The sequence below is a fragment of the Hemitrygon akajei genome, chromosome 2 (genome assembly GCF_048418815.1).
Source record: "Hemitrygon akajei chromosome 2, sHemAka1.3, whole genome shotgun sequence".
Lineage (NCBI taxonomy): Eukaryota > Metazoa > Chordata > Chondrichthyes > Myliobatiformes > Dasyatidae > Hemitrygon > Hemitrygon akajei.
In genome coordinates, this window is record NC_133125.1 from 149,955,017 (window position 1) to 150,027,105 (window position 72,089).

Sequence of the window (72,089 nt, forward strand, 5' to 3'; positions counted from 1 at the left end):
CTCAGTGGCTGTATCCCTTGACAATAAGTACTCATGTTTGAGTACTGTTGGGAGGGACAGCCTACCTAGAGGAAGTGACAGTGGCTGGGCCTCCGGCACAGAGGATGGCCCTGTAGCTCAGAAGGGTAGGGATAGAAGAAAGAGGACCATAGTAATAGGGAACTCGATAGTCAGGGGTTCAGACAGGCAGTTCTGTGGAGGTGATCGGGAGTCCCGGATGGTAGTTTGCCTCCCTGGTGCCAGGGTCCGGGACGTTTCTGATCACGTCCAAGATATCCTGAAGTGGGAGGGTGAGGAGCCAGAGGTCGTGGTACATGTAGGTACCAATGACATAGGTAGGAAAGGGGAAGAGGTCCTGAAACGAGAGAATAGGGAGTTAGGAAGGCAGTTAAGAAGAAGGACCGCAAAGGTAGTAATCTCGGGATTACTGCCTGTGCCACGCAACAGTGAGAGTAGGAATGGAATTAGGTGGAGGATGAATGTGTGGCTGAGGGATTGGAGCAGGGGGCAGGGATTCAAGTTTCTGGATCATTGGGACCTCTTCTAGGGCAGGCATGACCTGTTCAAGAAGGACGGATTACACTTGAATCCTGGGGGGACCAATATCCTAGCGGGGAGGTTTGCTAGGGCTACAGGGCAGACTTTAAACTAGTAAGATGGGGGGGGGGGGGGGGTGGAAATCAATTTGAGGAAACTATGGGAGAGGAGGTTAGTTCACCAGTAGAGCAAGTAAGTAGACAGTGTGTGAGGGAGGAAAGGCAGGTGATGGAGAAGGGATGCGCTCAGCCCGAAGATGTAGGGGAGAAGAAAGAAAAGGATAATAAATTTGAATGCATTGCTAGGGATGAAAAGAGAGGAGGAGGTGGAGAGTATCTTAAATGTATCTATTTTAATGCTAGGAGCATTGTAAGAAAGGTGGATGAGCTTAAAGCGTGGATTGATACCTGGAATTATGATGTTGTAGCTATTAGTGAAACATGGTTGCAGGAAGGGTGTGATTGGCAACTAAATATTCCTGGATTTAGTTGCTTCAGGTGTGATAGAGTAGGAGGGGCCAGAGGAGGAGGTGTTGCATTGCTTGTCCAAGAAAATCTTATGGCGGTGCTTTGGAAGGATAGATTAGAGAGCTCCTCTAGGGAAGCTATTTGCGTGGAATTGAGGAATGGGAAAGGTGTAGTAACACTGATAGGAGTGTATTATAGGCCACCTAATGGGGAGCGTGAGTTGGAAGAGAAAATGTGTAAGGAGATAGCAGATATTTGTAGTAAACACAAGGTGGTGATTGTGGGAGATTTTAATTTTCCACACATAGATTGGGAAGCTCATTCTGTAAAAGGGCTGGATGGTTTAGAGTTTGTGAAATGTGTGCAGGATAGTTTTTTGCAACAATACATAGAAGTACCGACTAGAGATGGGGCAGTGTTGGATCTCCTGTTAGGGAATGCGATAGGTCAGCTGACAGATGTATGTGTTGGGGAGCACTTCGGGTCCAGTGATCACAATAGCATTAGCTTCAATATAATTATGGAGAACGACAGGACTGGACCTAGAGTTGAGATTTTTGATTGGAGAAAGGCTAACTTTGAGGAGATGCGCAGGGATTTAGAGAGTGGATTGGGTCAAGTTGTTTTATGGGAAGGATGTAATAGAGAAATGGAGGTCATTTAAGGGTGAAATTATGAGGGTACAGAATCTTTATGTTCCTGTTCGGTTGAAAGGAAAGGTTAAAGGTTTGAAAGCGCCATGGGATATTAGAAACTTGGTTCGAAAAAAGAGGGATGTCTACAATAGATATAGGCAGCATGGAGTAAAGGAATTGCTCGAGGAATATAAAGAATGTAAAAGGAAACTTAAGAGATTAGAAAAGCTAAAAGAAGTTACGAGTTTGGTTTGGCAAATAAGGTAGAAGTAAATCCGAAAGTCTTCTACAGTTATATTAAAAGCAAGAGGATAGTGAGGGATAAAATTGGTCCCTTAGAGAATCAGGGTGGTCAGCTATGTGTGGAGCCGAGGGAGATGGGAAAGATTTTGAACGATTTCTTCTCTTCAGTATTCACTAAGGAGAAGGATATTGAATGGTGTAAGGTGTGGGAAACAAGTAAGGAAGTTATGGAACCCTATGACAATTAAAGAGATGGAAGTACTGGCGCTTTTAAGAAATTTAAAAGTGGATAAATCTCCGGGTCCTGACAGGATATTCCCCAGGACCTTGAGGGAAGTTTGTGTAGAGATAGCAGGAGCTCTGACGGAGATCTTTCAGATGTCATTAGAAACGGGGATTGTGCCGGAGGATTGGCGTATTGCTCATGTGGTTCCATTGTTTAAAAAGGGTTCTAGAAGTAAGCCTGGCAATTATAGACCTGTCAGTTTGACATCAGTGGTGGGTAAATTAATGGAAAGTATTCTTAGAGATAGTATTTATAATTATCTGGATAGACAGGATCTGATTAGGAGTAGCCAGCATGGATTTGTGCGTGGAAGGTCATGTTTGACAAACCTTATTGAATTTTTTGAAGTAGTTACGAGGAATGTTGATGAGGGTAAGGCAGTGGATGTAGTCTATATGGACTTCAGCAAGGCCTTTGACAAAGTTCCACATGGAAGGTTAGTTAAGAAGGTTCAGTCGTTAGGTATTAATGCTGGAGTAATAAAATGGATTCAACAGTGGCTAGATGGGAGATGCCAGAGAGTAGTGGTGGATAATTGTTTATCGGGATGGAGGCCGGTGACTAGCGGGGTGCCTCAGGGATCTGTTTTAGGCCCAATGTTGTTTGTAATATACATAAATGATCTGGATGATGGGGTGGTAAATTGGATTAGTAAGTATGCTGATGATACTAAGGTAGGAGGTGTTGTGGATAATGAGGTGGGTTTTCAAAGCTTGCAGGGAGATTTATGCCGGTTAGAAGAATGGGCTGAACGTTGGCAGATGGAGTTTAATGCTGAGAAGTGTGAGGTTCTACATTTTGGCAGGAATAATCCAAATAGAACATACAGGGTAAATGGTAGGGCATTGAAGAATGCAGTGGAACAGAGAGATCTAGGAATAACAGTGCATAGTTCCCTGAAGGTGGAGTCTCATGTAGATAGGGTGGTGAAGAAGGCTTTTGGAACGCTGGCCTTTATAAATCAGAGCATTGAGTACAGAAGTTGGGATGTAATGTTAAAATTGTACAAGGCATTGGTAAGGCCAAATTTGGAATATTGTGTACAGTTCTGGTCACCGAATTATAGGAAAGATATCAATAAATTAGAGAGAGTGCAGAGACGATTTACTAAGATGTTACCTGGGTTTCAGCACTTAAGTTACAGGGAAAGGTTGAACAAGTTAGGTCTCTATTCATTGGAGCGTAGAAGGTTGAGGGGGGATCTGATCGAGGTATTTAAAATGTTGAGAGAGATAGATAGAGTTGACGTGAATAGGCTGTTTCCATTGAGAGTAGGGGAGATTCAAACGAGAGGACATGATTTGAGAGTTAGGGGGGCAAAAGTTTAAGGGAAACACGAGGGGGTATTTCTTTACTCAGAGAGTGATAGCTGTGTGGAATGAGCTTCCTGTAGAAGTAGTAGAGGCCAGTTCAGTTGTGTCATTTAAGGTAAAATTGGATAGGTATATGGACAGGAAAGGAGTGGAGGGTTATGGGCTGAGTACAGGTAGGTGGGACTAGGTGAGATTAAGAGTTCGGCACGGACTAGGAGGGCTGGAATGGCCTGTTTCCATGCTGTGATTGTTATATGGTTATATACCTGGTGGCTGGACGCAAACTGAAAGCAGCAGATACTATGAAGGATGATTCAATGTGAAGGCTGGTGAGGTAGATGTTGGGGACCAGGGACGCTCTATCTTTGTTGTGTCTAGAACAGGGGATGACAGCAAGGTGCAGGAAAGAGATGACACATGGTCAATACCTTTGTCAACTATGAGAAGTCATAGTTCTAGATGGTTAAGAAGGGCTATTCAATACTCATTGACCACGCCCAGTGCCTATTGGCAGCATCCAATTCCATAAGCTGTCAAGTGCCTGGCAGGATGCTATTCAATATCAAAATGCTATTAGAAAGCAAACTAAATTACCTGCCACTTTTGGAAATTTGAAATAAATCCAAAAGATACAGGAAATACAGGTCAGCCAGCATCTGCTATGAGAGAATTACAGGTGTAATGTGTTGATTCACTAATGTTTTGTCATAGTTGTCCCATCCAGTTGAGAGCAGGGAGCTATCCAGAGTCCACGACTATCCGCCTTTTCCCATAAACAACAAAGGTGAGGTACTAGACAAATAAATGACACAGGCTTTACTACATTAAAAAAAATTATTATACAGAATTGCACCTGGGGTTTATTAGTTTCATTACTGATCATAAAAAATATTAACAATCACAATTACATCAGGGCTTTGAACAAGGGGATTCAATGGGATAAATGCTTAAACATTATCAGAATAAAGTTGTATATTTTGCAACAGATATTAATATTAAAATTGTTATCATTTATGGGAACCATTCGGTGCACAAATCAGCTACTGCACTATTGCACAGGAGGTTCAATTGCTTTGCAATGGAGAGTAGGGTGGGGAAAGAGGTGAACGGTTAGGTTGAAGAACCAGTGGAGCTGGGAGTAGAGGACACTCAGGGGCAGGTAATAGTTGCGATTATAGTAGATACTGAGATATAGAGATAAGGAAGTGACTGAGAAGTGTGTGACAGGGAAGTGAAAATGTGCACAGTATGTTTGGCTGGTTTGGTGCAGTGGCTTCCCTCAATTCCAGCAATTCATATGCAACTCAGGCTGTGCAAAGTAAACTAAATTCTGGATGTTATCCCAATGGGATACTAATACTAAGATAGAGATAGAGAGGGAATGTCCCATCACAGTCTGGAAAGTGTGTAACTTCCAAACCCTGCTGGGAGACACTGAAGAAAGTGACAGTGCAGGATTAAAATTCCTCCGGGTGCCTTGAGCAAACTATGCTATGTAATGTCTCCGACCATAGGCAGCCTAACTAGTCATGTGGTTGATCGCAGTTCGTGGATAGTCCAGACACTGTCAAATCACTTCATGCTGCTCCAGCAGTGGGTAAACTAACAGTATGTTAGTGAAATTTCCTATGCCCTGCCTGAGAGTGCCAGCAGCAAGCAATGGAACATCCTCTTACTTCCCTCACTCAGCATCAAGGTGAGGGAGCTAAGTATCACAGAAGCTGAAGCACATGAAACAACCCAAGTTCAGCAAAACACTGATCCGTGTAGTCAAGATCATCAGCAATCGTGGCTCGCTCTTGGTCATCCAGCTTTATGATCTCCTGGAACGGGCCTGGGCCATTTGGATTTGTGTCATGTCGAGACACTTAGTATTCAGCATCGTTAAGCACAGCTATGATAAGCCAATTGTGGAACAAAGACAGAACCTGGTGCACTCTTGAAGTAGAGTTTAATTCGGTTGAAGTTCCTCAGGCACTGCCTCTAGCCCACTCCCCATGACCTGTCCTAGGCTTTCTCTCCATTTGAAATGATCCGCCCTGTAACTCAAAAGGTGTGGCTAACCAGATTTGTCCTACTCCTGATCCTTCCATGTATTTAAGTAATTCTCCAATCACTCCTGCTTAGATCAGAGCATGCACTTGAATTTGTCACAATCTGACAAGAGTTACACTGCAAATCGCTGCACAGGTAGAGAGAAATTATTGAGCACACATAAAATGCTGAAGGAATTCAGTGGGTCAGGCAGCACCTATGTACAATCAATGCTGACTCTCCACTTCCCTACACAGATGCTGCCTGACCTATTGAGTTCCTCCAACTTTCTGTGTGTTGCTCCAGATTCCAGTATCTGTAGTTCATTGTGTCTCCAGAAATTACCTCTGTATCAGTAGCATCACTGTTTCTGAATCACCAGCATTACCATAACACAGAAATCTAAGCTGGCATCTCTCCCAGTACTGGGGAAGAACTTGCAATGGGACATGAACCAGAATTACAATGACAGTTAAAAGAACATCCATGGTCCTAATTGAAACAGGAGGAAAGGAAGGGTGCCAGAGACTTCGTCGCCAGTCAACATTATTAAGCAGATTACCTGGTCATTATTGCATTGCTGTTCACTCTGTGGTAGCAATGGTGTCTTTTAAAGCACTTTGGGTTAACCTGAAGGGAAATGAAGAGAGCTATATTACATTTAGCTCTAGAGATAAACAAATCTCAGGCTGACCCAAATTCCTGTACAGTGAGTATTGATCTAATACACAATCATAAGCTCAAACATTTCACAAATTGAGATAAGGGATTCAGTCTGGTCAGGGAGACTCCTAACACTTTAACAAGTTGAGAAAAGAAATGTCAGGGCAAATGGCCAGGAGACATCACTTAAGATGGATCCAGGATCAAGGTGGATGGAGAGAAGAAATTAGGGTTAAGTTATGGCCTTATTATTCATAGTATGCCTTCTCTTATCGCTGTACCAAGTGATGGTTACAAATATGGGCTCAAGTTCTGGAGAAGGGTAAGGTTTAAACACTCACCCATGTAACCGAGAAATGGATCCACCTCCAACTCAGCCAAATGGATACCATTATTTTTTACAATAGAAAACACTGATCCTAATCAAAAAAGGATAGGCTAAAATTTATCAAAAGTTTAAAACACAGGTTAAATGTCACAGCTTCTTCCCTTCGTAGAACCCTTCCATTGTAGCCATTGCATATCTCCATGTGTTTCTTGAAAATTTCTGGCTCTCTGGGGCTCAGCAGAAGCCTGAAAATACCAGACTGACCAGATAAGTTAATGCTCCATTGGCAACTTGCAGGGAATCTCAGAAAAATAGAACTGTGTTCAGTATTCTGTTGCAGGCTTGTGCGAAAGAAAAACAAATCAGTCTGCTTGCTTTTCAAAATTCTTGCTGGATGGGTGTCATAATTCATCAAATGGCAGAACCAGCTCCAGGATCCAGATAACACACATGTTTTCCAAGACAAAATGTCAAAACTCATCAATCACCACAGTCTACAGATTAAATTTCAGGCTCAATAAAAGGCCAACAATAGCTCACTGTGAATGATACGCGAGTGCCCATCCAGTACATCTCCGTATGGATGTGTACACACAGAGGTGTACACTGGTGTGAAGAGAAGGCAGTTTGAGATCCTGATTCCTGGGGTCATCAACTCTCTGTGAATTACTGTGACTTTCAGTTTCTTTCATTGTCCGATGATCTGTTCTAAAGACAGTCAAGTTGCTTCATTGGCTGTAGCTAATGAGTCTCGCTCTCTTGCTCCAGTGACTGAAAAAATAAAAAGCAATAGTGAGTAATATTGCAGAGTGCATAAGAACAATATAGGCTAACAGAAACATACAGTAACTGGGTATGATTCCAGGATTGAATGGCTTGCCATATGAAGAGCACCTGATGGCTACAAGCCTGTATTCACTAGAACTCAGAAGAATGGGTGGTGACCTCATTGAAACCTATCGAACGGGTGAAAGGCATTGATAGAGTGGATGTTTCATATGGTGGTAGAGTCTCGGAACAGAGGACACAGCCGCAGATTAGAGGGCTGTCATTTTAGAACAGAGATAAGAAGGGATTTCTTCAGCCAGAGGGTGGTTAATCTATGGAATTCTTTGCCACAAGCAGCTGTGGAGGCGGTCTTTATGTATATTTAAGGTTGAGGTTGATAAGGTTTTTGATTGGTCATGGCATGAAGGGATACAGGGAGGAGGTAGGCGATTGGGGCTGAGAAGAAAATTGGATCAGCCATGATGAAATGCTGGAGCAGAATCAATGGGCCGTATGGCCTAATTCTACTCCTATATTTTATGGTTTTATTAAGAACATGCAAACAGTAATATTTCGAACCAACACTAAGTAATAAAGTTTGTACAGGGTAAAAACAGTGAATTATACATTCATGAGAAAACATAAAAGAACAAACTATGACAGAGAGCAAGGTAATAAGTATCAGAGGGTATGCATAGCACAGGAAAGTTGCTCCTGCAAACTGTCCAAATGCACTGAAACCAACAACGAAAACATATTGCATGCAGTAGAATGCACTTGGTTACATCTTATGTTACTACTTGAGATACAATTAACTCCAGTAGACATGAGTTTTCCTTTTGAAATCAATACAACAATTCTTAACTGTATTTCTTGATTCCAACAAAATCTGGTATATTAAATTGTCTTTCCCTTACCAATGCAAAACTTACTTGCCTGTACCCCATGGTACTTTCTTTATCATTGATTTCCTGTATACCTCTTGCACTTTATACCACTGCGTGTTTCTTTTTCTTGTTCGTATGAACTGTCAACTTTTCTTCCTGTGAGGTCTCTAACAGCATTTATTACTGCACATCCACCAGCACCTTGATGCACAAGCTGTTCAGCAGAATACGAAGAGAAACTGAGTCCTGAACTAAAATAGACCCCTAGAATGATTAAAGGACAGAAGGAAATCAATTGGCCCACCATGTCCACACTGCCTCTCTACTAAAGTGATCCACTGTTTCTCTCCTTAGACCCTTCTCCCTGTGGTAAATGGTTTCAGGAACCATCTCTTCATTACATCGTGTAAGGATACACTTCCTCAAATGATTAGTTAACTGTTTAGAATTAAATTTAGGATTATGTTCCTTTCTAAAAAATTTGCTACTCTCCTCGTATCATTGCCCTCAGTATCATTCTACTGATTCAGTGTTGTACCCACTCCATACTCACTCTGTCCCTCTAAGATGCAATGCCCAGAACCAAATACAGGATTTTAAACATGTTCTAGCTAGGGATCTGAGCAGCTGCATCATAACTTTCAGTCTTTTGAACTCTAGGATGTTGAGGTAAAGTCCAACATTCCATTCATATTTACAGCAGTTTTGCTAGCAGTAGTTCACTTCGGTACTTGGATTCCTAAATCCCTCTGCTCACTTCAATGTTCTTGCACCAAAGCAGATGGCTTCACACTTCCCCACAATGAACTCCATTTGCCAGCTTTTTTCAATCATTCAAAGCAGAATGGGCACCTCTCTATTCCTTCATTCAAACCATATAGGTAACAGTTTATTATCTCCTACCCCATTCCACATTCTAGCCTTCACTACAATTCTCTCTCAGTTGATCATTATTGAATACCCTATTACAAAATATAATGGGCTTTATTAATGATATTAGATACATTCTCTGCAAATGAAACAAGGCTCATTAGGCATAGCTTAACCTTTACCAACATACTGCCTCTCTTTGACCAGTTCACACCTGTCCAAATTGTCTATCACACTCAACCTAATACGAGATTCTGACTGCTTCCACAGAGCAGACAGATATGTCCTGGTTTGTTTCTCTTACCCTTCCTTCAAAAGTGGAATGACAGTGACAATATACTAATTCAAGAACACAGCCATATGGTCAAAATATTCTTTTGAAAACCTCCTCACCAACGCTGTGAATATCTAGGCATAGAAAAGCCAATTGTGTGCCAATCTTGAACACTGATTTCACCATTGTCATCTGTCAGACGTGCACTGAACTTAGTTAGCACTTCCCCTTGAAGTATTCTGTTTTCCCTCTCTATTCTGGCATATTATCCTCATCCGTTCTTTGAAGGGCAAAAATATCTGCTACTTCCTGTTTTTCCACTCACAGTACCCAGTGCAATCAACAAAAATAACTCCCTTTCATAGAATATACTTGCAAAAACCACCACTTTTGCTTTGATACCATTGCCAGCTTTTCCCTATGACCCTTTTGCAGCTTCTTATTCTCTTCATTTATTTCTCATACACATTTATTGAAGTCCTCAAAATCCATTGAGAAGGTTGTGACCAGCTCTATTTATGGACCTGCAATCCTTCTGTTGAAAGTTGTCCCACAATATTAGTTCTGGAATTTCAATCAAGAAACAGGGACATTGAGAATGATGGAGAGAAACCTGGAGATGTTGTTCCCCCATCTAGATGCTGCCAGTATCCTTTCTGGTAGTGGGCATTAATCAGCTTAGGAGATGCTGAGGATTTATAACTAAATCTTCCGAAGCCTTTCTTTGTTTACGAACACATGGTTTTCGAAAGGCTGACTCCATATAGAAACATAGAAAATAGGTGCAGGAGTAGGCCATTCAGCCCTTCGAGCCTGCACCACCATTCAGTATGATCATGGCTGATCATCCAACTCAGTACCCTGTACCTGCTTTCTCTCCATACCCCCTGATCCCTTTAGCTACAAGGGCCATATCGAACTTCCTCTTAAATATATCCAATGAACCGGCCTCAACTGTTTCCTGTGGCAGAGAATTCCACAGATTCACCACTCTCTGTGTGAAGAAGTTTTTCCTCATCTCAGTCCTAAAAGGCTTCCCCTTTATCCTTAAACTGTGACCCCTCGTTCTGGACTTCCCCAACATCGGAAACAACCTTCCTGTATCTAGCCTGTCCAATCCCTTTAGAATTTTATACATTTCAATAAGATCCCCCCTCAATCTTCTAAATTCCAGTGAGTATAAGCCTAGTCGATCCAGTCTTTCTTCATATGAAAGTCCTGCCATCCCAGGAATCCGTCTGGTGAACCTTCTCTGTATTCCCTCTATGGCAAGAATGTCTTTCCTCAGATCAGGGGACCAAAACTGCAAACAATATTCTAGGTGCGGTCTCACCAAGGCCTTGTACAATTGCAGTAGAACCTCCCTGCGCTTGTACTCAAAACCTTTTGCTATGAATGCCAACATACCATTTGCCTTTTTCACCGCCATATATTCAAGCCACTTTCGTTTTTGTAATTCAAGCTTTCTTGCTTTGCCTATCTGTGAAAATTCAGATTTCTTATTAACACTCTAGATATATTTGTAAATATATTCTTATTATTGGCTATATTCTTAAATCAAGAGAACAGCTTATCTCAGATTTACTGATGAACTACTGGTGCTCCATGAAGCAACAATATAACATTCATCATGTTACTTATGGCTAACGGTCTATAATATGGCTCAATGCCTATAACAATCAACAAACAGACCATAACATGACTAAACACTGCATTAGGTTTGAGAAATGGAGAAGGGACATTCTTCCATATCCTATTATTTTTGCAGCTGTACAAATTTATTTCTAAAATCCAATGATCTAGACCTACCCAATTTTGTAATTCAGTTTCATTGGTAACCACGGTGTTGTAACATTTCAGTTCAATGTTACTCTGCACGAGCATGGCACAGCACCGTACAGCAGTATCTGGGGTTCAAACCTTTCTCCTTCAAACAGTGACCTATCTATTGGGTCTGGGATTCAATCCCATCACCCTTGTTCTTACAATCTTCCGAGTTATTTTGGCTCTACTCGTCCATGCTGAGTCTGATACTTACTTACCCTGATCTAATGTACCTGCATTACGCCCATATCCCTCTACACTATTTGTACCCAGGTGCTTTTAAAACACTGTAACTGAATATGTCACTACACTACCACCTCCTCTGGTAACTGGTTCTAAGGATGTGCTGGCATCGGTCCAGAGAAGATTCACAAGAATGATCTTAGGAATGGAAGGGATGACATAAGCAGCGTGGTATGATAACTTTAGGCCTGTACTCACTGTAGTTTAGAACAATGACTGGTGGGGATCTCATTGAAATCTATCAGAGAATGACAAGCTTAGATAAAATGGACATGGAGAGGATGTTTCCAGTAGTGGGGGAGTCTAGGACCAGACAGCAAAGTCTCAGAATGCAAGGACATCCCTTTCCAGAGATGACGAGGTATTTCTTTAGAGGGTGGTGAATCTGTGGAATTCCTTGATACAGACAGCAGTGGAGGCCAACTTGTCGGATATATTAATGTGCAAGTTGATAGGTTCTTGATTGTTAAGGGTATCAAAAGTTATAGGGAGAAGGCAGATGAATAAGGCTGAAAGGGATAAAAAAAAAATCAGTCATGATAGAATGGCAGAGAAAACTCAGTGGCTTCATAGGACTAATTCTGCTCCAACTGTATCTCTTGTGGTCTTAAGTAATTACCAACCACTCTGTGTGAAAATCATCTCCACGTTCTCCTTCAAATTTCTCCCCTCTCACCTAACACTGTGCCCTACAGTTTTTGACTCCTCATCCTTAGGGAAAAGCCAACCTAAGCCCCTTATAATTTTATAAATCACTACCCTCACTGTTTCAGATTCCTACCATCCCTCACTCCCAGTTCGGATTTATATCTGGCTTGCCACTGAGGTTGCGTCTCTACCAACCATTGATTTCGGTGACTTGTACCTGGCCCCCTCGGGCCCAGATGTTGGTGACAGCTGTCATGACCGCCAAGCACCTGCCAAACTCTTCGGCCGGACACCGGGCGGCGAGCGAGGAGAGTTTACGAGCTACCTTGAAGGCCTGGCGGTACCGCTCCTGCTGCACCTCAGGCCCTGCTGGGGACTCAGGGGAAGAGACCGGCGAGGGCCCGCTGTTCAACGACACCGGGCGGTGGCGCAGGTAATGCTTCCGTGTCCAGCGGCCAGAGCAGAGAGAGGACTCGAAGAGCTCGGCACCCCTCAGCCGCCGGAAGGCCAGGATGTGTCGGCAGGGGAGGTGCATGGCAGTGCGGAAGGTGCACTGGCAGTTGTTGCAGTCCGTAATGAGGGCCCGCCGCCGGCAGATGGGACTGGCTGATTCTGCCTCCACACTGAGGAAAGAGACCCCTTCTGCTTCCTCCAGTTCCCTCTGCACCCGAGTAAAGGCGAAGTCGGTGAGCAGCTCACAGTATGCCAAGGTAGCAGATCCAGCCTCCAGGCTGGCTGGGGGAACCTTCTGGAACATACGCACTGCTCGGAGGTTGTCCTCTGCCCGCAGCGAGTCGACAGCCTTCAGGAGGTCGTGGGTGAAGGATGGCGCACTGGAGAAGTCGCTGATTGCGGCCCTCAGCCTCTGGCTCAGGGCCTGCACCCGGTTGATGGTGCTGGTCAGGTAGCTCTCATTCTGATGCTTGAAGCCTTCCACCCACTGGTGCCGAGATGCATGCCAAGTCTGGTTGAAGTAATCGGCTGCTCGCTGCGTCGTGATGTCCTGCAGCTGATGGTGCAGAAGGTCATACTCCTCGGCGGACGTCGCGTAGCACATACTGTGCAGGATCTGCAGCAACTGGCTCCTGGGGGGAGAGGGGGTGAAGAAAAACCAAGTCAGCGACCACAGGCTCAACTCATGGACAGCAGAGAGCATGCGATGCTGGAAGCTGTAGGAATACACCGAGTGTTAGAACAACTGAGGGCACAACTTTACGACAAATGGACATCCCTTTAAACTGAGGTGAGGATGAATTTCTTCAGCTACAGGATGGTGAATCTGTGGAATCTATTGTCATGTAGGGTGGTGGAGCCCAAGTCATTGGGTGTACTGAAGACACAGATTGATAAGTATTGATTGTAAAGGTGGTGGAGGTGGGTTAAGGGTTCCTGGAAGAAAATGGGAGAACAGGTTGAAAAAGAGAAATAAGACATCATTTAATGGCAGAGCAGACTCAATGGACAAAGTGGCCAGATTGTGTTCTTGTACCTTGTAGACTGTCAGCAGGTGCTTTCACCTCATTTCCTTCTCGATCTTCTGCTCCCATCAGATTCCAGTATCTTCAGCCCATCCTCCCCTCCACCTCTCAGCTTCTGACATCCTTCTCACTGTCTCTTTTTCCAGCTGTCCACCAAGCACCTTACCCACCCATATCCCTGCCAGCTCTTGTTCCATCCCTTTCTTCCACCAGTTTGTTATATTATTTCCCTTCTATCTTTCAGTCCAGATGTAAAGTCTAGAGCCAAAATGTCAACTTTTCATTTCCCTCCACAAATGCTGGTCCATTGAGTTCCTCCAAGGTGTGTGTGTTTCTCTGGCAGAGCTCTTGTCCTCAGCCTCTTAAACAATTCCACTCAGCAGCAGGAGCAGGGTCGTGCAGCCTTCACCGACCGCCGTTCCCATTCATCAGACCCCAGTGGCTGGTATGGAAGGATGTCAATCAGTGGGTAATTGATTCAGTGTGACCCCTTATAGAGTGCGTGGCAAAGAGTGGGTGAGTGTACCTTCCACAGTATTCCCCAACCTCAGCAATCCTTGCTGCTGAGCCTAAGGCCAATACTGCCAATCCACTACTACCACATACAGCTCCAAACTTTTACATTATCGCTCTTTTTTTCTCTCATCATTACATGTCTGGTATTATAGATTTTTCCCTAATGTACCTTAATTTATTTTATTTCTCTGGTCTCTGAATTGGTTTAGAAACCATTAACTATTCCTTATCAACCAATTCTGATGTAGGAGAAAGAGGATGCTGGAATCTGGATAACCATCCAGAAAGAACATGAAGATTGTGGTGAAATACATAACTAGATAAATAGATGGCAGGTACTGGTGTCAGGTAAGCATATTTAAAGATTCAGACAAGGAAATGTCAAAATATTCAATTGATATATGGCATAAATAAAGACCGAAATATAGGAGGAGGAGTTAGATATACTATGAGCCATCAGCAAGTGAGCAATAAACTAAAGGGTCTATTTATAACTGACCAAAAGGTTAAGGTAGGAAATTAAAAAAGAGAATTTAATGTTGATATCAACAAGTATTAAGACAGAGGCATTTACTCTTCTGAATGCAGGGGTTTGGGAAAAAGATGGGATCAAGGGAAGGAGGTGGCAGAAAATTGGCAGATGATAGGGAAAAGCAACAAAGTGAATGCAAGGAGAGGAATAAGACAGGGCAGTAGAGGTGAAGAGAACAGGAGGTGAACGGAGGGAAACAAAGGAGAGAAAGTGAGGGTGGGAAAGAGAAAAAAATGGAAGGCCAGGAGGGGAGAGAGGAAAGAAGGGTGGGAGGGAAGAAAGGCAAAAAAGAGAAGGGGAGGAAGCAAGAAAGGGAAGGAGAAAGGAAAGGATGGGAAGAGGAGGGGGGAAAGGAAAGAATGGGAAAAAGAAGGCGGGAAAGAAGGAAAGGCAGGAGGGGCAGGGAGGAGGAAAGAAAACAACACAAAGAAAGGGATGGGGAGAGAGTGAGAAAAGAAGATGAGGGAGCAGATGGTGCAGAGTTGACTGAATTGTGGAGATCACATGGAGAAATATGAATCACAACCTCATGTATTGTACATGCCCTGATAGAAACCTATCAGAAGGAATATTTGAGACCCTTTGGGTACCCAGTTCCAGGGCAGAAACACAGTGGCAGAGCTTACTGTTCTCCGCTGGTCACTTTCAGCTTCTCAGCGGTTACATCGCCCTGGAAGGCACGCAGGGTGTGGACCAGGCAGGTCAGCGGCTTGGAGTGGGGCAGGACATCAGACACCAACTCTCCACTGCACACCTCGCCGGTGGTCACCACCACTCCAGTCCTCTCGCTGGCTGGGTTCTTCTGCTTGAAAATACGTAGCAACTGGCGGACCGTCTCACGCTCCTCATTCTGCAGGAACCACAAGCACACTAGCTCGCTCTCCCCGTTGCCATCAATCGCCAGCAGCAGATATGTGGGGAGCTGCAGGCCCTCCCAGCTGTAAGTCGTGTCTATCAGCAGCACCTCAGGGAACTTCTCGTAGGTCTGTTTCATGCTGCTGTCCTGGTAGTAGATGGCCTGCAGCACATTGGCCTTACTGACAACCACCACCACAGTGCCATCTGCAAGCAAACATGGGCACGGTGTTAGGGTAATTCAGTACAGAAACACTGGAGACTGCAGACATTGCAACCTGGAGCTACGCACAAAGCACTGGAGGGACTCAGTGGGTCATGTGGCTCCTATGGGGGGAAGGGGAGTCAATATATTGGGTCGAGACCCTTCATTAGATTGGCAGCCAGTTAGGTTGAAGTGTGTTGACCAGAATGATCAACTGTCCATTTTCCTCTATAGAAACCACCTGACCTGCTGACTTTCCCCAGCAGTTGGTGTGGTGCTGGCAACACAGTGTAGGGCAGATTTACAGCCGCTTTCTCTAAAAGGAGCAGCAGCAGTGACCTAAATTCCAAAGATTTGCTACAAACTCTCACTAGTCAACATCTGCTGGAAGAGAAGCAGAGTCAATGCTTCACCTCAAAGACTGTTCATCAATCTTCAACTGGAAATATTGACTCCATTTCATTCTCCTGAGAAGCTGCGTGACATGCTGACTACCTTTTTCACCAATTGGCTTCCCAGCTCTTTACCTCAGCCTCCCCCCCTTCAGATTTCACCAACCATTTTGTACTTCTTCCTCCTCTGCCCCCCAACTTCACATCTTTTCTTTTATTTATTTATTGATTGATTGATTGATTGATTGTGTTTGCAAAGATTATCTTCCTTTGCACATTCTTTGTCAGTCTTTGTGTGTAGTTTTTCAATGATTCCACTGCATTTCTTTGTTGCACTGTGATGCCTGCAAGAAAATGAACTACACGCATGGCGACATATACGTACTTCGATAATAAATTTACTTTGAACTTTGAAGGTGTTACAGCCACTTTGCATGAGTGACTTTGCCTAGATTTACAGACTTCTTCACTCTTTCCTTTACCATAACATTTAATTACCCTGAGTACCACAGGTGATGAACATTTACTCTTCCAGGAATTATGCACTTTTGCCCATAATTTAATCCTTCTGGTCCAAAGTGTCTAGCCCAGAGTGTCTAGCACTGCAAGTCCTGCTGTTGGAATCAGGGGCGGGCTCTCTAGAATACTTTCGATCCCTCTGTAAATATTCCCAGTGGGATAGAGAGTTGCTGTCTGGACCTAGCCACATTTTAGTGCTGCCCCCTCTAACCCTCCCTGCTCAGACACTATTCCTAGCATCTCATCAGTTAATCCAAGTGGAAGACCTTACACATTCCCACACTGAATCTCACTTTGCCAGTTTCGATACTAAAATTCCATCCAAAGTTTTGGCTTGTAGGCTTGAAAATATTTTACCATCTGTCATATCTGATGATCAGACTGGATTTATTAAAAATCACTATTCCCATTTTAATATTCGTCATTTATTAAATGTTTTGTATTCTCCTTCTAAGGAGATATCGGAATGCGTGTTATCTCTAGACGCTGAGAAGGCTTTTGATCAGGTTATTTATTTAAAACCTTAGAAAAATTTAACTTTGGGCCAATTTCATTCAATGGATTAAATTACTTTATTTATCTCCCTCTGCTCGGGTTCTTACTAACTTTCAGAATTCTAAATTTTTTAAACTCCAACGTGGAACCAGATAAGGATGTCCTTTGCTCTTTAATCTGGCTTTACAACCCTTAGCTATTGCTTTTTTGAGAATCTAGTGATACCACTGGTATTCTAAGGAGAGGGACCACCCACAAAGTTTCACTCAATGCTGATGATCTATTGCTTTTTATTTCTGATGTTCAGACCTCATTTCCTCCTACGCTTTCTTTACTCTCCTGTTTCAGCCAGTTTTCAGGATATAAATTGAATTTACATAAGAGTGAACTTTTCTCCTTGAATAATCTGGTATCAATTAATATTAGCCTTCCTTTTAAAATTGTAAGAAATCAATTTACCTATTTTGGTGTAATAATTACTAAGAATTATAAACACCTACTTAATTTTCTTACCCTATTGAATTATGTGAAAAGGGCACTATCAAACTGGTCACCCCTCTCTCTATCATTGATTGGTTGAATTAACTCTATTAAAATGAATATCCTGCCTAAATTTATATACCTTTTTCAGGCCTTACCCATTTTTATTCCTAAGTCCTTTTTTGATTCTCTTGATTCAATTCTATCTTCGTATATACGGAAAAACAAACATTCTCGATTAAATAAAGTTCACTTTCAAAAACTTGAAATTTCAGGTTTTATTATTGGGCAGTCATTATACAACATCTTACGTTTTGGTCATATTACATCAACCGTGAGGATTATGCAATGTGGATCTCTTTAGCAGCTAACTCTGTTAAAAAATTTTCTATTATTTCTCTTTTTGGATCCTCACATCCTTTATCTTTAAATAAACTAACTGACAATTTGGTAGTTAAACATACTTTGAGGGTCTAGTTACAATTTAGGAAATACTTTTGGTTTATTGAGATTTTTTTTTCTAATCCTATTTTATCTAATTGTTTTTTTAGATCTCCTATGACCGATGTAGTTTTTAAACAATGGGATAGATTGGGTATTAAATGCTTTCAGAATCTGTTTGTTGGAGGAAGTCTCTTTTCGTTTGAGCAACTGTCAGCTAAATATATCTTACCAAAGACCCACTTCTTTCAATTCCTACAAATTAGAGACTTTCTGCGATCTCAATTACATACATTTCCTATGAGTCCTGATAAGAACTTATTAGATGTAATTTCTAATTTGAAACCTTTTCATAATGGCTCAATATCCAGTATTTATGGTATGTTGTTGGGAATAAGAGAGGCTCCTTTAGACAAAATTAAAAATGCCTGGGAACAAGATTTACAGATTTCAATTTCTGAGGAGACTTGGAATGAAATTTTTAACTTGGTTAACACCTCATCACAATGTGCTCGCCACTCCCTCCTACAACTTAGAGTGGTCCACAGGGCCCACATGTCCAAAGACAAGCTATTTTATTTTTATCCGGATATATCTCCCTATTGTGATAGATGGAACAATGGAGAGGCTTCACTAATCCATATGTTTTGGACATGCCCCAATCTTCAAAAATACTGGAAGGAAGTATTCCAAACTTTTTCTGTACTTTTTAAAGTAAATTTTAAGCCTAACCTTTTGTATGCCTTGTTTGGTATTGTTGGAGAAAAAGGCATAACTTTGGAGACATCTGATTTGCATATATTGGCTTTTATTTCTCTTATAGCTAGGAGGGCGGTGTTGCTTAAATGGAAGGATGTTGCTCCGCCTACTCACGCTCAATGGTTATGCGATGTTATGTCATGCCTAAATTTAGAGAAGATCTGTTGTTCAATTTCTGATTCTAACCAAGACTTTCAAACATTGTGGGGACCATTTTTGAACTACTTTCAAAACCTTTGATTTGGTGTTAAAGTACAGATGTTGGTTAATAACATAAATCACAATGTGATAAGGATTTTTTTGTCTTTCTTTCTTTACCAAGATCTTTAGATTCTTTTTTTATAATAAAATTATTACAATTCAAGTTGCAATTTAATTAATGTGCATGTTTGATTATGAATATAGGGTACTATGATTGCATGTGTGATTTAAAACAAAAGTATTCAGTACTATTCTATCTTTTCTTTACTCATAATATATAACCTCATGTACTCTGGATTCTTCTATGTGAAAATTAATAAAAATACTGAAAAAGAAAAGACCACTTTGTAAACGTTATTTTGCAATATTCTTCTCCTTCTGCACCATTACCAACTATGATGAATGGTGGGGCACTAGGGGTTGTAATGGAATGGAAGGATTAAGGCGTATATGTGCTTAGTTTGTTGAAAGCAGGATCACAGGTAGAGCTGAGAAAAAAGTTGTTTAGTATGCTGACCTCCATCAGTATACAATGGAATAAAGGATCAGTATGCTGAGTATAGGAATTGGGATATTATGTTGCAGTTGCATAAGTTGTTGGTGAGGCTGCATCTGGAGTACTGGGTACAGTTTTGGTCACTCTGTTTCAGGAAAGATGCAGTTATACTGGAAGTAGAGCAGAAAATATTTACCAGGATGTTATCAGGGCTAGAGAGAGTGAATTAAAGAAACAAGTTGGCCAGGTTAGGTCTTTATTCTTTGAAAAGTAGGGCAACTTTACAGAAGTGTTTCAAATTGTTAAGCGTAGATAAGGAGGATGTTAACAGTCCAGTTCAAGCTCATGTTCAGTTTATCCTCATTCAACCATATACACGTACACCCTCAAATGAAATAATGTTGCACAACACAGAGGATATAACTCACACATATAGCACATAAAATAATATAACTGCAATATAAGGTGTATTTACGATACAAGTTAAAAAGGAAACAGTATAACACTACTGGTGCTTCATACATGATCAGATGTGGGTGGTGGCAGGGAGTTATGTAATTTTGAGTAAAAAGCTGTTCCCCATCCTAACAGTTCTTGGCCTAATATTACGTTACCTCCTGCCTGATGGTGGGGGTTCAAGGAAATTGTTGGATGGATGGGAGGGATTGCTGACAATGCTAGGGGTCCTGTGTATGCAACGCTCTCTGATGGGTGGGTGGAAAAGAGACCCTGATAACCCTCTCAGCAGTCCTCGCAATCCTTTATTGGGACTTGCAGTCGGATACCTCGCAATCCCATACCAGACAGTGATGCAGCTGTTAACACACTCTCAACAGTGCTCTTGTAAAAATTGGTTAGAATGTAGGGGGAAGTGGGGGGAGGTTCGACTCGCTAGCTTCAATCTCCTCGGGAAGTGGAGACGTTGCTTTGCTTCCTTGACCATAGGTGTGGTGTTGAGGGACCAGGTCAGATAGTTCATTATGTGTACTCCTAGAACTTTGGTGCTCCTAACTTTCTCCATGGAGGTGTCGTTTAATTGCAGGGAGGAGTGGTCAGCCTGCACCTTCCTAAAGTCCCCAGTCATCTGTTCGGTCTTATCTATGTTGAGACTCAAGTTGTGCTTGCACCATGTTATCAGATGCTCTACCTTCCCTCTGTATTCCATCTTGCATCTCGTTATTGTAGTTGATGAGACAAACACGTGATGCATCATCAGCAAACTTGAGGTTTCAGTTTGAACTGAATCTAGCAGAGTAGTCACGTATCAGCACTGTGAACAGTCGTGGGCTAAGCACACAGGCCTGGGGGTGGGGGTGACGCCAGAGCTCAGTGTGATGGAGCTAGAGATGTTGCTGTCAACATGGACCGACTGTAGTGTTTTTGACAAGAAGTCCAGGATCCAGTTACAGAGAGAGATGCTGAGACCCAGCGAGGACAAGCTTCTGATGGATAAACTGTAAGCTGAAGTCGATAAGCAGCATCCTGACATATAAGGCGCAATTTTCCAGGTGGGACAGGATGGAGTGGATTGCAGTAGATTCAGTAGACCCCAAACTGACAAGTGTCCAATGTAGCAGGAACATTGGATTTGATGTGATCCATAACCAACCTGGGCTGCACCGTCTCTCAGCACCTGACCAGGTATGTTATCAGGCCCCACAGCTTTACCCTGGCTGGAGTCTTCCTCACATCAACTGCGACCAGACAAAGTGCCTGCTCCTTAGGGGGAAAGTGGATGAGGCCTTCCTCACTGGTACACAGTTCTGTGCATCAAACCGAGCATAAAAGGCATTTAACCTGTCAGGTCGAGAGCTGTCACTGTCACTGATGCCCAGCGTGGATTTGTAGTCCATTATGGTCTGAATGCCCTGTCATATGTGCCTCATGTTTCTGGTGTCACAGAAATAGCTACATTATCTCTGTGAATAATCGCATTTTGCCTTCATGATGGCGCAGGAAAGTTCAATTCTTGCTCATCTAAGAGCTGTCTTATCTCTCCCCCCCCCCCCCCCCCCCCACTACCGAAGGCAGCATCCCAATGTTTAAGTCTTTTCCCCTCACGTATGGAGTCCAAAATTAGGAAGCATCAGTTGATGATGAGAGGTGAAAGATTTAAAAAGCGCTCAAGGGGCAACATTTTCCTTACAGAGGATTGTGAGTATATAGAATGAACTGCCAGAGCAATTGGTTGATGTAGGTACCATAGTATCATTTAAGGCGTATTTGGATAGGTACATGGAAGGTTGGGAATTAGAGAGAGATGTGCCGATTGCAGGAAATTGGAACTAACTGGACAATGTGGTTGGCATCGATTGGTTGAGCTGAAGACCTTTTTCTGTGCCCTATTTCTCTATGACTCTATCCACCCTGACTCCTCCAAGTCATTCTAAAGTAAGAGAATCTACAGCATCTGTGCCAGAGCATTACACCATGACCAACGTGATCCCATTTGGCTGTGTACTTTCTGCACTCTCTTAAATACAGAACTATGCAGATCCCCAGGAAAACTATTAAACATATTCTGCTTCCTACAGAAGAGTCCAATATGCTTGGCTCAGTGCTGTTTTGTCACATACTCCCAGGTTATCAACAGTACAAGTCAGATCCAGATTAAGCTCCCTCTATCTTGTTCAATCATACATTGTTAGGCAAGGACAGCGTGGGTTAGATAATAATTAAACTACAAAAACTGTCAGGGCAGGGACAAGACAGATTAGATGCAGCATATCCCTCTGTACTGTCCTGCCACACAGTCCTAGGGCAGAGAGAACATGGATCAGTTACAAATTAATCTGCCCCTTTATACACTCACAGAGTTGGGTTAGTACAGTTTAGATTCAGAGGATCAGAATTACTCCCTCTACACTACCTGTTGGACTCCTGGACTAAAGACACCAGGGGTTAAATGGAGAGTGAAACTCGCTCCACGTGGCTCAGAGACAGGGAGGATTAGATGTAAAGTAAAACTGTCTGCACTGTTATGGCACTGGCCTGCATACAGACGCAGGACAGGTTAAAGGCAGAGCATAGTTGAAAGTACACTGTTTCAGGATTGAGTCATCACTGATCAGATGCAGAAAAAAATTTGCCTTATAATGTCCCAATGGCCACACATTTTAATTCCACATCCCATTCCCATTCTGATATGTCTATCCATGACCTCCTCTACTGTCAGGATGAAGCCACACTCAGGCTGGAGGAACAACACTTTATATTCCGTCTGGGTAGCCTCCAACCTGATGGCATGAACATTGATTTCTCTAACTTCTGCTAATGCCCTTCCTCCTCTTCTCACCCCATCACTTATTTATTTATCTATCTCCCCCTTCTTCTCTCCTTTTTCTTTTTTTCTTTTTTTTCCCTCTCTCTGCCCCTCCCATAATCATTCCTTGCCTGTTCTCCATCTCCCTTTGGTGCTCCCCTCCCCCTTTCTTTCTCCCTAGGCCTCACGTCCCATGATCCTTTCCCTTCTCCAGCTCTGTATCCCTTTTGCCAATTAACTTTCCAGCTCTTCCCCCTCCTGTCTTCACCTATAATTTTGGATTTCTCCCTCCCCCCACTTCCAAATCTCTTACTATCTCTTCTTTCAGTTAGTCCTGACGAAGGGTCTCGGCCCAAATCATCAACTGTACTTCTTCCTATAGATGCTGCCTGGCCTGCTGTGTTCCACCAGCATTTTGTGTGTGTTGACAGATAAAAAGAAATTAGCTTTATTTGTCACATGTTCATTGAAACATCAAAGTAAAGCAGTGAAATGCATGATTTGAATTAAATCAAATTTGCGAGCATTGTACTGGGTAGCCGGCAAGTGTCGCCACATTTCCGGCGCCAAAGTAACATGCTCATAACTTAATAAGCCTAACCTTAAATCTTTGTAACATGAGAGGAAGCCAGAGCACCCAAAGGAAACCAATGCTGTCACTGGAGAATATACAAATTCCTTAGGGGCAGTGATGGGAATTGAACACTAATCGGTGATTGCTGGCGCTGTAAAGAGATGTGCTAACGATGTTCAGATGCCAAGTAAAACTCTGTCTACCCTGTCTCATCACATTGCATTGTAACACACAGAGTAACACTGCAGCAGCACTGTCCCACTACACAAGATCAACCTAGCTCTGATTTCAGTCTAAACAGCAGAATACGCTAGTGCCATGCTGGTTAGAAGGTGACAATACCAGACTGGGCCCACATCTGAAGGGATGTTTAGGTGGGAGTGACATGGGAGCAGCAGGGTGAGGTTGAATGACCATGAGAAAGTAGCTGGTGGGGAGATTGTAGAGGTGGTAGCGAATCAACTCCTGAATCCAAAGTTCAAAGTAACTTTATTATCAAAGTGCATATGTCACCACATACTATGAAATGCATTTGCTTGCAGGCATTCACAGTAGAACAATCAATTACAATAAAATCAATGAAAAACTACACATAAACTAAAACTGACAAACTGTGCAAATAAAAAGAATAGGTAATAATAAAGTGGTACAGTAATCTACTGGTTGGACAGTTTGTTCCTGAAGGAAGAATGTGAAGTGTGGGGTGACAGCTAGGATTGGAGGTGTCAGGAGATGAGGTGTGTTTTCTCTGCTCTGGGGAGTGAAAGAAGGTGGGTGGTTGTGGGAGAGAGCCGGGTGATGACTGACTGGGCATAGGGGCAGTGTGCTTTCTTTAAGGTACAGTACCTATAAAAAGTATTCACCCCCTTGGAAGTTTTCATGTTTTATTGTCTTAACAGTATTGAATCACAGTGGATTTAATTTTCTTTTGACATTGATCAACAGAAAAAGACTCTTTCATGTCAAAGAGAAAACAGAACTTTACAAAGTGATCTAAACTAATTACAAATAAAAGACACAAAATAATCAATTGCATAAGTATTCACCCCTTTAATGGGTCACACTGGTGTAGCCAATTGGTTTTAGAAGTCACCTAATTACCATAGATTCCGGACTACAGAGCGCACCTGATTAAAAGCCGCTGGCTCTAATTTTAGAAATAAAATCAATTTTTTAATTGTAAAGGCTGCATCGGATTTTAGGCCGCACCGGATTTTAGGCCGCACCGGATTTTCGGCCGCAGGTGTCCCACGTTGTAATATGAGATATTTACACAGAAAGATATTACACGTGAGGATTTTTTTAACTTTTAATTAAATCCATATGGTAACAAAAACAAATACATATTGCAAATGCTTTTTTTCGAACCGTGCCCGTACGCGGCTACTTTTAAATATACGTTGCGTATACTTCTTTACTGAACAACATTCCAATATCTCCTAACGACTGGTAAAAAAATATATATATTGCAGCCTACCAGGAAAAGTTATTGATCACCTTTAACTTAAAAGCAAAGTTCGCTCAGATCCAAAGCCGCTCGCGTAATGCGCTCCCCCCCTCCTTTCCGTTTATCGCAAACCGGCATTTTCCCACAAGACACCGCGAAACCGGGTGTGACGTCATAGCATCCCGCGATGTAGTACAGAAAACAAATATAGTTTAAACTAAGTAGGCAGCACAATGCTTCGAGTGTTTTCCATGTTGATGAGGGTGAGTACAAATGACTGATTTACAATAATTTAATTGTGAAAGTGCGCTTGATTTATCGTACAATTTCATTGGACCTCTGTGAACTACTCATCAATTTTATTGGTCTACTGTTATGAGGCAAAATGTTTACGAGGCGGCATGAAAAAAATCATGCATTAGCCGCTTCGGATTATTGGCCGCAAAGTTCAAAGCTGTTCAAAATGTGGGAAAAAAGTAGCGGCTTAAAATCCGGAATCTACGGTAGCTAAATGGAGATGACCGTGTGCAGACAAGGTGTTACAACTAATTGCAGTAAAAATACACCTGTATCTGGAAGGTCCAACTGCTGGTAAGTCAGTATCCTGGCAAAAACTACACCATGAAGAGAAAATAACATACAACTAACTCAGCAAAAATGGATAAAAGAAAACTTCCAAGTCACTGAATATCCCTTGGAGTCCAGTTAAGTCAATCAACAAGAAATGGAAAGAATATGGCACAGCTGTAAATCTGCCTAGAGCAGTCCATCCTCAATAGCTCAGTGACCATGCAAGAAGGGACTAGTGAGAGAGGCCATAAAGAGACCTATGAAGTTACCAGCTTCAGTGGCTGAGATGGAAGATACAACAACTGTTGCATGGGTGCTTCACCAGACACAGCTTTATGGGAGAGTGGGAAAGACAAAGCCACTGTTGAAAAAAACTCACATGAAATCTCAGCTACAGGTTGCCAGAAGGCACATGGAAGACTTTGAAGTCAGCTGGAAGAAGGTTCTATGGTCTGATGAAACCAAAATTGAGTGTTTTGGCCATCGGACTAAATGCTTTATTTGGTGGAAACCAAACACACCATCCCTACTATGAGGCATGGTGGTGACTACATCATGCCATGGGAATGCTTCACTACAGCAGGCCCTGGAAGCTTTGTGAAGGTAGAGGGTAAAATGAATGCAGCAAAATACAGGGGAGTCTTAGAGGAAAACCTGATGCAATCTGCAAGAGAACCACAACTTGGGAGAAGATTTGTTTTTCCAGTAAGACAATGACACCAAGCATAAAGCCAAAGATACACAGGAATGGCTTAAAGACAACAATGTTAATGTGCTAGAGTGGCTAAATCAGAGTCCAGACCTCAATCCAGTTGAGAAATTGTGGCTGGAATTGATAAGGGCTGTTCACTCACAATCCCTATACAATCTGTCAGAGCATGAGCAGCTTTGTAAAAAAGAATGAGGAAAACTTGCAGTGTCCAGATGTACAAAGCTGACAGAGACTTCTCTATCAGAGAGCGGCCAATGAGTGAGTGGAGCTTGGAGGCTTTGGCAGTTGGATTGTGCAATCAAGTCAATCAAGATTTGAATAGCTCACTCAGCAGAAAGCAGTTGATTGGACAATCGAAAATTGAAAAGTTCAAACAAATAAAAAGGGGGATAGCTCAAGCAAAGTGGCTGGTGAAGGAGTGGAGCTTTGACTTGAGAGGCTTTGGTGAGAAGAGGTGGAGGATGAGCTTGCTCCCAGTGAGGTAAGGCCAGGTAAGTTTCTTTAATTCAATTAATTAAATTAGGAGTTGGTAATGGAGGCAGTAGATAGGGCAGTCCAGTGCTCTGATGGTAGGATGTGGGAAGTCAGGGACAGCACAATTGTCACTGATGACTACAGCTGCAGCTCCTGTCAAACTGAGTTAGGAAACTGGAGCTGGATCTGGATGAACTTTGGATCATTTGGGAGGCAGAGGCAGTAATAGATTGGAGTTTCTGGGAAATAGTCACCCCTCAAAGTCAGGAGGCAGGTAATTAGGTGACTGTCAGGAGAGGGAATAATAGACAGAAAGAGCAGAGCACACCTGTTGTTGTTATCCCAACAATAAGTATACTGTTTTGGATACTGCTGGTGGGGATGACCTACCAGGGACAAGTTGTAATGATCGTGTCTCTGGCACCAAAACTGGACCCTCAGCTCAGAAAGGAAGGAGGGAAAAGAGGAAAGCAGTAGTGATAGGAGATTCGATAGTTAGGGGTACAGATAAGAGGTTCTGTGAGAGAGATCGAGAATCCTGGATAGTCTGTTCCCTCCCTGGTACCAAGGTTGGCAGTATCTCGGATCGAGTTCTCAGTATTCTGAGGAGAAAGGGTGAGCAGCCAGATGTCATGGTCCATGTGGGGATCAATGACATGGATACGAGTAGGGATTAGGTCCTGAAGAAGAAATATAGGGAATTAGGAAAGAAATTAAAAAGCAGGACCTCAAGGGTGGTAATCTCTGAATTGCTGCCTGTGCCACGAGACAGAGAGAGTAGGAACAGGAAGTTATGGCAGATGAATGCGTGGCTGAAGAGTTGGTGCAGGGGGCAGGGGTTCAGATCTCTGGATCATTGGGATCTCTTCTGGAGAAGGTCTGACCTGTACAAAAAGGATGGGCTGCACCTAAACCAGAAAGGAACCAATATCCTGGTGGGCAAGTTTGCTAGAGCTGTTGGGGAGGGTTTAAACTAGTTTGGCGGGGGGGTGGGAATCAGAATGTGAGTGCAGAGATTAGGGTAGAAGGACAAGGGCATGATGTTATGTGTTCTGATTTGGTGAGGCAGGACAGGCAGGGAACAAAACATAAATATTGCCAGTTAGAGGGGTTGAAATGTGTCTATTTCAGCACTAGGAGTATTAGAAATAAAGGGGATGAACTTAGAGCATGGATCAGTATGTGGAACTACGATGTTGTGGCCGTTAATGAAACTTGGCTGGAGGAAGGGCAGGATTGGCTGATGCAGGTATTGGGGTTTAGGTGTTTTAAAAGGAATAGGATAGGAGGTAGAAAAGGGGGGGTGAGTAGCATTACTGGTCAGGGATAGTATCACGGCTATAGAAAGGGAGATCGCTGCAGAAGGAGTGTCCACTGAGTCGGTCTGGGTGGAAGTCAGAAATAGGAAGGGATCAATCATTGTGCTGGGAGTAATATATAGGGCCCCAAATAGCCCTTGGGACACTGAGGAGCAGATAAACAGGCAGATTTTAGAATGGTGCAAGAAATACAGGGTTGTAGTTATGGGTGATTTCAACTTCCCTCATATTGACTGGCACCTCCTGAGTGCAAGGGGGATAGATGGGGCTGAATTTGTCAGGTGTGTTCAAGAAGGATTCCTGACACAGTGTGTGGACTGGCCGATGAGAAGTCATACTGGATCTAGTTCTGGGTAATGAACGTGATCAGGTGGCAGAGCTCTTGGTGGGGGAGCATTTTGGTGAGAGTGACCACAACTCCCTTAGCTTCAGCAGAGCTAAGGATAAAAACAGACAAAATGGGAACGTGCTTAACTGGGGAAGGGCTAACTATGAAGGGATGAGGCAGGAACTAGTGAGTAAATTGGAAACAGATGTTCAAGGGTGAAAGCACAACAGAAGTAATGTGGGAGAAGTTTAGGGACCACTTGTGCTGGGTTCAGGATAGTTTGTCCCACTGAGACAAGGAAAAAATGATAGGAAAAGTCCCCAGGGCCGGATGTGATATACCCCAGGTTGCTGTGGGAAGTGGGAGGAGATTGCTGGAGCAGTACCTATGATCTTTGGCTGCAGGGGAGGTGCCAGAGGATTGGAGAATAACAAATGTAGTTCCCTTGTTTAAAAGAGGTAATAGGGAGAATCCTGACAACTATAGGCCGGTGAGTCTTAAGCTGGTGGTCTACAAACTATTGGAAAGGATTCTTCAGGATAGGATCTACAAGCATTTGGAGAAGTACAGTCTACTAAGGTTGGTCAACATGGCTTTGTGAAGGGAAGGTCATGCCTCACAAGCCTAATTAAGTTTTTTGAAGACGTTAGAAAAGAAATTGATGAGGGTAGGACGGTAGATGTGGTTTTAGCAAGGCATTTGACAAGGTCAAATGAGAGACTCATCCAGAAAGTCATGAGGCATGGGATCAGTGAAACCTTGGCTGTTTGGATAAAAAATTTGCTTACAGGAAGAAAGCAGAGGGTAGTAGTGGAAGGAAAGTATTCTGCCTGGAGGTCGGTGACTAGTGGAGTGCTGCAAGGATCCGTCCTGGGACCCCTGCTCTTTGTGATTTTTATAAATGACCTGGATAAAGAGGCGGAAGGATGGGTGAGTAAGTTTGGAGGAGTTCTGGATGGAGCTGTAGGTTGTCGAAGGTTACAAGAGGATATAGACAGGATGCAGAGTTGGGCAGAAAAGTGGCAGATGGAGTTCAATCCCAATAAGTGTGAGGTGATACATTTTGGAAGGACAAACCAGAAGGCTGAGTACAGGGTTAATTGTCGGTTACTTAAGAGTGTGGATGAACAAAGGGACCTTGGGGTTCAAATCCATACATCCCTCAAGGTTGCTGCAGAGGTTGATAGGATAGTTAAGAAGGCCTATGGGATGCTAGGCTTCATTAATAGGGGGATTGAGTTCAAGAGTAGAGAGGTCATGTTGCAACTCTACAAATCTCTGGTGATACTGCACTTAAGAGTATTGTGTTCAGTTCTGGTCACCTCATTATAGGAAGGACTGGGAAGATATGATGAGGTGCAGAGGAGATTTACCAGGATGTTGCCTGGATTAGAAAACAAGTCTTATGAGGCAAGGTTAGCAGGGCTGGGACTTTTCTTTTTGGAGTGTAGAAGGATGAGAGGGGACTTGATAGAGGTCTACAAGATTATGAGTGGCATAGATAGGGTTTCCCAGGGCATGAATAGCAAACACCATAGGACATATGTACAAGGTTAAGGCAGGGAAGTTTAGGGGAGATCTCAGGGGTAAGTTGGGTTTTTTTGTTTTTTTTTTGTTTTTTTTTTACACAGAGGATTGTGGGTGCCTGTAATGACTTACCAAGGATGGTGGCAGAGGCTAAAACATTAGGGGTATTTAAGAAAACACAAAGTACACTGCAGATGCTGCAGTCAAATCAACATGTACAAACAAGCTGGATGAACTCAGCAGGTTGGGCAGCATCTGTTGAAAGGAGCAGTCAACGTTTCGGGCCGAGACCCTTTATCAGGACTAAAGAAGGAGGGGGCAGGGGCCCTATAAAGAAGGTGGGGGGGAGGGTGGAATGTGCCAGGTGAAAAACCAATCAGAGGAAAGATCAAGGGGTGGGAGAGGGGAAGTAGGGAGGGGATAGGCAGGAGAGGTGAAGAAGGAATCTAAGGGGAAAGCACTATGGGTAGTAGTAGAAGGCAGAATCATGAGAGAGGTGATAGGCAGCTAGAAGAGGAGACAGGGTGAAAGTATTTAAGAGCCTCTTAAAATATTTAAGGTGTATTTAAGAGCCTCTTGAACAGGCACATGGATGAAAGAAAAATAGAGGATTATGGGGTAGTACATTTTTATAATAAATATTGGTCGGCACAATATTGAGGGCTAAATGGCCTGTACTGTGCTGTCGTATTCTAGCGTCTAGTGTCTCCACATAGACCCAAGGCTGTAATTGATGCCAAAGGTGCATCTACTACTGATCTGAAAGAGGTTAATACTTATGCAATCAATTATTTTGTTTTTTATATTTGTAAATCATTTTGATCACTTTGTAGAGATTTGTTTTCATTTTGACATGAAAGAGTCCTTTTCTGTTGATTAGTGTCAAAAGAAGCAAAATTAAGTCCACTGTGATTCATTGTTTTAAAACAATAAAACATGAAAACTTCCAAGGTGGGGGGCCTACTTTTTGTAGGCACTGTAACTGAGAAGGTGATCGAGTAACAATGTCACTTCCTCAATCCCTGCAGTGATAACGGCTGTGGTCTGATGATCAGTAAAAATTCCCGTGGTGGGGTGAGCGAGTGATCTAGTGACTTGTCCCAGGGTGGGGGAAGAGTGGTCTAATGAGAGATTAGTGCACAGGCCAGGGATGTAGAAGGGAATGGAATAATTTTGTGGCAGGATAGTATTCCATCCTGGGAAAGGGGAAGGAGTGATCCATACTATCTGTGGATATGAGAATGAGAGTTCCACACTATCCTGGAATGTGGGAAGGAGAGATCCATACTATTCTGGGAATGGGGAAGGGATTGATCCACATTAATCCCAATTGTTGCCCTGGACTATACTTATTGGAATTCAGCAGAATGAGAGAGTGGGACTTGTAGAGACGATATGAAAGGGATAGATAAGATAGAGACAGGAAAGTTTCTAGTGTTAAGTGAGATTAGAACTAGCAGACATGGCCTCAATATTTGAGAATAGATTTTGGATGCAGATAAGAAGAAGCTGATTTTCCCAAAGTGTAGTGAATCTATGGAATTCTCTGGCCAGAGAAGCAGTAGAGGCTACCTCATTAAATATATTTAAGACCCAGCTGGATAGATTTTTGCATAGTAGGGGAATTTAGGCAGGTCAGAATTGATCTTATTGAATGGTGGAGCATGCTTGGCAGGCTAGATGGAACTTCTCCAGCTTCTATTTCTTATGCTCTTATGATCTTATCCCAAGATAAGAATGGGAGATCTACACTCTGCTGAGATATCTGAACGGGTAATCCATTCTGTCCCATGATGGAGGAGGAATGATCTCAATATTCAAGGATTGGAGAGTCGTGATCCACAATATCACCAGATAGAGAGAGGATTGATCACACTATGCCAGGATTGGGGAAGAACGATTGATAATATTCTGGGAATTGGAAAGGGGTGAGACACACAATCCCAGGATAGAGGAAGGGATGATCCACACTATCCTAGGGTGGAGCAGGAATGATCTCACTATCCAAGAAATGGGGAAGGTGTAATCTAGTCTATCCAGGGAATGGGGAAGGGGTCAGTTCACTGCATTCTAGGAATGGGAGAGAGGAGATTCTCATGGACACAGAAGCAGCAGGTTACTCTTTGGGCAAGCAACAGCATGAACACTTACCCTTGACAGCAGCCAGTGTGGGAACCATCTTCTCTAAGTCAGTCTTCTGGACCTTGAAGCTGCCCCACTTGTCCTTGCATGGAAGGCTGTGACCATCCTGCCGGATGAGCACTTTGCTTGCGACCTCCCTGAGCTGTTCCTTAGCACCTGCTCCGTTACTTTGCAGTGAGACCACAGAAGCCGGATTGCCATGCAGCACCTTGACAAAACGCCTTTGGTGTGAAAGCTTCTCATGTTCTGCCTGTGTGGCATAAGTAAAGTCTTTTAACATTCTTACAAATCATCTCAACAATTTTCTGTCAACCATGATATTACAGGCTGAAACTCCTAATCCAAACTGGAGCCAGGCCACAGAAATTCCTGACCATATGAATGCTTCTGTTCTTTTAAGATACAGACACCATGTAGATCACATAAGAGTTCAGAGAACAGCCCATTGCAAAAGTTTCATTAGTAGCTTAATTAGCTACAGATTAGTACTGATCTTGCATTTAGGTCATTGTTGGAATTAGTTAATTAGTACAGATCGGTACTGAGGATTCAAAGCATATCAGACTGCAGGAATTGCTAAATTCACAAATTGCTAGACTAGTGAGTTTCAGCCTGCATAGCACAGAAATAGGCCATTCAGCCTAACCAGTCCACCCAGTCCTCTTCATCTCAATCCATTAATTCCTCTTTTACTCCCACGGTAGATATTCAAACTCCCTTTGAATTTATCTGTATAAATCACCTCAACTGCTCATTGTAGGTACAAATTCATAGGCAAGGTGGTTCTACTGGTCACTGAGATAATGGATTGACAATCTGCTCATGTTAGACTGTTTACCAATACTGCTGCATATGATTCATTGTTAGAATCTGTCAAACATAAATTTAAGGTTTAATATTAATTCAGCATCTACTGATTGGGGATTGATTACAAATATGAATTGCTTTCCCAAAGATATACCAGTTGGTAGGTTAAATGGCCACTGTGAATTGGCTTGAGTGTATAGGTGAGTGGCAGAATCTGAAAAGAATTTGAGTGTGGGAAGAATAAAATAATGGGATTGATACAGGATTTGCATAAATGAATGTTTAATGGTTTATGTAGACTCCATGACCAAAGAGCCCACTGCATTTTTGCCTGACTAACTTCACTCTTCGCCGTACAGTGGTGTAGTGGCATCCATATCAGACTTTGAGCTGAGTGGTCCTGGGTTTCCATCCGGCCAGCTACTTGGATGCTTTCCATCTGTGCTGGGTTGTGTCGAGCTAGCAACTCAGCTTCATAAAAACAGACAAAAACGCTGAAGAAATGGCAAGATTGCCGCCCGATGAGCCACAAGGCACGGAAAGGAACAACAATTTCACTCCTGAAAGGCCACTGCTGGTTTAACACCACTCTCCTCATACCCAGCTCAATGAGCAGCAATTAATTCTCTCCATCAATTCCTCCAAATGTGTTTAATTGAACAGATAAGCTCTTGACCTACAAAATTCCAGGAAACACATGATCTACTTAGCCTCAAATCTTATCTCTTAGACAAGTGTAACTGATTCCTTATGTCTATTATTCTTTACATTCTCCTCTGCATGGTGGTCTGCAGGAAACAAATTTCTACAGATGTATGATGGAGAGCATTCTGACTTGCATAGCATATACAGCCTACAATGTACAGGATAACAAGAGAATGTAGTGAGATATGGATTTAGCCAGCTTCACCAGGGCATAACCCTCCTCAACATCAAGGTCACCTTAAAGAAGGCAGCATCCATTATTAAGGACCTTCACCACCTAGGACATACCTTCTCATTACTACCATCAAAAGGAGATACAGGAGTTTAAAGACCAACAATCAATGATTCAGAAACAGCTTCTTAATCTCCACCATTGGTTTACTGAATAGTCATGAACCAATGAACATTCACTATTCCTTTTGCACTACTTATTCTTGTAGTTGATGGCAATTTTACACCTATGCACTATACTACTATTGCACAACAACTTATTTCATATGTAAGTTTGTGATATTAAATTTGATTTTGCTTCATTGCGATAGTATTGCTCTGCAAAATATAGTTTCAATTGATAGAGACATTGCCTGCACAACTCAAAAATAACAGACACAAGAAATCAGTCTCTTGCCTCAACATGTCTGGCAATACAACTATTATCCATGGACTTGTTCCTTCTTTAAAATTATTCCATCTGATTTCAGACCTTCATCCCTTTTCCTGTCACTTTTAAGTTTTCTTCCAAACTGTGCAGCTCGTGGTCCTGGTTGACTTATCTGTTCCTCACTGCCTGACCCACAGTACATGGTGCTCCAGTCACACAGCATTTTGATTTTAAGGTGTACTTATGTTCTTTCACATCCTTCCATGCTCACAGTACTTCCTAGCTCTGCAATTAGCTCTCATGGTATTAAACTATAAAATCCCTCTAAATCCAAAAATTAATCATATTGATTTTAATTTCCTTAGTTCTAAGATCTAGAATTTCCACTTTACACCTCTTTGTCACCATACAGTATGTAAGTGGAGTCATAGAGATGTACAGCACAGAAATAGGCCCTTCGGCCCACTGCATCTATGCCATCCTTTTTCTCCATGCACATTAATCCCATTTCCCTCATTATCACCATATACAGCTTTGCCTTGTCCAATGTAAGCATCTTTCTAAATGTCTCTAAAACGTAGGAATTCAATCTCATCTTCCAATCAGCACTGTAACATATCAACCACGCTCTGCTTTAAAAAAAACTTACCCCTCCGAGCTTCTTTAAAACTCCTACCACTCATCTTAAATGTATACCCTCAAGTTTTCTAATATCCCTACCATGGGGAAAGCATACTCTAGCTACCCTGTATGTCTCTCAAAAGTTTACATTTCCAGCATATCAATTGTACAACTCCATCTGTTTAAAATGCACGGTAACACACTCCTTGAAACTGATCTTAAACCAGCTATTGGTTGTCTGCCATTATCCCTCTTTAACTGTTCAGTTCAATTTGTTTGATATCTCCCCTGCTTTAGAGGAACTACACAAATAAATCTTGTTACTGTTAGGGAAATGACCTGTAAAATGGCTCAGCTAATCAAAAGTGAGTTTGTCAAATCATAGTTCAGAGGTTGATTAATTTATTTAGAGATGGTTCCTTAAGGTCGCTGTAGCTGGGGTGGAAGTGGATAAGCTCCCTCTACCTATTAGGTGCTTACAAAGGTGTGCATCTCAAATAGCCGTTGACCACCAAGTCCAGTTCCTGTCCTTCACATGCGGCTTAGCTAATAAACCTGACAGAACCATTTCCACTGACAGAAGGAGGGGCAAAGGTGAGTTACTGCTGCCTTAAAACTAATCACTTTGGACAGATGGGTTTGTCGGCTGTGGTTGGCAGCTTATCTACAAGTCGGAAAACTCTGATCTCATACCTCAGTCGCCTTGCATGGTTAAGGCTTCAGGAGTAAACCCCAAGGAAAAATCTGAGCAACACACACAAAATGCTAGAAGAACTCAGCAGGCCAGGCAGCATCTATGGAAAAAAGTACAGTCGACGTTTCAGGCCAAAACCCTTCGGCAGATCTGAGGCAGTCCTACATTGAGCTCAAAGCTGATTGGCAACTCCTACGATGCTGCTGATGCCAAGCTGTATCGGTCTCTGCTCAGCTGCATGGAGAGGGGTAACCTGCTACATGCGTAACAACTTGCTCTGCATATCATACTCCTCTGGCTTGTATACCACATAGACAGCTGAGATGCAATATCCATGGTTGCCTGGCCAACGTAGATCCTCATCTGAGATACAACACAGAGCAGGCCCTTCTGCCCAATGAGACTCATCACACAGCAATTCACCTAACTTTAACCTAACCACAGGACAATTTAACACAGTCTAATGGAATGAGAGAAGAATACGTACACAATGCTGGAAGAACTCAGCAGGTCAGGCAGCATCCATGAGAAAAGAGTAGCCAACATTTTGGGCCGAGACCCTTCATCAGGAATGGGGGGGGGGGGGAGGGAAGAGAGGGCCGAAGCCCAGTAATAGAGATGGGGAGGGGGAAGGGCTAGAGGCGCCAGGTGGAGAACCAATCAGAGGAAGGATAAAGGGGGGAGGGGATAAGCATGAAAGAACTGTAGAGATAAAGGAGCAGAAAGTTGAAAGGGGAGTGAGGCAGAGAGGGACCTAGGATAGGGGGAGGGAATTACCGGAAATTGGAGAATTCAATGTTCCTACCACCAGGCTGGAGGCTACCCAGACGGTAGATGAGGTGTTGCTCCTCCAACCTGAGTTTGGCCTCATCATGGCACAGTAGAGGAGGCCATGTATGGACATATCTAGATGGGAATGAGAGGCAGAGTTGAAGTGGGTGGCAACCAGGAGGTCCTGTCTATTGTGATGGACGGAGCAGAGGTGCTCGACGAAGCAGTCCCCCGATCTGCGTTGGGTCTCGCCGATGTAGAGGAGGCTGCACCGGATGCAATAGACAACTCCAGCAGACTCTCAGGTGAAGTATTGCCTCACCTGGAAGGACTGTGTGGGGCCCGGAATGGTGGTAAGGGGGGAGGTGTGGGGACAGGTGTAGCATTTGCGCTTACAGGGATAAGTGCCAGGTGGGAGTTCTGTGGGGAGGGATGTGTGGACCAGGTAGTCGCGGAGGGAACGATCCCTGCGAAAAGCTGAGAGGGGTAGGGAGGGAAAGATGTGCTGGGTGGTGGGGTCCTGTTGAAGATAAATAGAGATGGTACCTAAGGCAGTGTAGGCGTAGTTGCCTGAATAGCCTGTTTCCATGTTGTACAACTATGAGCCATGGTGCCAGCCCTTTGACTGTGATGGCAGAATATAGTAATAATGGTAAGTCTCTTGGCAGTGTGGAGGACCAGAGGGATCTTGAGGTCCGAGTCCATAGGACACTCAAAGCAGCTGCGCAGGTTCCTCTGTGGTTAAGAAGGCATACGGTGTATTGCCTTCATCAATCGTGGAATAGAATTTAGAATTTAGAAGTAATGTTGCAGCTATATAGGACCCTGGTCAGACCCCACATGGAGTACTGTGCTCAGTTCTAGTTGCCTCACTACAGGAAGGATGTGGAAGGCATAGAAAGGGTGCAGAGGAGATTTACATGGATGTTACCTTGATTGGGGAGCATGTCTTATGAGGATAAGTTGAGTGAACTTGGCCTTTTCTCCTTGGAGCGACAAAGGTTGAGAGGTGACTTGACAGAGGTATGTAAGATGATGAGAAGCATTGATCGTGTGCATAGTCAGGGGCTTTTTCCTAGGGCTGAAATGGTTGCCACTAGAGGACACAGGTTTAAGTTGCTGGGGAGAAGGTACAGAAGAGATGTCAGGGGTAAGTTTTTTTACTCAGAGTGGTGAGTGAGTGGAATGGGCTGCCGGCAATGGAGCAAAGAAAAATAGAGGGCTATGAGTAAACCTAGTAATTTCTAAGGTAGGGACATGTTTGGCACAACTTTGTGGGCCGAAGGGCCTGTATTGTGCTGTAGGTTTTCTATGTTTCAAAGTAAAATTTATTATCAGAGTATGTACATGTCACCACATGCAACCCTGAGATTCTTTCTTCTGCGGGAAATCTATAAAACAGTAAACATAAACAGGAGTTTACATTAGTTTACTATAGTTGTACCATGGGGAGCATTCTGACAGGCTGCATCAATGTCTGGTCTGGAGGGGCTACTGCATAGGACCGAAAGAAGCTGCAGAAGGTTGTAAATCCAGTCAGTTCCATCTTGGGTACTAGCCTACAAAGTACCCAGGACATCTTTAGGGAGCAGTGGCTCAGAAAGGCAGTGTCCATTATTGAGGACATCCAGCACCCAGGGCATGCCCTTTACTCACTGTTACCATCAGGTAGGAGGTACAGAAGCCTGAAGGCACACACTCAGTGACTCAGGAACAACTTCTTCCCCTCTGCCATCCGATTCCTAAATGTACATTGAATCATATGACCATAAGATATAGTGGGCAGAGGTAGTTTGCTCTGCCATTCAATCATGGGCTGACCCAATTCTTCCAGTCATCCTCACTCCCCTGCTTTCACCCCATACCCTTTGGTGCCCTGGCTAATCAAGAACCTATCTAACTCTGCGTTAAATACACCCAATGACTTGGCCTCCACAGTCGCTTATTGCAACAAATTCCACAGATTTACCACCCTCTGACTAAAGTAATTTCTCTGCATCTCAGTTCTAAATAAACCTCCTTCAATGCAGAAGTTGTGCCCTCTTATAACCATATAACAATTACAGCACGGAAACAGGCCATCTTGGCCCTTCTAGTCCGTGCCGAACACTTACTCTCACCTAGTCCCACCTACCTGCACTCAACCCATAACCCTCCATTCCTTTCCCGTCCATATACCTATCCAATTTTACTCTTGTCCCCTACCATGAGAAATAACTTTGCCATATCTAATCTGTTCAGGCCTTTTAAGATTCGGATTGTTTCTATGAAATCCCCTTTCATTCTCCTGAACTCCAGGGAATACAGCTCAAGAGCTGTCAGACATTCCTCAAATGGCAACCCTTTCATTCCTGGAATCAATCTTGTGAATCTCCTCTAAACCCTCTCCAATGTCTGTATATCCTTTCTAAAATAAGGAGCCCAAAACTGCACACAATACTCCAAGTGTGGTCTCACAAGTGCTTTATAGAGCCACAACATCATATCCCTGCTCTTGTATTATATACCTCTAGAAATGAATGGGTTCCAAGGTTGTCAAGCTGAGGAATGATAGTGGGGACAAGCTCCCACTATCTAAAAGTGATCCTCACCGCATAAGCCTCAAAAAGCCTCTGACAACCTAGTCCAACTCCTGGCCTTCTTGTGTGCCTTAGCCAATAAGCCCAGTGGAACTGTTTCTACTGACAGGAGAAGGGGCAAAGGCGGGTCCTGGTGCCTTAAAACCAGTGCTTCGGGTAGATCGCGCTTGTCAGCCTGGGAAGACAGTCCATCTAAGGGAGGGAAAGTTCTGATTTCAAACCTCCGCTGCCTTGCAGCCATACCCACTCATGGGAAAGGCTTTGGGAGTAAACCCTGAGGAGAAATCTGGAGCTGGAGTCCCTAAAGCAGTCCGACATTGCCTTCAACCTTGTTCTGACAACTACAGTGATGACACTCGTGCCAAGCTGTATTGACCCTTGCCCTTCCCTTGGACAACATTGGTAGTGTGAGAGGGGAGACGTTGCATGGGCAACTGCTGATCTTCTATACAATCTTGCCGAGGCCTGCACCCTGGAGAGGACAGATTGCAAGACTTTCCAGGCATAGATCCATGGTCTCACAAGACTAACGGATGCCACCTATCAGAAATGAATGCCAACATTGCATTTGCCTTCTTCACAACCGCCTCAATCAGGAGATTAACCTTTAGGGTATCTTGCATGAGGATTCCCAAGTCCCTTTGCATTTCTGCATTTTGAATTTTCTCCCTGTCTTTTTATTTCTTCCACCAAAGTGCATAACCATACATTTTCCAATATTTTATTTCATTTGCCACTTCTTTACTCATTCTTCTAAGCTATCTAAGTCTCTCTGTAGGCTCTGTTTCCTCAACACTACCTGCTTCTCCACCTATCTTTGTATCATCGGCAAATTTAGCCACAAATCCATTAATACCATAGTTCAAATCATTGACAAACATCGTAAAAAGCAGCGGTCCCAACACCAAACCCTGTGGAACTCCAATGGTAACCAGCAGCCAGCCAGAATAGGATCCCTTTATTCCCACTCTCTGTTTTCTGTAGACCAGCCAATTCTCCGCCCATGCTAGTAACTTCCCTGTAATTCCGTGGGCTCTTATTTTGCTAAGTAGCCTCATATGCGGCACCTTGTCAAAGGCCTTCTGAAAATCCAAGTACACCATGTCTATTGCGTCTCCTTTGTCTGCCCTGCTTGTAATTTCCTCAAAAAATTGCAGTAGGTTTGTCAGGCAGGATTTCCCTTTCAGGAAACCATGCTGGCTTTGGCCTGCTTTGTCACGTGTACTCTTTATTCTCATCCCTAACAATCAATTCCAACAACTGATGTCAGGCTAACAGGTCTATAGTTTCCTTTCTGCTAACCCCAGCCTTCTTAAATAGCGGAATTTTTGGACACTACCTCACCTTATTTTTAATATACAGTATTTCTGTTTTCGCATATTTTTTTAAATCTATAGAATATATGTAATTGATTTACTTGTTTATTTACTATTTTTTATTTATTTTTTCTCTCTGCTAGATTATGTATTGCATTGAACTGCTGCAGCTAAGTTAACAAATTTCACGTCACATGTGGTGATAATAAACCTGATTCTGATCAATGTACATCAAACTGTACAAAAGCAAATAAAAATAAATAGCAGTAAATAATGAGAGCATGAAATAACAGGATAAAGAGTCCTCAATGTGAGATCATCAGTTGTGGGAACACCAGAACTGCAATGAGTGTAGTTATCCCCTTTCGTTCAAGAGTCTGATGGCTGAGGGGTGGTAACTATTGAGACGTGGTGCAAATCAGCCACGGGGATTACTGTTACATAACTGTTTTTTGTTCCCGTCAGTATTTACACAAGTCCCTTATTTGACCACCCTTTCATCAACCCTAATTATATGAACATTTTTTCTTTGTGGTCTGTGTTCTCTGCCAGCTGACTGTTCTACCTTTGGATATAACTTTGCTCTCTTTATTTTACTGAGTCACTGCCTGATCTTCCCATTGTGCTCCAATTCCTGCCACCTCCCAAAGGCATGCTGGTTAATGTGTTACTTGACCACTACAAATTGGGTGGGAGGTAGGAAAATCAGGAGGGGATTGAAGATATGAGAAAGAGTACATCATTGTAATATAAGTGGGGGGAAGGGGGTTGAGATGATTACTTGGAGAACTGGCAGACTTAATGAGCTGAATGGCCTTCTGCTATGTTGTAATAAAATATAATTTCATTTGAAACCTTCCCTGCACCAAAAAATAGTCCAACCTTGTGCTGTTTCTACATCTAAATGAAATCCCCAGTTAAATGATCTTGAGCCTTTTTCTCAGCTCTAATTGAATGCAATAACAAATGCTACTTTTTTTGAGTAATTTACACCATTTTACTATTTATTTGCCATTTATATGCAACTTTGCTTTAAATTCTAGATGGGTATAGCATCACATGAATCATATGCCCTTTACAGGCAGGATACTGCTGAACTTGGCATATTCCATGTCACTGTCACCATGAAAACAAGTCACTTTACCTCAGTGTTATTCTTGGCTTTGTATATCTTTTGCCCCATTAAAATTCCTTTCCAGCATATTCTTAAGCTTCAGGGGCTCGACTCAAAACGTTGACTGTTCATTCCCCTCCATAGATGCTGGCTGGCTTGCTGAGTTCCTCCAGAATTTTGTGTGATTGCTCCAGCATCTGCATAATCTCCTGTGTTCAGAACTGTGAGCTCTCTTTGCTTTTGAAGCCCACATTTATAGCTAGTAAAGCAGCTTTACACCCTGCATTTCTCAGTGTATCAATCTTGATTTTGTAATCAGACCTTTTATTGATAAAGTCAAGATTCCACATTAAAAAGCTTACTCTAGATGTATGTGTATTCAGATTTACATGTATTCCGGATCAGATCCTTGCATCCTGACACAAAGTTCTTATAAGCTCATTTAAAATAATAAGGCTGATATATTTAACACTCCAGGAGCCAGGGGTTGTCACTGGCGCATACAGGAAAAATACACAGAACTCAGTGCTAAAGAGGAGAGGTGGGACAACATAAACAAGTAGAGACTGACCCGATAATCTGAAGCTGTGGCAGTTCCACCTGGCTGGTATCTGTGCGCGGCTTTTACTTGCTGCACTGTGTGGTTATGTGATTCATTCATCTCCTTCACGACAAACTTGTCTCCATCTGGAGAGAGGCGGACTTTAATAACGCAGGGGCACTTCATCTTATTGGTTCTGAAATAGAGAGCGGGCAGCAGTGTATGAATCAGCTAGGGAAGGCCAAAGGCCAGTGGTTCATCTTCCTTCAGAATCAAAACAGAATCCAAGGGAAATAGCGTAAGACTGTAAAAGGATACAAGACAAGTTTGCTAAACAGCTGGTGTAACTGAAGATAAACTCCTTCCTCTGAAGCCACCAACTTTCACTGGGTCCTAGGACTCCAGTGCCAACACCCAATAAAGTGCATGTCACATGTATGTGTTTATGAGCATGTTAAGTTTAGAAGCAGAAGGAGAGACAGGCAGACAGAGAACGTGGGGAAAGTGATGGAGGGGAGAGGGGGAAGGGACTCTGGAGAGAGACAGGGGAAGTGGAAGAAGATATGGAGAGAAGGAAAGGAGAGATGCACAGACTACTGTGCTGGGGATAGCCATTGCATGGATTCACTTACCTCTGGTTTGCCCGCTTCCCGGAACCTTTGGTCTTGAACAACTTGCCCCCGTGAATGCAAGCATAGTCGATCTCAGCAAACTTCAGCGCATCATTCATTGGGCGTTTGGGTGCCCTACGCCTCTGTGCCTCGATGGTCCGTGAGTGCCTGGTCCACAGCTGCACCGCATATTCCCTCTGGTAGCGCCGATACTCCCGGTGCAGCTCGCTGTAGCTCGAGAATTCAGCGCCCACTCGAAAACCCACCACCTGAGACATGGCTGCTTGTTCTTCAGGAGCAGTTGGTAAGCCGCTCCCAACTGCAGAACGGGAAGTGAGGGTAAACCACAGGTAACAGGAGGTTAGGCGAAATGGAAATTTTCAGAAAATTGCAAATACTAGGGCAGCAGCAAACTATATAAAGGGGCCATGGCAAATTACACTCAGTGGAAGGGGACAGAGCAAGTTACCCATGGGAACCACAGTGAGTTACACAACTCTCATTCTCCCACCTTCAGGACACTCAGTCCAATGAGTCTTCATGACCCGCCCTCTCCAGATCTTTGACACCCTAGAGTAATACAGCTCGTAAGCAAGCTTTTCAGCCCAACTTGTCCATGCTGAACACAACATCCTCCAAGCTAGTCCCAGTTATCCACATTTGGCCCATAAATCACCAAGCCCTTCCCCTCCATGTGTATATCCAAATGCCTCTTAAATGTTGCATTGTACCCACCACAATCACTTCTTCTGGCAGCTCAGAACAGGTACTCACTACCCCCTGTGTAAAGTAGTTACATCTCAAATCTCCTTTAAATCTCTTCCTGTCTTCACTTGCACCTGTGCCCTCTACAGTTGGACTCTCCAGCCCTGGGGGAAAGACTATGGCCATCCACTTTATCCATACCTTTCATGATTTTATCAACCTGTGAGGTCACTTCTCTTTCTCCTATACTCCAAGGAATAAAGATACAGCATGGCCAGGCTCTATCTATAACTTTGACTCTCTAGTCCAGGCAGCATCCGTGTAACTATCTCATGCACCCTCACGAGCATGACCATACCTTTCCAAAAAAGTGCGTATACTGGCAATAGTTCTTCGTCTGACTCCTGCTCACTGAGAACAAGAAAGGTCATTGCCTTGAAAACCCTGCCTCACATGCTGACCATTTCCAGAATTATGGATTTTAATTCATAATTTCCAGTGGTCTCGACTGCCCCGGCTTACACAGGGAAAAGGAGAATAATTCAAGTTACCTTAAAACAGCATCAGCCACCGGCAGATATCGACGCTGAAGCAGAGTCAATCCAGCTTGAGCAGTTGTAAGGATTTCTCAAGAGCTGCTAACACCAAGGTTGATCAAAAGTGTCATTAATACATAAAAACAGTGGTACAGATACAAAATTACATCCATTTACCAGGACAACAGCAGCTATCATGCATGAAATATGCATGGAAAAAGTTAGCAGGTCAGGGAGCATCTGCAGAAAGGGGAAAAAAGGACTTCAACTTAAACATTAACAGTTTCCCTCCATGGATACTGCCTGGCTTGCACAGTTTCCATTTTTATTTCAGATTTCCAGCATCCACCACTCTCTTTTATTTTCACCTAATATGCCTGGAATATGGAAAACAATGCCATGCTTTTAGGTGTTATGTGTTTAATTTCAACAAAATTGTAAACATAGTTATAAATCATACAATTTGGACAAGACTATTTTCATTCAGGATTATCCTTGTATCTGACACGCTTAAGCACAAGATGCTAGCCATAACGTGCTTTCCCACTAAAGGGGGTGCCAGGAATAGGTTTTCACAGGGGCTGTAACACCTGTAATATTGAAGAGATTAGTTTGGAGTCTCAAATAATCACTGGTAACACACTCAGAGCACTTTTAAGGTCAATATTTTTGTCCAGATAATTTTGCAGCCCATCCACAACCTTTAACAACCCAACCTCCCCACTGATGGGCCAATGCAACCGCCCCTATTCACCAACCCTCCAACCAGAATTTAGTGATTGTCAGTCTTAGCTTCCAACATGCTTTCTGACCCTAGCAATTGCCATCTACCCAGTCCAACATTCGCAGACCCAACAACCAATACTAGCTCCAGATCCCAGACTAGTAATCCTACCAAGATGACTGATTCTGCAGTTTAGCCCAACTAGTAATCCTATCCATATCCAATAATTTAACCACAAAACCAGCCAGTTTACCACATCAACACTCCATCCACTCTCCAACCACTGATCCTACCATCTCTCTTAACTACCCATCCATTGTATTACCAATCTTATCTCTTAACTACCCACTTCCATTTCCCAATCCTACACCAGCTACTAACAGCAATACAATTCCAGAGTTCCAATCCTAACCCCTGAAAATGTGAGGAGTCAAACACCAGGTTGCAAACAAGGGAAGCAGCAAACTCCAATTAACTAGTGGAGGGGACAACCCCAAAGACAACAAGAGATAACAAAGGAGGGGAACACATGGACTGCAATTGAGGCAAAAATTAGTGGGAAGCAAGAGGATACTGGGAACAAGGCTCTGAAAAATGCAGCACATTCGGAAATCCACGGGACTCAAGGGGGAAGACTAAACCATCAGGAGATCTACAATATACAGGGGTAAACCACCGAGATACAGGAGCTGAGAGGACATGGGTGAGATGTGGATAAATTCCTGGAAACCAGGAAAGTCCTGGGATTTGAAGTCAGGGGGAGGGGGGTGGAATTCCCAGGGCTGGGTTGTGGTAGGACCTGTGTTTCAATGATAGTCACCCGCACCGAAGGGCGCTGAGTAGGCTACGGTCAATTATGGAAAACTCTGAACATCCTCTACATAGCACCATCCAGAGACAGAGAAGCAGTTTCAGTGACAGGTTACTATCAATGCAATGCTCCTCAGACAGGATGAAGAGGTCAATACTCCCCAATGCCATTAGGCTTTACAATTCTACCTCCAGGACTTAAGAACTTTTTAAAAGCTATTAATGCTTTTTGAGACGGTGATTTAGATGCATATCATTTTTTTTTTTTTTTACTGAGTTAAGTATTGTATGTAATTAGTTTTGCTACAGCAAGTGTATGGGACATTGGAAAAAAAAAGTTGAATTTCCCCATGGGGATGAATAAAGTATCTATCTATCTATCATGTGCCAGTAAAGAATAATTCCCAAGGACTTGAATCTGAGTGCAATCCCAGTGTTCAGGGATGGAGCTACCAATCACAGAAATTGGGGACAGTGTAATCACCAAGTTTGGGAACTGGGATAATCCTCAAGTTTACGTGGGATGGTAATTCCAGGATTTTGAATGATTGCCATTTATGTACCGGCATAGGCTACTTCCCTGGGTTTGGTGACAGACTGTAACCTACAGGATTGGGAGTTACAGAAGAAATCCAGACATTTAGGTGTGAGGTGAAATCTATAGTCTCAAGGATGAAATCCAATCCTTGATTAAATTTCAAACCCAGGGATGGGAGTTAGGGTTTGGAATCTGGGAGAATACACAGGGTCAGATGGGGTCAATTCCTTGCATTTGGAGAGAGAATAGTTCTGGGATGGAGAAGGGGATTATGGCAATCCCTAGTATCAGAGTTTGGTTGATTTGGGAGGGGGTGCTAGATAGTTCTTGTGATCAGAGTGAAAAATTGCTATGTGCATGGTAGTGTGGTGTGTAATTCCTGGTTCGGGCGGGGAGGGGGGGGGGGGGTCATCTTATATTCCGAAGGATAAGGTTCAGGAGATTGAAGGGAATCCTTAGGCATGCAATAGGGTCCAATATTTGGGTTTGAGGAGAAGATTATTCCTGAGATCCGGGGGCAGGTGTGGTTGTGATAACATCTGGGATCAGGGATGGGATGGGTTTAGGAGTTTAGTACTTAATTCATGGGATCATAAATAAATTCTGTCGTGTGTGTGTGGGGCGGGGGGGGAAGGGAAGACAGCTTGCGATCCACGAGGAATCCTCGGGACAGGGGGATAGGAAAGGAATTCCTGATTGTGCAGGTGATAATGCCTGGCGTTAATAGTAACCTGTGTGTGGGTGGAAGATAATTCCTACGGATTGGGTGCAGTTGCAATATTAGGATTGAGAGATCAGGGGGAAGCGATCCCAGACATTTTGGGAAATAGTGGAAATTCCCGCTATTTTACAGGGTGTCTGACCCGCAGCCGCGGCCCCGGCGCTTTGTCTCGGTTCCGGGCCTAGGTTGCCGGCTGTCCTGCCGGCGGATCAGCACTGTCCTCGATACCCGAGACGCCTACTGTTCATTTCTTACCAAACACCCCTCTCTCTCCTCCCGCCATCCGTGTTTGAGCACTGGGAGACGGCACCACGGCCTCCGTATCCAGCAACAGGCCGACCCCGTCCACATCCGCCGGCGCCGGCGCAGCCGGCCGTTATGCACATGCGCACTGATATCACAACCGTTCAAGATAGGCTGCTAGGCGGCTTTATGTCTCGCCAAAGCTTGTGGGAAATTCAACCGCCATTACTGTTCTATCTCCGAAGCGGATTTTTTTTTAAAAAAGAGATTAACGCTAAATTATGCACTCTGACTTCGAGACTAAACTGTATATATTTCTAATAGAGCTGTAAATGCGGACAGAGCACGGCGGTGAGGTATTAAGGAGAAAACAGAAAGGTTTTGGGTTTGATAAAGTTTTTGCCTGGTGGAAATCAAGATGTGCACGAGAGCAAAGTTTGACGGAGCGCTGAAATTTGAGGACTAAACGCTTGAAGGACTTAGCATAAATGGGGAAAGTAATCGTTATTTCAGAACCACTGTTTAGCGAATGTAGGTAGGATGTATAACTGCAAGGTTTTCTGGTGTTATATTTGATTCAAACTGTAAAGTAATACATACGAAACGCTGGGGGAACAGGACAGGCTGCATCTACGGAAAAGAATTAACAGTCAACCCTTCATCAGGATTGAAAAGGAAGGGGAGAAGTCAGAAAGATGTACAAGGTGGCAGGTGATAGATGAAACTGGCAGAGGCAGAGGGTGAAGTAAAGAGCCGGGAAGTTGATTGGTCAAAGAAATAAAGGGCTGGAGAAGTGGGAATCTGATAGGCTGATAATCTGAATCAGAAGACCACGGAAGAAAGGGAAAGAGCACAAGAGGGTGGTTACTTCCATGGCTCTTTACAATACATAGAGTGGATAAAAACTTGCAACAACTTTTAAAAAAGAAGTCTAACTGTGGAATCAATCTGATAGTACAAGAATATATAAACCTGCATTTTAGAAAAGAGCTTGTAATATTTACTGATGGATCAAAAGACCCTCCTAGCTCTGGCCACACGGGTATTGTAGTCTACATTCCTCATTGCAAAACTAGTGTCAGGAAAAGAACATCAAACCATTTATCAGTGTATACAACAGAATTAATGGCAATATTGAGTGCATTATCTTGGATAGAAGAAAATAATGTCAAAAAGGCTGTAATCAGTTTGTCTGCATTAACCTCTATCAAATCAAGAAAATCAGAAAGTAGACAGGATATCTTATTGGAGGTTCTATGCAAGTTATATACATTGACCAAAAATGGGGTAGAAGTAAGCTTTCTTTGGATTCCAGCTCATTGTGGTGTGGAGGGTAATGAAAAAGTGGACATTATAGCTAAACAGTCACTCAAATCGTCTATAATAGAGGTCCAGATCCCTCTAAGAAAAGCGGAAGGTGCATTATAAAAACACGTATTGAGGAGACAGGGCAGAAGCACTGGGATGAGAGTGAAACAGGGAGACATCTGTACAAAATACAAAGGCAAGTCAGATACAAAAGAATATTAAGTGGACATAGAAAGATAGAAGTGATCATCAGTCACTTAAGAATTGGCCACACAAGTCTTAATTACACATTACATAAAATAGGGAAACATTCAACTGGGTTGTGTGAATACTCTAATCAACCAGAAACAGTTGAACATGTAGTGATAAAATGTAAGAAGTATTAAAGAGAAAGAGTGAAGATGATAGGAGCGTTTCTGATAAACAAAAAAAAACTGCTGTGGGTATAGAAGACATTTTAAGTGGGATTTCAAGAGAAACACAGACCTGTATCATGAAGCATCTGAAAGACTCTGGTTTATTATATAGTATTTAGGAAATGAAATTCTTTTCCTTCCTCCTGTTTATCAAACGATCCACACTCCAGACTAGTAGGTGGCAGTAATGCACCTTAAAGCTGGTTTGCCAACTGCCATAGAACAGAAGAAGAAGAACAAGAACAAGAAGGTGGTGATGGGCAAGTAAGAAGAGAAGGTGTGAAAGGGAACCCAGAGTAGAGAACGGTGAAGGAGTCGAAGGGAAGTAATGACCAGAAGTATGAGAAATCGAAGTTCATGCCATCAAGTTAGAGTCTACCAGACAGAATATAAGGTCTTGCTCCTCCAAACTGAGTGTGGCCTTATCATGGCAGTAGAAACCTATCCTAGTTTCACCTATCACCTGCCAGCTTGTTCTTGTACAATGTAGTACATGGCATTCTTTATATTCACAATCCTGACCTGTATCCATTCATATTCATGATATTTGTAACATCACCAGGTCAATATATTCTATGTACAAAGCACTGATGCCACTCATGTGACCTCTGAACAACATACCCCTCCTCATTGTTACATAGCACTTGACCTCTAAAGTCTGATGGCAGCAGGACCTTTGGCTGCAATCCTTCCTTATAAGACCATAAAACATAGGAGCAGAATTAGGTCATTCAGACCATTGAGTCTGCTCCATTGTTTCATTATTACTGATCCCGAATGTCCTTCAACCCCCGACACCTGCCCTCTCACCATAACCCTTGATGCCCCAAATAATCAGGAATCTATCAACTTCCGCTTTATATATACCCACAGACTTGGCCTCCACCACAGTCTGTGGCAGAACGTTCCACAAATTCACCATTCTCTGACTAAAAATGTCCTCCTAACTTCTGTTCTAAAGGGTCTCCCCTCAATTTTGAGGCTGTGCTCTCTAGTTCTGGTTACCCCCACTATAGGAAACATCCTGTCCACATCCACCTTATCTAGTCCTTTCAACATTCGGTAGATTTCAATGAGATCCCCACACATTATTATAAATTCCAAAGCTATCAAATGCTCCTCATATGTTAACTCCTTCATTCCTGGTATCATCCTTGTTAACCTCCTCTGGATTCTCTCCAAACCTTACTGAAATAAGGGGCCCAAAACTGTTGACAATACTCCAAGTGTGACCTGACTAGCGTCTTATAAAGCTTCAGTATTATCTCCTCCTATTTATATTCTCCTGGGTTGTCTGTCATCATAATGCCTTACATGGAGCCAAAGCATGGGAGGATGAACCCTGGGTGCCCTCCCAAAACTATGGTCAACACGCTCCTAGAGGATAGCAGCGTGGCTAATGTAGATGAACTGAACACACTGATGTTCAGAGGGAGGAGTGGAGAGTCTGTCATTGTGCCCGATGCCAGCCCCCTAGGCATAGAAACATAGAAAATAGGTGCAGGAGTAGGCCATTCGGCCCTTTGAGCCTGCACCACCATTCAGTATGATCATGGCTGATCATCCAACTCAGAACCCTGTACCTGCTTTCTCTCCATACCCCCGATCCCTTTAGCCACAAGGGACATATCTAACTTCCTCTTAAATATAGCCAATGAACCGGCCTCAACTGTTTCCTGTGACAGAGAATTCCACAGATTCACCACTCTCTGTGTGAAGAAGTTTTTCCTCATCTTGGTCCTAAAAGGCTTCCCCTTTATCCTTAAACTGTGACCCCTCGTTCTGGACTTCCCCAACATCGGAAACAATCTTCCTGCATCTAGCCCGTCCAATCCCTTTAGAATTTTATACGTTTCAATAAGATCCCCCCTCAATCTTCTAAATTCCAGTGAGTATAAGCCTAGTCGATCCAGTCTTTCTTCATATGAAAGTCCTGCCATCCCAAGAATCAATCTGGTGAACCTTCTTTGTACTCCCTCTATGGCAAGAATGTCTTTCCTCAGATTAGGGGGACTAAAACTGCACACAATACTCTAGGTGCGGTCTCACCAAGGCCTTGTACAACTGCAGTAGAACCTCCCTGCTCCTGTACTCAAATCCTTTTGCTATGAATACCAACATACCATTTGCCTTTTTCACCGCCTGCTGTACCTGCATGCCCACCTTCAATGAATGGTGTACAATGACACCCGGGTCTCGTTGCACCTCCCCTTTTCCTAATCGGCCACCATTCAGATAATAATCTGTTTGCCTGTTCTTGCAACCAAAGTGGAGAACCTCACATTTATCCACATTAAATTGCATCTGCCATGAATTTGCCCACTCACCTAACCTATCCAAGTCACCCTGCATCCTCTTAGCATCCTCCTCACGGCTAACACCGCTGCCCAGCTTCGTGTCATCCTCAAACTTGGAGATGCTGCATTTAATTCCCTCATCTAAATCATTAATATATATTGTAAACAACTGAGGTCCCAGCACTGAGCCTTGCGGTACCCCACTAGTCACTGCCTGCCATTCTGAAAAGGTCCTGTTTACTCCCACTCTTTGCTTCCTGTCTGCCAACCAATTCTCTATGCACGTCAATACCATACCCCCAATACCATGTGCTTTAAATTTGCACACTAATCTCCTGTGTGGGACCTTGTCAAAAGCCTTTTGAAAATCTAAATATACCACATCCACTGGCTCTCCCCTATCCACTCTACTAGTTACATCTTCAAAAAATTCTATAAGATTCGTCAGACATGATTTTCCTTTCACAAATCCATGCTGACTTTGTCCGATGATTTCACCTCTTTCCAAATGTGCTGTCATCACATCTTCGATAACTGACTCTAGCACTTTCCCCACAACTGATGTCAGACTAACCAGTCTATAATTCCCCAGTTTTTCTCTCCCTCCTTTTTCAAAAAGTGGGGTTACATTAGCCACCCTCCAGTCCTCAGGAACTAATCCAGAATCTAAGGAGTTTTGAAAAGTTTTCACTAATGCATCCACTATTTCTTGAGCTACTTCCTTAAGCACTCTGGGATGCAGACCATCTGGCCCTGGGGATTTATCTGCCTTTAATCCCTTCAATTTACCTAACACCACTTCCCTACTAACATGTATTTCCCTCAGTTCCTCCATCTCACTAGACCCTCGATCCCCTACTATTTCCGGAAGATTATTTATGTCCTCCTTAGTGAAGACAGAACCAAAGTAGTTATTCAATTGGTCTGCCATGTCCTTGTTCCCTATGATCAATTCACCTGTTTCTGACTGTGAGGGACCTACATTTGTCTTGACCAATCTTTTTCTTTTCACATATCTATAAAAGCTTTTACAGTCAGTTTTTATGTTCCCTGCCAGCTTTCTCTCACAATCTTTTTTCCCTTTCCTAATTAAGCCCTTTGTTCTCTGCTGGACTCTGAATTTCTCCCAGTCCTCAGGTGTGCCGCTTTTTCTGGCTAATTTATATGTTTCTTCTTTGGACTTGATACTATCCCTAATTTCCCTTGTCAGCCACGGGTGCACTACCTTCCCTGGTTTATTCTTTTGCCAAACTGGGATGAACAATTGTTGTAGTTCATCCATGCGATCTTTAAATGCTTGCCATTGCATATCCACTGTCAACCCTTTAAGTATCATTTGCCAGTCTATCTTAGCTAATTCATGTCTCATACCTTCAAAGTTACCCTTCTTTAAGTTCAGAACCTTTGTTTCTGAATTAACTATGTCACTCTCCATCTTAATGAACAATTCCACCATATTATGGTCACTCTTACCCAAGGGGCCTCGCACGACAAGATTGCTAACTAACCCTTCCTCATTGCACAATACCCAATCTAGAATGGCCTGCTCTCTAGTTGGTTCCTCGACATGTTGGTTCAGAAAACCATCCCGCATACATTCCAAGAAATCCTCTTCTCAGCACCCTTACCAATTTGGTTCACTCAATCTATATGTAGATTGAAGTCACCCATTATAACTACTGTTCCTTTATTGCACACATTTCTAATTTCCTGCTTAATGCCATCCCTAACCTCACTACTACTGTTAGGTGGCCTGTACACAACTCCCACCAGCGTTTTCTGCCCCTTAGTGTTATGCAGCTCTACCTATATCGATTCCACATCCTCCAGGCTAATGTCCTTCCTTTCTATTGCGTTAATCTCCTCTCTAACCAGCAATGCTACCCCACCTCCTTTTCTTTCCTGTCTATCCCTCCTGAATATTGAATATCCCTGGATGTTGAGCTCCTATCTTTGGTCACCCTGGAGCCATGTCTCTGTGATCCCAACTATATCACATTCATTAATAACATTAATAACTTATAACATTCAATTCATCCACCTTGTTATGAGTGCTCCTCACATTGATAGATAGATAGATAGATAGATAGATAGATAGATAGATAGATAGATACTTTATTCATCCCCATGGGGAAATTCAACTTTTTTCCAATGTCCCATACACTTGTTGTAGCAAAACTAATTACATACAATACTTAACTCAGTAAAAAAATATGATATGCATCTAAATCACTATCTCAAAAAGCATTAATAATAGCTTTTAAAAAGTTCTTAAGTCCTGGCGGTAGAATTGTAAAGCCTAATGGCATTGGGGAGTATTGACCTCTTCATCCTGTCTGAGGAGCATTGCATCGATAGTAACCTGTCGCTGAAACTGCTTCTCTGTCTCTGGATGGTGCTATGTAGAGGATGTTCAGAGTTTTCCATAATTGACCGTAGCCTACTCAGCGCCCTTCGCTCAGCTATCAATGTTAAACTCTCCAGTACTTTGTCCACGACAGAGCCCGCCTTCCTTACCAGCTTATTAAGACGTGAGGCGTCCCTCTTCTTAATGCTTCCTCCCCAACACGCCACCACAAAGAAGAGGGCGCTCTCCACAACTGACCTATAGAACATCTTCAGCATCTCACTACAGACATTGAATGACGCCAACCTTCTAAGGAAGTACAGTCGACTCTGTGCCTTCCTGCACAAGGCATCTGTGTTGGCAGTCCAGTCTAGCTTCTCGTCTAACTGTACTCCCAGATACTTGTAGGTCTTAACCTGCTCCACACATTCTCCATTAATGATCACTGGCTCCATATGAGGCCTAGATCTCCTAAAGTCCACCACCATCTCCTTGGTCTTGGTGATATTGAGACGCAGTTAGTTTGAATTGCACCATATCACAAAGTCCTGTACCAGTTTCCTGATCATTGACACACAAAGCCTTCAGGCTTGTTTTTACAACACTCTTAGCCCTTATACAATTATGTTGAAAAGTGGCCCTTTTTGCTTTTTGCCCTGGATTTGCCTGCCTGCCACTTTTACTTTTCACCTTACTACTTTTTGCTTCTACCCTCATTTTACACCCCTGTCTCTCTGCACTTGTTCCCATCCCCTTGCCACATTAGTTTAAATTCTCCTGAACAGCAGTAGCAAACGCTCCCCCTAGGACATTGGTTCCAGTCCAGCCCAGGTGCAGACCGTCCTGTTTATACCAGTCCCACCTCCCCCAGAACTGGTTCTAATGCCCCAGAAATTTGAATCCCTCCCCCTTGCACCATTTTTCAAGCCACATATTCATCTGAAATATCCTTTTATTTCTACTCTGACTAGCACGTGGCACTGGTAGTAATCCAGAGATTATTACCTTTGTGGTCCTACTTTTTAGTTTATCTCCTAACTCCCTAAATTCACCTTGTAGGACCTCATCCCATTTTTTACCTATATCGTTGGTACCTATGTGTACCACGACCACTGGCTGTTCACCCTCCCACTCCAGAATGTCCTGCAGCCGCTCAGAGACATCCTTGACTCTTGCACCAGGGAGGAAACATACCATCCTGGAGTCTCATTTGCGGCCGCAGAAACGCCTATCTATTCCCCTTACAATCAAATCCCCTATCACTATAGCTCTCCCACTCCTTTTCCTTCCCTCCTGTGCCGCAGAGCCACCCATGGTGCCATGAACTCGGCTGCTGCTGCCTTCCCCTGATGAGACATCTCCCCCAACAGTATCCAAAACAGTATATCTGTTTAGGAGGGAGATGACCTCAGGGGACTCCTGCACTACCTGCCTACTGCTACGCTGTCTAGTGGCCACCCCTTCCCTTTCTACCTGTGTAGCCTTTACCTGCGGTGTGGCCAACTCACTGGACGTGCTATTCACGACTTTCTCAGCATTGCAGATGCTCCAGTATGAATCCAATTGCAGCTCCAGATGCTTAATGCGGTCTGCCAGAAACTGCAGCTGGACACACTTCCTGCACACATAGTCGTCAGGGACACTGGAAGTATCCCTGATTTCCCACATACTGCAGGGTGAACAAACTACGGGGCTGATCTCGGCTGCCATGACCTACCCAATATGTTGCCTCAACTTTTGAAATTTTCTCCTTTTAAAGGAAATTATCTGGCCTTACCTCACTTGGAGTGAAGCTCGTCCTCAGTGAAGCATGCTTGGAGTGAAGCATGAGTTGACATAGTAGTAGTTTTATATTCTATTCCCCTTGAAATAAATGGCAACATTACATTTGCCTTCTTTATCACTGATTCAATCTGTGAATTAACCTTCTGGGAGTCTTGCATGAGTAAGTCCCTTTGCAGCTCTGATGTTTGAATTTTCTTCCTATTTAGATATTAGACTGTACTATTGCTCCTATTACCAAAATGAATTATCATACATTTTCCAATTACTGTATTTCATCTGCCATGTTTTGCCCATTCTTCCACTCCCATTGTGTTGTGTTGCCAGAACCAGACTTCAAAATGTCTTCAAAACTTCAAAAAGCACTTAGTTCTGCAGTTTGGAATACATTACATTAGTATTCCATTAAAGACATTTTATTGCACTGAAAAGCCAACAAATTTCAGGAAACCAAAGATGATAATCTTCCAGCAGCACTTGATGTCTGTCTCAGTATCCATCCCCAGGAGCAGTCTGTAGACCAGAGAGAATCAGCATCAGTTTTTTTATCACTGGCATATGTTGTGACATATGACAACAAATTTCATGACATGTCTGTAATAATAAATCTGATTCTGAGTTTTCAATTATGCAATTGCTTAGAGCACACTTCACTTGGACCCTTGTATCCTTTTCTAGAAGATCTTTGCAAGCAAACATTCTATGAAGAAGTATAGGTAGTCTTGTCCTCATGGAAACTGTTCCAACGCCAGGGTGCATTGAAAGTCTTTGTGCAGGATCTGACAGAATGGGCCCCGCTCACTATCAGTCAAGTAGATCTTGATGCTTGTTCAAGAGTTCTGGTGATGATCAAGTCAAGCCAATTTTATTGTCATTTTGACCATATCTGCTGGTACAGTACATAGTAAAAATGAGACAATGTTTTTCAGGACCATGCTGTTACATGACACAGTACAAAAACTAGACTAGAATGATGCATTTGGTCTGCTCTTGCCACACCTCTGTGCTCACAATTCATGGCTGTGAAGTCCCCATTACCTTGATGCAATATAACTCAAAATGGTGTACCTGCTTTTTTCAACTAAATAAACTTTTATGGCAGAGGTTTATGAGTCAGTCCTCATTGGAAGATCAGAAGTGGAGAGGGCTTTCTATTTTAAATTCCTATGTTTCGGAGGACCTTACCTGAGCATGTAAGTGCAATCATGAAGAAAGCACAGCAGTGCCTCTACATTCTTAAAAGTTTGTGGAGAATTGGCATGACCTCTAAAACTTTGACAAACTTCTATAGGTGTGTATTGAAGAGTATGTCCTTGAATGGAAAGTCCTCCAAGAAGTACTGGATACAGCTCAGTCCATCACGGGTACAGCCCTCCCAGCCACTGAGCACATCAACATGACGCGCTGTTGCAGGAAAGCGGCATACATCATTAGGGACCCCTACCATCCAGGCCATGCACTTTTCTTGCTGCTGCCAACAGGAAGAAGACACAAGAGTCTGCATCACCAGGTTCGGGAACAGTTACTACCCTTCAGCCATAGGGCTTTTGAACCAAAGAGGATAACTTCACATATCCAGTCATTGAAATGTTCCCACAAGCAATGAACTCACTTTCAAGGATTCTTAATCTCATATTTTCGCTATTTGTTGCTAATTTATTATTATTATTATTATTATTATTATTGTGACTTCTTTTTTCTTTGCAGTTTGTTGTCTTCAGCATTCAGGCTTAATGTCCTAGTCAGCGGTCTTTGAGTATGTCAGTTATTATTCTGTAGATTTGTTGAGTATGCACACAAGAAACTGAATCTCAGGGTTGTATATGTACTTTGATAATAAAATTTACTTTGAAGTTTGTGTAAGCCAAAATGCAACCTATGGACAGAGAATGGTACAGTATCAAAGGATGTTAGTCAAACCACTTTGTCAGTCATGGCAAATTAAATGAATAATCAATTTATTCATACTGCACAGTCCCATGCTTCAGGTTTTACTTCAAACGTTAAATTCATTCTTGAAAGTAAGTATTGAATACAGTTTGATTATCACTTCTGAAGAAAAAGCATTTCAGAATGTATATGGCATACATTTCTCTGATATTAACTGTACCTTTGAATTGCAATTTATGTTACAGTAGTTAATAAATTACAGTAAAGATAAATATCAATTATCTTTGCCTGTTGGTTGTTTGTGTAGCCGGCAACAGAAAATTTGTACCAATAACGTTGCCAAAACCCAAGAGCTATGCACATCCATGCGAATCCCATCTTTCACCTTTCTTATCAGGTTCCAAGTCTGAGCTCCATTTTATCTCTCAAGCCCACTTCCTTCCATCTGTTACTTTCTTTGGGGCATCCCCCGCCTGCCTCCCAACTCTACGCCTCCCCGCCCCCCGTAGCACGATCTGACCGTTATCTTTCACACCTCCTCGGTCCACCAATCAGCACTGGCCGCTGTCTCACCACTAACCGTCACCTCTTTTCGCCCGCCATTTCCCCGCTCCGCCTTCAACTCGGGTTGACGATTTCAACCTGAACGGTAGGTGCTTCTATTGCAATCACCTTCTCCACCACCCCACACTCGATGCTGTAGTGCCTGCTGAGGTCCTCCAGCAAAATGTGTGTATGTCCCTAAGAATTTGCATTTTTTAAAAAGTATTTTTGAACGTTGACTGTAGCATTTCCTTCCAACAGATGCTGCGTGGATTTTCCCTAGATTGTCAAAACCTGTGTCTGCATTGTTTCGAAGATGTTCCCTCGGCGAGGAACTCCTTCGATGAACGGACCGCTATGGCGATTCCTAACCGGTGTAAATTGCACCGCTTTCCCGCCATGTGCCGCTACTGTCAATCAACGATCCTCCACCTCGGTGGGGCGGCCGGGGGGAGAGGCGTCGGCTGGGGCCTTGAAGCCTCGGCAAGGTGGGTTGGTGTTGAATCAGATGCCGGCCCGGTACGTAGCTTGGAGGGGACGTGTGCCGCCTCCCGTGGAATGGAAATGGGAGCGGGTAAAAGAGAGCTCGTGTTTGAAAACGGCGGGAACAGGATGGGACTGGGAGGGTAATGGGGAAGAAGGCTGTCCTTCCTCTGGTTCTGGTTTCTGGTTGGGTGTACTTAATTCTTTCCAAATAAGTTTTCCACATTTATTTAATAAAGGTGGGTTATTGGACGAAGGAGCACAAAATGCTGAAGGAACTCACAGGTGAGGCAGCGTGTCTGGATGGTTCTTCGCCGAAACGACGACTATTCATCTTCCTTAATGGTTGCTGCTTGGCCTGCTGAGTTACTCCACCATTTTAGGTATCGCTCGTTTGCACACTTTTTTGTCTTTCCCGGTTTTAATTTGGATTTTAATAGTTATTTGTATATCCTGATGCTGCAGTGCTGGTCTACCGTTGATAATGTGCATGACTTATTGGAATTTATAATCCGGGCTCTAAATTCGTGGAAATATAAAAACGGCAGACGACTTGGTGGTATATGATCGTTGCAATTGAAGAGTCACAGAGTAACTAGTCCATGATGTTCAGACTAGTCTTATTTATTTGTCCTTGTTTTGCTCACATTCTTTGCAACCTTTCTTTTCTGCAGCAATGTTTGAGAGCCGGTTAGGCAGCATCGATAACGAAATCTGCGTGGTCGACGTTTCAGGACTGGATGAAAGGTATCTTGAGATATCTTCTGTCCATTTTCCCTCAGAATGCTCCCTGATCTGTTCAGAAACTGCAGCATTATATGTGTTTACGTAAGATTCCAGCACCTGCAGTCCCTTGCATTCCAGTTTCCTATCTACAGTGCCTTAAAAAGTATTCATCACCTGCACCACCTTGGAATTTCTCATGTTTTATTGTTGTACAACATTCACTCACAGTGAATTTAATTTGCCTTTTCTGACACTGATCAACAAAAAAAAAAGACTTTTGTGTCAAAGTGAAAACGGATTACTTCAGAGATAAATTATAAATATAAAACACAATATAATTGATTGCATAAGCATTCATCCCCTTTAAATCAGTATTTAGTAGATGCACTTTTAGCAGCAATTACAGCCTTGAGTCTGTGGGGATAGGCCTCTATCAGCTTTGCACATCTGGACACTAATTTTTTCCTCATTATTCTTTTAAAAAAATAGCTCAAGCTCAGCCAGTTTGCATGGGGATTGTGAGTGAACAGTCCATTTCAAGTCAGCCACAAATTCTCAATTGGATTGAGGTCTGGGTACTGATTTGGCCACTTTGTTTTAAAGCCATTCCTTTATAGCTTTGGCTTCAGGTCATTACCTTGTTGGAAAAGAAATCTACCAAGTCGCAGCTCTCTTGCAGATTGCTTCAAGCTTTCCTCCAGAATTTCCTTGTAGTTTGCTCCATTCATTTTACCCTCTACTTTCACAAGCCTTCCAGGGCCTGCTACAGTGAAGCATCCCCACAGCACAGTGCAGCCACTGCCATGCTTCATGGTAGGGATGGTGTATTTTTGATGTGTGTTTGGCTTATGCCAAACAGCATTTAATCTGTTGGTCAAAAAGCTCAATTTTCATTTCATTAGGCCATACCCATAGAACCTTCTTCCAGCTGACTTCAGTCTCACATTCCTTCTGGCAAACTGTAGCCAAGAGTATTTTTTCCAACAGTAGCTTTCTCTTTGTTGCTGTCCCATAAAGCTGGGACTGGTGAAGCAGAATTGAAACTTCAGGTCAATGACCCTTCATCAGAACCAAAGCAGTAGATTATTGCAATTTATCAGTAGACAGTCAAGATGGAAAATGGACTTTAGTCTGCAGAAGTTTCAGATAACGTACTGGGGGTGAGCAGCAAAGCAAAGGAATATTGAATGTGAATGAGATAGGTAGGTAAGAATAAAGCAAATGGATTCATTTCTCCTGTCAACCCAAGCATACACTAATTAGAGTACAGTTGAAGGCTGATTTTATTATTAAAGGTATGCTAAGGAAAAAGTAGCAGACAGAAGCTGTTTTCATTGTTTGGACATCTGAACATGGAGAAGTAGCCAAAACTTCAATGTCAGGTCTCAGAAATAAACTTGGGAAGCATAACTTTCCAAGCTGGGCATTTGGAAATCCTTTTGAAACATCAGTCTTACCCAGCATTCATTAGTATTGGTAGATGTTTGTTAACTATAAAGGGATCTTGGAAAAAAGATGGGTATATGGATCTAATGAGAGTTTGCAGATGCTGGAAATTCAAAGTAACATGCATAAAATGCTGGTGGAATTCAGCATGTCAGATAGCAGCTTTGGACCAAGACCCTTCATCAGGATTGGAGGGGAGGGGAAAGAAGCTAGAATAAGGGGGATTACTTTCACCCCCTCCATCACCACCCCCTCACCTGGCTTAACCTATCAACTGCTTTGTGCTCCATCCCTGACCATACCTTATTCTGGCCTGAAATGTTGACTAATCCTTTCCATAGCAGCTGCCTGACCTGAGTTCCAGCATCATTTTCTGTATATGGTTTATCGTGAGATTAATCCAGTGTTAATAGAGTCTAGAATCTTAGGGTACTCCTACTAGAAGATAGGAATAGTACAGGAATAGGCTCTTCAGGCCATGATTTTGTTTCAGACAAATTAATCAAATGTTCAACTAAGCTAACCCCTTCTGTCTATAAAAGGGGTTTTCCGCAGATTTATGTGTCTAAGAGACTATTACCTCCACCATATTTGCCTCCATCACCAACCTTGGCAGAAAGTGCTGGTACTGTACTCCCTGGAAAACTTCACCTGGTATGAAAATGGCCTCTAAAAAGCAAACACAAGGAAATCTGCAGATGCTGGAAATTCAAATAACAACACACACAAAATGCTGGTGGAACACAGCAGGCTAGGCAGCATCTATAGGGAGAAGTGCTGTCGATGTTTCGGGCCAAGACCCTTCGTCAGGACTAACCGAAAGGAAAGATAGTAAGAGATTTGAAAGTAGTGGGGGGAGGGGGAAATGTGTAAATGATCGGAGAAGACCGAAGGGGGTGGGATGAAGCTAAGAGCTGGAAAGGTGATAGGCGAAAGTGATACAGAGCTGGAGAAGGGCAAGGATCATGGGACGGGAGGCCTCGGGAGAAAGAAATGGGGGGGAAGCACCAGAGGGAGATGGAGAACAGGCAAACAACAATATGTCAGGGATGGGGTAAGAAGGGGAGGAGGGGCATTAACGGAAGTTAGAGAAGTCAATGTTCATGCCATCAGGTTGGAGGCTACCCAGCCAGTATATAATGTGTTGTTCCTCCAACCTGAGTTTGGATTCGTTTTGACAGTAGAGGAGGCCATGGATAGACATATCAGTATGGGAATGGGACGTGGAATTAAAATGTGTGGCCACTGGGAGATCCTGCTTTTTCTGGCGGACCAAGCGTAGGTGTTCAGCGAAACGGTCTCCCAGTCTGCATCGGGTCTTACTAATATATAAAAGGCCACACCGGGAGCACCGGATGCAGTATACCACACCAGCTGACTCACAGAAGTGTCGCCTCACCTGGAAGGACTGTCTGGGGCCCTGAATGGTGGTGAGGGAGGAAGTGTAAGGGCAGGTATAGCACTTGTTCCGTTTACAAGGATAAGTGTCAGGAGGGAGATCGGTGGGAAGGGATGGGGGGGACGAGTGGACAAGGGAGTCGCGTAGGGAGCGATCCCTGCGAAAAGCAGAAAGGGGGGTGGAGGGAAAGATGTGCTTGGTAGTGGGAACCTGTTGGAGGTGGCGGAAGTTACGGAGAATTATATGTTGGACCTGGAGTCTGGTGGGGTGGTAGGTGAGGACAAGGGGAACCCTATCCCGAGTGGGGTGGTGGGTGGATGGGGTGAGGGTAGATGTGCGGGAAATGGGAGAGATGCGTTTGAGAGCAGAGTTGATGGTGGACGAAGGGAAGCCCCTTGGTTTAAAAAAAGAAGACATCTCCTTCATCCTGGAATGAAAAGCCTCATCCTGAGAGCAGATGCAGTGGAGATGGAGGAATTGTGAGAAGGGGATAGCATTTTTGCAAGAGACAGGGTGGGAAGAGGAATAGTCCAGGTAGCTGTGAGAGTCTGTGCAAACTTTGTTTTGTGCTCAGATATTAATCCCTGCAGCACGTCATGAGTGACAACTCAACCTGAGATTGGTTTATTCTTACTCTTTGCTTTCTGTCTAATTAATTTTCAATCCATGTAAGCCCCCAGTTAGGAGGAAGATGAGTAAGTGCATGAGGGGACTGGAAATGCAGGCAATAGATTTAGACAAAGAACATTGTGAGGAAGCTTATGGAGCACGAACTGGGTGCATTTGTTTCTATGCAGTATATCCATTCCATATATAATTTTTGAATTGATGTCTTAGCAAACACTAATCTCAGAAATTTCTCTTTTTCTCATGATATTTTCTTGGTAATTCAGTTAATGTCATTGCTTCAATGATGTTGCAGACTAGAAAATCAAGAAGAGTATATTTTTGCAAGCATGCATTCACTACTTTTATGGCCTCATATACTTGTCAGTATACTTTCCTATAATCTTGATAGAGAAACCCAGTGATAACAACACTAGCATAGTCCTTGGATTCTGCAGCCTCACTGTTGAAAGCTGCAGGGCATGGAACAAGTGCTCAAAATCAGATGTAGCAGTTTGTTCTGCAGCTTTGGTATCCTGTGCTCCAATATACCGTATATTGCAGGTCAGATTTTTTGCAATATCTGTCCCTGTGCTCAATAAGTTTTGAGACTTAAATCCTGTTTTTTTTGGGAATTATATTGAGAAGACATTATGTCAATCAAGCAGCATGATTCTCTTCCAGTTCTTTGATGTCAAGGTAATTGGGAAAACTACTATTCAACACTAGAGTGATAATTAACAATACCAGGACATTTTAACCTGATGATACCTGTGATTCTATTTAAAAAGTAACAGTATTTCTCACTGTCTATCAAGTAGATGTTGAATGAGCTCTCATTTTGTGACTATTTCCTTGTGTACAATGTATTTTGCAGAGTGACTTGGAAAATACCTTTTTAGATGTTTCACCCATGTTTCTCGAGAAACATGCAGTTTTTTTTCTGATCTGCCTATTGACTGGCCTGCTGTTTAATGGTTTCAGAGTCAGTTGACTTCTAGGTCATGTTGCCAAAGAGTATGAATTGCTCATTGGCCAGGCTGCTTCCATTATTTAAAAAAAAAGTCCTCTCATAATCTTGGGGTTTTAGTCATTTGGATGACATTGGATGTTTGCGAAAAGTAGATAAAATATGTTAATTGTAAATAATAATTTCATTTCATAGTCAAATATCTATGATTGCCTTTTAAAAGAAAATTGGCAGGAACTTGACACTTGTGCCCTGATGTCTCAGGTAAGATGGGTGAGGGATTATTATTGGAATCTGTTTTAATTGGCCTTTGGGAGGATATTATAGGAATACATTTTGCTCTGACATTCTTTTGCATTCTGCCCTGATATTCTTCTTGTCCCTATCATTTAGCCCGCCACCACCTTTCAAAAGTAGGCAAGAACATCGTGGACGTGCCAAAACAAGAACAGTTGACTGGAGATTGGGTAGTGTCAATGATAATAATGGTATGTTCCTCATATACAGGAGATTCATGACTTGATATGTCTAATTTTTTTGACTATTGTTTTCATCTTCTGAGAGAAATTTTCACCAGCCAGCATTTTGTTTCCGGATTTTGGAGAAAAACTAAGTTGTCAAAAATTTGTTACAATGATTCTCCTTTTAAGAAAAGTCGTAGGTCACTGGTAGAAAGAAGTAACTTCTGAATTACCTCCTTGATATTTCATTACTGCCTTGAGGGAAAAATTATTTTCCCTGTGACAGCATGCCTTGTATTCTGTCAACCTAAAGACTTTCCTCAAACTACTCATCATTTTCTAATAATTAAACTTCACCGCTCTGGTGCCTGTACTAATTATATTTGCAACCTCTCCAATACTTCCTATCTTTTTAAAAATGTTACTGCAATTTGAACAAAACTCAGTATTTTCTCAGATTTGATTGTCCTTTTTGAGTGCTTGATTTACTTTAATTATGGACTATTTTCCTGATTTGTTATTTTTCCATTTTCTTTCTCCCTCTTTCCTGAAAATAGTAACATCATATTTGCAGTCTTCCAAACTGGGAGTCATTCTACAACCTATGGAGTTTTGGAAGATAATACCCATGGTGTCTACCTGCAAGGCTACAGACAAGGTTCCTGAATTTGGGCAGCTCTTTTCCAGCATGCAAGGGACATCTTTCTATGTCGTAAGCTGTTTATGATTCCCTGAGAATGGGAAAATTTGTCTTATTCACATGGAAACATGAAATTTACTTCCCCAAAAGGCTTTTGGATGTGTTGTGGGTTGGTTGAAGCTACCACAGCCACAGTGGGGTTTTTTTGTGTGGATATTTGGAGCAAATGTGGGGAAATAAAACTAAGTACAGGCTATCCACAGGTAACAAATAAGTTCCATTTTAACAAGTGTCTGTAAATCATTCTTGTTCAGAATTTGGAAGTTACACAAAAATCATTAGAACCAGTATTGGGGTGAATGTTGTCAGAAACACAAGGCTGATAAAAATAATTCTTAAAAGTTGAGAGAGAAATAATTAGTTCTGCAATTTATAGGAATGACTATTCAACTTTGGAGTATAATATTGTGTGGGAGCTTGTTTGTATGTATGCATGTCCATAAGTCAGATATTCATAACCTGAAGGATGGCCTGTATATGGATTTGTTGTAGTTTAATTGAATGGGGCAAATGTCTAGAGGAATTGAAACAAGAAAATCTGTAGATCCTGGAAATCCAAGCAATGTACACAAGTGCAGATAGCATCAATGGGACGCTGACATTTCGGGCTGCCTGACCACCTGAGTTCCTCCAGCATCTTTTGTACGTTGCCTGAATAGTTTGTAATTTTTGCTTTGAAGAAGGGTGTTTTGAGGTATAGAAGAGTAAAATACCTTCTGGAATATGGTTTTTAAATTGAAGAATTGCAGAAACACATCATCAGCAAATCAGACGTGCTTGTGTAGTTTCTGCAATGATGGACAATTGTTATATGGCGACCAAAGTTATCAGTGGATTCTGAGGCACACCTTTTACACAACAGGCATTCTACAGAGACTTAACAGATCAAAAATATTGCCTTTGATTATTTTGCTAAATCTTTATCCTTCGCCAACATTTGTTATTGGAAAGCTGTGATTGATTCAAAATAGTTAATGATTTATAAACTCTTCTTCTCTAAACATGATCGCAGCTTCTCCAGATTTTTCTTGTAAGTGAAATCTTTCATCCCCAAAGCATTCTGGTTGATTTCTGCACTTTCATATAATGTGGTAGCACAGATTAAAAATCAAACTGATCGAGTGCTAGATTACATTTGTAATGGAGAAAGAAATCTAGCATGGCTTACTTTTGTACCTTGACTCTGTTTATGAAGCCAAGTTACTGTATTGTTTTTTCTAAATAGTTTTCTCAACTTGTTCTTCGATAGTTAATTGTTATTGTACATTGGCAGCAGTCCCTGTACTAATATATCCTTAAAATAGTATCATTTAGTTTACAAGGAGTGTAGAAGACTTTGTGAGCACTGCTTGGTGTGCTGTTCCTTCTGTTGTTAGGGAAGTGAAGATGCAATATTTATATTGACTTACATTTACATTGATTCTGGGATGAGAATGTCTTCTAGTACTAGTAAATCCAACTGATATCAGGATTCAGATAAATAAACAGTTTTAGATCCACTGCACAACTAAATGTGTATGAGTGACAAACTGCATGAGTTTGTCCTATGATTAGACATTTGATAATATGAAAAATTCACTCAACCCAGCACTATGCAAACATACATTAATCCAAACTATTAATTCATTAGAAATTGTTTTACGTGGAACACTTAATTGTCCTTGGACACTACTAGAATAGCAAATTTGACTTGTATGCTCCAACTGATCAGTCTCATTATGTAGTGACTGTTATACCATCAAAATTGAGTAGCAGCATTACAGTGCTTTTCATGTGATTGGAGCCATTAGAAAAAGTTTCTTTTTTTAATCTATCAATTTTGCTTACTCAATGTGTTTCTCCTTAGTCTGACCCAGTGGAAAATGTTCTCATCTTTGACAAAATGCAGCATTCTCACTAGGAGGCGCCATCAAGATGAGTTCTCACTCTAGTATCTAAAAAAAATCAATTTGAATAAACAATGCAATCAGCAAAGTTAAATCTCAAAATTTCATTGATGGAAAATTCAGTCAAAATACGGTACACCATTTTCCAGGCCTTGTAACAAGTCTTACAGTCCATAACATTGCTCCAGGGATTTCAGACTTGCACTTTAACAGAGCCGTCAATTACATTTCTGGCAGCTGCTCCTCCTTGCACCATCTATGAACAAGTTGTAGTTAGTAGTTTAGCATAGTGAGCAACACATGGGAGATAATTCGTATGCATAGATGGATTTTGATATATCAAGAACTCAAAAGACCGAGTCACCCCAATCTCGGATAAGTTGTCTGTGTCTTTTAAGTCCAGCTTCAGAGAGAGTGGTGATGGATCCGTTTTATTTCCTTTACTAAACATTCTGGCTAGGGTGGAATGTCACATTCTGATGTAACTTATACCTTAACTCTGACTTATACCTTAACTCAACTTTGGCAATAACATCTTTCTGAGGTGATTAAATGTTTGTTAAAATGCAGTGCCTTAAAGAAGTGTTCAGCCCCACAACTATTTTCACGTTTTAGTCACATTTTGTAAATTGATAATATATTGAAGTAGGACTTTTGAGCTACATGTCAAATCAAAAGAAAAATTCCAAAACAAATCTATAATTTACTAAAATTAAAAAAACAATATTGTGAGGCTGATGAAGTATTCATTCCCTTTGTAATTACTGTGCTAACTTTCCTTCCTTTCCAATTCACCCAGTTTGTTGATGTAAAGACAAATGGAGGATCACCGGTTTTCATTTAATTCATAAGAATAAATATCTCCTCTGTATGGTGCAAAAGTATGGTAGATTTTCAAGACTATCACAAAGACATTAAACATGCCTTGAAGCTGAGGGCAGTCCGTCGTGAAAAAGTGCAAAAAATACGAAACCACAGCCACATTGCTTAGGTCAAGCTGCTCTAAACTTAGTCGCTGGAAAAGGATGGCACTTGTTAGAGAGTTACTACGACATGAACAGTGACTCTGAGTGAGCCTCAGAAGCCAGCGGCTCCACAGTATCTTAGATCTTGCACAAAAATGGTATTTATGGAAGAGTAGCAAGGAAGAAGCCCTGGCTTAAAAAAAATATCCTTGCCCGTAAAAACTTTGCAAAATGTCACTTAGAGGATACTATAAAGATGTGAAAGAAGATCAGATGAAACTAAAAGTGGAACTTTTTGACCTAAACACTAAGCGGTTTATGTGGTGTAAATCTATTACTGTGTAGTAGCCAAGTAACACCATCCCTACAGTATAGTGGAGATAGCATCATGCTATAGGGATGCTTTTTAGCAGGAGGAACTGGAAATCTGGTCAGGATTGATGAATGCTGCTAAATACAGAGAGATCCAGTATTTTTTTTAAAAAAAAACAAACACACACACTACTATTCTCTACCAGAAAGCTTAAACTGGGGAGGTTTGTCTTTCAGCTAGACAATGACAGAAAGAACATTGCCAGTGCAATTACAGAGTGGCTTCAGATGAAGTAAATTGATAACATTGAGTGGCTCAGAGTCCTGATCTTAACCCTATCAAACATCTCTGACAAGATTGCTGTCCACCGCTGCACCCCAACTAACCGAGCACAGCTGGAGTAATTTTGCAAGGAAGAAGGGGCAAATCTTATTCCCATTACCTCGTGCAAGGCTAATAGTCTTCATTCATAAAGGCTACTGGCTGAATAGCCTGCGAGGTCAATCAACTAAGTACTGAGCAAAAGGGGATGAATACTTTTGAACTGCTGAGTTACTGAATATTTAATTTGTCAAGCTTCACAATTATCCCTCTTTTTTGGGGCTGTACTATAAAAAATAAACATTTGAGTCACAAATAAGAATTCTTGGTTAAATTGATCAAAATATCTGTTGTAATACTTATATGAACAAAATAAGTTGGGGCTGAATACTTCTTCAAGGCACTATATATGCCCTATGATAAACAAATTGATCTGGAATGGAACATTTATTCCCACTATAATAGTCCAGGCCAAACTGTTGTTCCCACTGTATCATATTTTATTCACTGGTGTACTTGTATGCAGATCTTCAACAGATCCTACTGCAATTGCCACCTTTCTAGCTTTCTTGCTCTCAACAAAATCCCTATGGGTATGGAGCATAATTTGCTGTCAGCTAGATAGACAAATGTATCCCAACCTCATACGCATCCTGTCATGGAACCATTCAGTGTATTAAATGTCTCTCCTAATATACCCCCATATTTCCCAGACAGGATCGAGAATTTGGATTGCTTCAGCAAGAATAGGTTCATGTTGTATAATCACATTGTTCCATTCTGTGAAGCGTTCTTGTAGCACGTGCACCCCATTAATCCCCTGACTTTATGTAGTCTCACAAACTTGTTTGCGAGCTGCTGTTAGGTATTCAACAGTGAATGAAGGGAGTTCCCTTTCTGCAACGTCAAATCGTTTTCTTGAGCTTGTGCCAAACAAGGTATGTGCTTTCTAGTTATTCTGTGTAGCATTAATTTCCTCCTTTTGTAATGTTTTTATCACAGAATTCTGTAATGAACAGCATCCCATAAATTTTCATAAATCAGTATTACAGAGAATGTTTGCACAACAGCAAATTGTATTAAGCTACTGTCTGATGCTAACATCCATGCCCTATGTGAGCTGCCACCTGTCCTTCCTCCTCTGAATTTGTTCACATCTCCTTTTCTAACCTGTCCCTAAAGTCAGCTATGCTAATTGCTTCAACCACTTCCTGTGATAGTGACATCCATATATGGGTAAAAGGAAAGTAAAAATATAACAAGTAACAGGTGGTGGGGAAGTTGAAATGGGGTCAGGAATGTAGAGGAGGGAGGTCTGAAGCTGTATTAGAATTTGAGCCATTGAAGTTCATGGTCTTTATGTGAAAGGAAAGAATTTATTATTGTCACATTACACAGTGCATTGAGGTAGAACCAGGTTAAACAGTAACAATGGAGAATAAAATGCAATAGCTGTAGGGAAAGTGTTGTGCATTAATAAGGTGCAAGATCATAACACCTAATAGGGCATAGGATGAAGTAAACTGACAATGAGGAATATAGAATTAGTTGGTACCTTTCAAGGGAGGTCATGGGAGTGCATATGCCAAAGCATGGCATTAAGCAATGAATCATAGGGTAGGATTCTCTAACTGTTTCTCTGCAGCGAATTCAACAGTAAAATATAAGGCTGCTAGAAATCTGGAAAAAAAGGGAAATACCTGCAGTACTTAGCAGTCAGACTGTCTCTGGAGAAGGAGTCATTTCAGATAGTGTTCTCATCAGAATTGATTAAGTTAGACATATGTATCTCAAGCTACAAAGAGGAGAATGGGTGCTTAGAACAAGGGGACCATGCAGATGGGCAGAGACAAAGGTGGTCCAGGTCATATACGGTAATTAGAAATAAACCAGTCAGTGCCACAGTAGAAGACCCTGACATCAATCAGATAACTTCTGCCACAAGCATGATTAGTTGGTGATCTGAAATTATTGAATTCAATGTTGAGTCTCAAGGGTTGCAATGTTCCTCAAGATGATATTGGCATCGTTGGAGTGGTAGGTCAGTGAAAGGTCATTTTAATTCTCGTTCCAGCCACTGACAGGCAAAGGTAAGGTCAAGGTTACCCTTTTGGACTGAATAGGTGTTCTGCAATGCAGTCACACTATCTGCATTTTGCTTCTCAAATGTGCAGAGGCTACATCATTGGTAGTGAATGCAGTATGTTGAATAGATTGAAATGCAAGTTAATTGCCATGTCACCTTCAATGAATTGTTTAGGTCTTTGTATAGTGGACAGGGTAAAGGTTAAAAATGGGTGCAACATCTTCATCAAAAATCCCATGAAGGAAATGCTTGGTGATATGATAGTAAACTGGGATCATCTAGGTAACATTGAGTGTCTGGGCAGCCTTTCTGCACCTGGTCTATAGCAGGGTTCCCCAATTAGTTTTCCAGAAAGGCCAAATTATGTCTAGCATGCCAAGCCAAGGGCCAAAACGTCCAGTGTTTTTTTTTTCATTGCGCCAGTACGTTGTTTTATGGGCAGATGTTGTTGCTGCTTATTTTTTTTTTTATTATTATTAGTATCATCATTATTATTTGTAGTAGTACTAGTAGTAGTAATGATTTAGGCCTGGGATTCTCAAAACCTGTGTTGTGGGTCACACAAGAAAAAAAATGCACTCCTGAAACAAAATAAGTCCAAAACTAACCATTTTTGATTATGTCTCTAGCTATCACAACTGTCACATTGAGAACTCATCTGGGACTTAAAACACATACGCACACACAAAAATGTGCACGTGCGCACACGCCAACAAAAACGCACACACAAAAACGCGCGTGCGCACATACATGCTCAAAAACACAAATAAAAACATGGTAGTCTTCACCACTTCTCTTCCACACAGACTTTTAGTAGTACTGTTTTTCCACTGTTTCTGTTCTCTCATTTAATCTATTTGTTCTTTTTAATTAAGCTATGTAGCATTTGAAGTATGAAGTGTAGCTATAAATAAAATTATCAGTATTGTAATATTATTATACCACAATAAGATCGACAAATGGACAAAAATAAATTGATTCAGTCATCAATCAGTGGGAGAAGTGACAGCGACAGGACGAGGCAATCTTTTTGATGACAAGCCTGTATTCCATTGTGGCAATCCTGAGGTTCTGGCCAAGATGTGCATTGGAGAGTCTGTTTCTGTCTTGGTTCTTTGAAGAAAACGATGACTCACATATGTACGTGGAGGGGAACAGTATGAGTAGGAGTATTGCAATAGTTCTCGTGTTTTTTTTGAATTGAGCTTGGGGAACCACCTTGATCCAAAAGTCACTCACCCAAACGTCCTTGTGTTGTGGTTTGAGCAAATCAGATGTTCCCATTTCTAAGACCTCCATCTGAAGAGTTGCCTGATCTATGGAAGGCACCAGCCTTTTGACCTCTGCAGTCCACTGGTCATCTGCTGAAATTGAGAACGGCTGTCTCAGAAAGAGGAGGATGTCACCTGAGAGTTTAGGGAGGTTTCAAATCGTTCCCTGAAGTTTTCTGCCAGGCTTGTCATGAAATTTTTCATCACTGGATCCTCCCGCATTTCATTCTTCTTGCAGTGCTCCCACAGACGTTGAAAGTGCAACTTTCTCCCATGAATCTCTCTCTCCAAAAAGTTCAGCTTTGACCAGAAAGCTTCAATTGACTCGTACGTCCGCAACAGTGTGGTTGCTGCCTTGTAATTGCAGATTAAGTTGATTTAGGATCATTGCTGTTGTTGCTTTTATGTCTGTTTCACATTTGCCATCAGATGTTACCCATAATCCAAGGTACTTGAAGTTGTGGACTTGTTTCAGAATTTAATTTCCTAATACGATCCTACAGTTTGGGACATCAGGTTTCTTTGATATTACCATTACTTCAGTTTTCTTTTTGTTTAAGGTCGGGCCAAGTCTTCCGCTCTCTGTGTTGATGGTTGATACTAGTTCCTGTAAATTTACTTCACTGTTCGCTATCAGTACTGTATCATCCGCATAGTGGAGGTTGTTGATACTGTGTCCTATAGTTATTCCAGGTAGGTCTTGTTTGGTTCTCATGATGTTTTCACTGTACAGGGAGAGCAGGTCTGTTGATAGAACACAACCCTGTCTGACTCCTCGCTTTATTGGCTGATATTCATCAATCTCGTTGTGTCTCCGTATGGCTGCACTTTGTTGCCAGTAGAGATTCCTGATGCTTCTTAAATCTTTTCCAGTTCCTCACTGCTATATTATTTTAAAAAATCCTCAAAACTATATTATAACTTTTTACTAGTGATTCAACATTAACTAACATTTAACCAACAAACAAAAAAAATTGCTATTAGCAAACTAGTCTTTGCATTCAAAGCAGTGGTGGGAAACCTTGCGTGTGTGGCCCTTGCATTTGTGTTTCCCACATTTGCAGCAAGTTGTCCCTGTTTTGCAGAGCAGAAGTTACATGTCCTTTTCTTCTGTCCCCTTGTGTTGGCTTCTTGTGGGACTTGTTGTTGATCAGGGCCAGGTTCAGATCGCTGCACTGCCCTTACCACTGCTGATGAGGCTGCTGTGCAGGGAGGGTGGTGTCACCTTTGCATAAAATGAGTCAAAAGGGCCTTTCCAAGCTCCTCCAAAAAGAACCTTCTCCAGTTCCTCTTGCTTGTCCTCCAGGTAGGGTTCAGCTCACTCCTTATGACAAAGGCATTGCAGGTCGATATGTCAATGATGTTATGGAATTTGGCGAGAGGCCAGCGGGCTGATCTCCTCTTGCAGCTGTATGTGCCTGTTACTTTGTCAAGGTTGTCCACTCCTCCTTTGTTGGCATTGTAGTCAAGGATGATGGCTGGTTTTCTGTCC

The 72,089-nt window shown here is 42.5% G+C and overlaps 1 protein-coding gene across 2 annotated transcripts; it reads right to left on the reverse strand.

Moving 5' to 3' along the window:
* Positions 1-4,302: 4,302 nt before the first annotated feature.
* LOC140716772 (zinc finger SWIM domain-containing protein 1-like) lies at positions 4,303-46,508 on the reverse strand. 2 transcript variants are annotated; one of them, XM_073029627.1, is made up of 8 exons: positions 46,394-46,508; positions 43,361-43,447; positions 42,126-42,423; positions 41,524-41,689; positions 31,754-31,994; positions 15,173-15,608; positions 12,346-13,105; positions 4,303-7,277 (listed from the first exon to the last, which is right to left on the reverse strand). In XM_073029627.1, the coding sequence occupies exons 3-8, from the start codon at positions 42,380-42,382 to the stop codon at positions 7,248-7,250; spliced, it is 1,890 nt and encodes a 629-aa protein (XP_072885728.1). In that variant the 5' UTR covers positions 42,383-42,423; positions 43,361-43,447; positions 46,394-46,508; the 3' UTR covers positions 4,303-7,247. The 2 variants fall into 2 exon arrangements, with proteins under 2 accessions (XP_072885728.1, XP_072885738.1); XM_073029637.1 differs by having other exon boundaries at positions 43,361-43,444; positions 46,394-46,507.
* Positions 46,509-72,089: the final 25,581 nt, after the last annotated feature.

Coding starts and splice junctions, on each gene's coding strand:
- LOC140716772 (XM_073029627.1), bottom strand. CDS start 42,382: ATGTCTCAGGTGGTGGGTTTTCGAGTGGGCGCTGAATTCTCGAGCTAC. Junction 31,995..41,523: donor CCACAGCTTCAGATTATCGG/GTCAGTCTCTAC, acceptor TATGCCACACAG/GCAGAACATGAGAAGCTTTC. Junction 7,278..12,345: donor GGTACCGCCAGGCCTTCAAG/GTAGCTCGTAAA, acceptor TTATTTTTTCAG/TCACTGGAGCAAGAGAGCGA.